Here is a 72,089-nt window from a genome sequence, read left to right as displayed (position 1 = left end):
CTGCAAATAACAATATGGAGGCTAAATCCTAAGCTTTCTGCATCCCAATAATATTGCTAGAAGATAGGGTGCATTCAGGCTCTAGGGGCCAACAGCAAGAGAGTCTTTGCAAGCTTTAAGCTTAGGAAGATATATACCACAATTTCTCCCACTTCCATCAGGAGTTGTGGCATAACCCTAACCCTAACCCTAATCATCAGCCCCATTGCCAAAACTTTCTTACCTCTGGAGAAGAGGTGTCCTGCCTAGGAGAGAGCTCCTCCTTCACTGGTTTGTCCTGTGGCTCCTGGAATCAAAATACCAAGATTTTGTCTGTTAGCATATTAACAAATAGTTAGTTAGTTAGTTAGTTAGTTAGTTAGTTAGTTAGTTTATTAGACTTGTATGCTGCCCTATTTCCAGGGGGACTCAGGGCGGCTAACAAACTAAAGGGGATGGGGGTAATACAAAAAAGACAAACAAGACAAAAAGCAAAATACAAGAACAGATTAAAACACCACAACAGCCACAACAATTTGAGTGGGGTTGGGAACTCATCAGCCCCAGGCCTGCCGGAACAGCCAGGTCTTGACGGCTTTGCGGAAAGCCTGAAGGGTGGTAAGGGTCCGAATCTCCATGGGGAGATTGTTCCAAAGGGCTGGAGCAGCCTCAGAGAAGGCCCTCCCCCGGGTAGTCAACAGTCGACACTGGCTAGCTGATGGAACCCGGAGGAGGCCTAATCTGTGGGATCTAACTGGTCGCAGGGAAGTAATTGGCAGGAGGCGGTCTCTCAAATACTCAGGTCCGATACCATGCAGGGCTTTAAAAGTAACGACTAGCACCTTGAAGCGCATCTGGAGTCCAATAGGCAACCAGTGCAGCTCGCGGAGGATAGGTGTAACGTGGGTATACTGGGGTGCATCCACAATCACTTGTGCGGCTGCATTCTGGATAAGCTGAAGTCTCCGAATGCTCTTCAAGGGCTGCCCCATGTAGACCGTGTTACAGTAGTCCAGTCTTGAGGTCACAAGGGCATGAGTGACTGTTCTGAGGGCCTCCCGGTTCAGATAGGGACGCAATTGGTGCACCAGGCGGACCTGGGCAAATGTCCCTCTGGTCACAGCTGACAGATGGTGTTCTAAAGTCAGCTGTGGGTCCAGGAGGACTCCCAAATTGCGAACCCTGTCTGATGGGCGTATAATTACACCCCACAGCCTGAGAGATTGAATACAGGGCCAATTTTTGGGAGGAAACACACAAGCCACTCGGTCTTGTCGGGATTGAGTGCAAGCTTGTTAACACCCATCCAGACCCTAACAGCTTCCAGGCACTGACATATCACGTCAACCGCTTCACTGAGTTGGCACGGGGCAGACAGATACAACTGTGTATCGTCCGCATATTGGTGATATTTTATCCCGTGCCGCCAAATGATCTCACCCAGTGGCTTCATGTAGATGTTAAACAGGAGGGGGGACAGGACCGAACCCTGTGGCACCCCATACTTGAGGGGCCTAGGGGTCAACCTCTGCCCTCCAACCAACACCGACTGCGACCTGTCCGAGAGGTAGAAGGAGAACCACCGAAGAACAGTGCCTCCCACTCCCACCTCTCACAACTGTTGCAGAAGGATACCATGGTTGATGGTATCGAAGGCCGCTGAGAGATCAAGGAGCACTAGGACGGAGGCACGCCCCCGTCCCTGGCTCGCAGAGATCATCGATCCGTGCGACCAAAGCAGTTTCCGTGCTGTAGCCAGGCCTGAATCCCGACTGAAAGGAGTCTAGATAATTGGTTTCATCCAAGGATCGCCGGAGCTGAGAGGCCACCACTTTCTCAACAACCTTCCCAATGAAGGGGAGGTTGGAGACTGGACGGTAGTTACTTAGAATGGCTGGATCCAAAGACGACTTCTTCAGGAGGGGTCTCACCACTGCCGCCTTTAGAAGGGGCAGGAAGGACCCCTCCTGAAGAGAGGCAACAACTATCGCCTGGATCCAGCCCCGTGTCACCTCCCTGCTGTTCGCGACCAGCCAGGAGGGGCATGGGTCCAGCACACAAGTGGAGGTACTCACTGCTCCCATGGCCTTGTCCACTTCCTCAGGTGTGACAAGTTGAAAATCAATCCATAAATTCCGCTCAAGACCCTCCACTGGTACCTCGGCTGTCTCTTCTCAGACATACCCAACCATACAATCAAACAATCCCCACAAACAATTTAAAACAAATAACAACAATATAATAAATAAAAGTGGGTACATTCACTCAACCAAAATCATACCAAAACACTCCCCATACAGATTAAAAAGTTTAAAAACTGCGCAGCAGTGCCGAATATAGTTTGCTCAGAATTGTCCTGGAATGGGGGAGGGAGTTAATGTCATAGTCCTCTTCCCCGAGGGGCACAGGGTCCAAAAGGATGAGAAAAACAGAATATTAACAGCAACTGGAGGGGGAAGTCCACAGAGACAGGGCTTCTTCTTTTCACATGGGGAGGAATTGTCCAGTCCTTACCAACTCAGTGAAGGTCTTCAAAACGGTGGACAGCCACAGCCTTCAGTGCTCCTGCCTTTCCTCTCTGGGGAGAGAAAACAAAAGGGCCAAAGATCAAAAGAAGCCCCGGGCCCTTTTGTAAGAGTGAATAGAATAGAATAGAATAGAATAGAATTTTATTATTTGTATGCCGCCCTTCTCCGGGAGGACTCAGGGCGGCGAACAATTCAAGGGGGAAAAGGGGAACATAAAAAAAAAATACAAATAATAAAAGTAAACAACAGTCGCACAACCATACATGTCGAGAGGGGAGGGAACTCATCACCCCCAGGCCTGCCGGCAAAGCCAGGTTTTGACGGCTTTTCGGAAGGCCTGGAGAGAGGTGAGGGTCCGAATCCCTGCGGGGAGTTCATTCCTCCTCGGTAAACCAAGGAGCCCTCCTGGATCCACTGCTGCGGATCGGCCGTAAAGGCGCAATTCAGTGGAGAGCCTCAGATGCTACGGAGTTCCAAGTAGTGACTAAGGTCTCCACCAAGCTGCGGGCGAGAGTATCAGGCATAACGCCATGCGCCGTCTGGAAACCCTGGGGATCCATAAGACACCTGGGGTTGAACCACCTAATCAGTTCCTCCTCCCTACAGCGGGGAATTGGTCTCCGAAAGTCAAGCCTCAATAGGAAGTGGTCCGACCATGACAGGGGCAAGATCTCACTACCCCTCAGACCAAGATCACAACTCCACTGCTCCGAGAGAAATACGAGGTCGAGTGTGTGGCCCGCTGAGTGAGTCGGACCCTGGATTACTTGGGTCAAGCCCATGGCTGTCATTGAAGCCATGAACTCCTGTGCTCCATCAGAGCGTTCGCCGAGCAAAGGCAAATTGAAGTCCCCCAGTACCATAAGTCTGGGGAACTCAACCGCCAGCTCGGCTATTGACTCGAGGAGCAAGGGGAGGGCTGTTGCCACACTATTGGGAGGCAGGTACATTAACAACAAGCCCACTTGACTCACAAGGTCCATCTTCACCAGCAAGGACTCACACCCGACAAGCTCCAGAGCAGGGATCCTACGAGGAGCTAAGGACTGTCGGATAACAATGGCCACTCTACTGCTCCTTCTCTGGGGTCGCGGTTGATGAAGCACCTGAAAACCCTCTGGGCACATTTCTGTGAGGGGGACGCCTCCCTCCGGGCCCAGCCAGGTTTCAGTAATACATGCCAGGTCTGCCCCCTTGTCTGTAATTAGGTCCTGGACGAGGGGAGCCTTGTGAACCACAGACCTGGCATTTAGCATCAGCAACCTGAGACCATGGTCCTGACTACTCATGCCATCTGGCCTTGGAGTGGAACTCACAGGGCTGGAAGGAGGGATACCTCTGATATAGGGAACCCTCCTTCCCCGGTAATGGCTAGCCCTGAAGTTCCCGCCATATCTGCCCCTCCCCATTATGACTCCAATGTTCCGGCCCACTCCCGCATCTGTGGTCCCTCCACCCTCTCCCCAAGCTGCCGAATTCATCGGCAGGCCCTTCGACACACACATCCAAGGGCTGGGACCGAGCCCGGGTCCCCCTAGCACTTCTGCCAAAGCACTCAGTGCAGGAGGATCCAGCTAAACTCCCAGCCCACCTAACATACCCATGCATACAACCAATCAATTCCCACAATACAAGTTAAAATAGAACAACAATATTACAATAAAAGTGGGAACATTCAATCAATCCCAGTCACACCATACTCTCCCCACACGTTTAAATATACAATTTTAGTATATAAAAATTATTAATAAAAATTACAGGTGTATAAAAAATTATGGGTCTGCGCAGTCCGAGCAATTACATAATCCAGGAGGCCGGAGAAATAATGTCCAAGCCTCCCAAAACTGAATGTCCGAAGTCCAGAATGATAGCAAGGACATAAAAGCAATAAGCCAACAATAGTCCAGAGTAAGGCTGGGAAAGTCTGAGAGACAGCAGGCTGCAACCATGAAAGCTGCAGGGCCAACCGCAGGAGATGGCGTCCAGCAACACCCCCTCCCATCGGGGACAAAGAAACATCCGGGAGCCAGGGATAGCCCCATGGCAAAAAGGGGGGGAACAACCCCACTCCCGGCTGTACTTAACACTAACCCCACCCTAAATTCTAACTAACCCTACCCTGTCCCTAGCCTGACCCCACAACAGCACAGCAGCAGAGGAGGCGTCAGACAACCTAGGGGGGTCGGGTCCCCCCAAATAGGCGCCGATAGCCACTTCCACGGCAGCCAGACGGTCTCAGCCTGATCTTCCAGGCTCCAAACAGGTGTCTTCGGCCCCGGTGGTTGGGAGGTCACCGCCCGCCTCCCTCCGCAGGCGGCCCGACAGGTTCGCGAGATGGTAGTGGCCCACAAGTTCTCAACAACTCACTCGGTTAGGCTACAGCATTCCCGGGCGGCCACAGCATTCCCAGGTGGCCTCGATGGTTGCAAATGATGTAAATGATGGTTACAAATAATCAAAGACTCCCTCCCGGCAGCCGGGCTATAATATTTTTTTTTTAAATAAATGTTTTTTAATTTTAGTTTAAAGCAGATACACATCTTTCTTTACATCTGTAAAAAATATATCAATCAATTACAGATAAGTTTTGGTACATCTCCTCCACAGTCAACCAACATAACTCATATTAACTAAGACATTATTATATATCCATTTTCATTTAACTGTAATTATTATTTAGAAATATTGATGAAAGTAATAATCTTGAACAATCCCTGCCCACACCGGTGGGAGAGGAAAAAATCAAAAAAAAAAAAAGAAAAGAAAGGACAGATAAAAAATAAAAATAAAAATAAAAAATAAAAACAATACAAAAAAGACAAAAATGACAAGAGACAAGGCAGGAAAACGAAACAAAACACAGGTGTCTATCATGAGAAAAAAAAGAAGTATATCAACTGGTTACAACATGCTTTGGTGCTTCTCTTCCATTAACTCATATTAATTCAAATATCTTAACTCGAATATTTACCATATCAACATCATTATACCTCTAGTTTTAATTACCTATGGTTATTTAAACATCCTTCATCCTTAGCTATGCATTACATAATTAATCCATAACACATGCTAACAATTCATTTACTTATTTATAAAATCCTCTATTATCATCAAATCCTCATATCCTATTTTAGCTGGACATCCATAATATTTAATTATATCACATATCATAACATTTTCCCAGTATTGATTAACATTTGATTGTATGTATTTTATTTAGTTTTTAATAGTGATAGTTATTGTAGTTAATACTCTTTATGTATAATCTTCCAATTGTTAGTTATCATATCAACTCCACATTATATACATTACTATCAATATCAATTATTATTCAACTATATCTGTTACAGATATACTAGAAAAAGCAATTAGGTTTAACTAGTTTTCAATTGTGTTCAATTGTGTATCAGCCAGTTCCAAATTGTATATATTACTATCCATTCCATCTATCAGCCAGTGTCTCTCCAATAGCAGGATCCTCTCCAGCCAATTGCCACGCGTTGGATAAATTTACCAAATGTTTCCATAATCAAATCCAGACAAAGATATTTTGGCACCTTTGGACTCTGAATGTCTGTGACGAAATAATAATAATGTTGTCCTGGGCTTGTAAAATTTTCCAAATTAACTTTAATTCTCAAGGGTGGATTTCCCATTCCTCCTGCACTCTGTCTTTTTAAATGAGTCTTCTTTATAGCTTCCCCCCTCCTTTCTTCCTCTGAGATAGACCAGACACCATTTCTCACATTTTCCGTTTGTATTTCAGGAGCATTTAAACATTCAACAATCTCAGTTTTTGCTTCATATTTTAAAATCAGATGATCCAATTTTCTTTCCAGTCTTTGATAAGAATCAAAGAGTCCTCTACATGCAGAAAAAAGTCTCTGAAATGAAATCTTAGAGGTATTTTGGGACGCCATGATGTGTGTCGCAGTTGAAAATTGCAAACTCTTTTTTTTTTCCCCCACAGACTTCTTAGCCTCTCACAGGCTGTGATTGTAAACAAAGCCGAGTAGTAAAGTAATAAAAGTGTCGAATCGTGATGGGCTAATTAGTAGAAAATAAATTTTACGATCCACTTAAGGAGATTCAGAGGGGGGAGGGTGTCAAGGAGTTTCTTGAAGCATTTAAGAAGTAAAGTAACCACCAGCCATAAATCCATTAGAAAAAGCCAATTCGCCGCTAAATTTCCCTGTTCTTTGGTTTCAGTTATCTTAAGTTTTTAACGCGAACAGTCTCTCTTGGATAATAAAATCAGCTTACCAGATGACATCACTTCTAGCATTCTTAGGGGCAACCTGCAGTTTCAGTTAGCACGCAGCTAATCCAGAAAGGAATTGGCACGAGGAGTTAATACCCCCCCCCAGAGATTTGCGGGTATCTCTGAGGTCCTGGGTCTCTCCTCACCTTCACTGTCTTCTCCGGGACAGCTAGAGTTCAAAGAACTCGTCCAAAAATCCTTCGGTATAGAGGAATTTCAGGAGTAGCCTGAAACTCCATCTTCTCACTGCTAAGCCCCGCCTTCTTCCCTCCGGGCTATAATATTTGTTCAGGCACCATTCACAGTCCTGCGGGATACCCAGCTGGTCTCAGAGTCATAAGCAAATAGCAACTTCAGTGAGGTCTCCTGGTCAGCTGAGCCGCACTAACCACCACAGTGCTGGCCTTGGTGTCTTCAGCGTCCCTGAGCACGGCAGCTCCACGAGCAACGCCACCCCAAGCACGCCCCAGACACCCCTTAGTTCTTCCTGAGATGGGGGGGAGCACTTCCCCCAACTCAGCACTGCCTACCCCTTAGATGGTGTTTAATAAGTCAACTCTCGGGGCTCCTAGTGTCTTCCGTGTCCTCAGAGCTCAATTGTTTTCAGCATAACTCAAACAGCCCTAACATACAACAGCGCGGTATCCAGCAACAGCAACAGCGGGGGGGGGGCGTTAGCCACGATCTCAGCAGCTCAGATGTCAGCTTCAGCGTTTCCAGGTGAGTGAACAGACCGCCCAGCTCTTAATCTCTGGCATACACACACACAGCTCCACAGCTCCACGTAGCCCTAGCTACCTAGTTCCCAACGTCTGGCTCCGAACGGCAACAGGAACGGGCTTCTCCGTCAGCAGCTTCAATAAATCAAGGCTTCCCCGTCAGCAGCAGCATCAGCGTCGGCGTTTTTTCTGTGCCTAGCAGCTCCTAGCAGCTCTGGGGAGACGAGTCTCCCCCCTGCGCTGCTGGCACGGATGTTCTGGGGGGTTTGTTTGTGGTCATGTGGAAGCTCTAGGAACCCTTCCGGTTGGCCTGCCAAGGGACTTGGCCTTCCAGTGGGATTCCCCTGAGATGCCTCCCCTCTGCAAGTGTTTCACCCTCCAAAGTGATACCTACCCTGAAGGGCAGTCACTGCTTCCCTCCTGCACATCCCCTGGGCTCAGAGCAATCCCCATAGGACGGAATTCTTCCGATGGATTCTGCAATAAGAATGCAAATATTCCATCTCTTGGCATTTTAACCAATGCACAGTCAGGGCTTCTACCACTATCATGGGGAGGAGCTGGTCTGGCCTTACCGATTCTGTGCAGGTCTTCCAAATTGTAGGTAGCTGCGGCGTCCACTTCAAACAGCTCTCATCTCTGGGGAGAGACCAAAGTCATTCTTCTATTAGCAGAGGTAGAGATAGAGGGTAGAGATGCCTGCCCTCTGCCAACCTTTCTTCTAACCCTTCTCTTTGTGGCTTCAGAATTCCTCAGCTGAGAACACTAACTTCAATGAAATGAGAGCTGGCCTGACATCTTCCTTCCTGGGACTCTGGGTGGTGGCAGGACCACCCATCACAACCTACAAGAAACAATTGTTTATTGTAAATTAAAAGTCTTCTGCATGTTTATCTTCCCCGGGAAGAAGGGCTGCATTATAGAGGGCAAAGAGACAGCAGATCATGGGAAATGTGGCTGATAAGAAGAGATTCAAAATGGCTCCTCTTCAGTATTTCCCAGGATCTTCCCTTCTGAGTCATCAAGATCATCCCATGAATCCAAGGACCCCTTCTTCAGATTTCTGGGCTGGCCAGGTTCCCCCCAAGTGGGAATCCCTCCTTTCCCCCACCCGGTTTTGAAGCATGAACTGGCGTTCTTGCAGAAGTGCCTTTACCCCAGGAGAGAAAGAAGTGACGCCATCAGACATATGATGTGTCTCCCATTCTCCCCGCTGGTCTTTCAGTTCCTGTGCCGTCCTGACCAAAAGAAGAAGGTAACATGTCAAAAAACATCCATCTAACATCTCTTTTCTCAGCCCAACCAATCATCCTGCCTATCGTTTTGCCCTGAAGCCCCTTCTGGACAGAAAGCCATTTGGGGAGAGGCTCTTACAGACTCTGCAGTCCATCAATGGTGCCCCACCATGCCAAGGATTTAAGGAAAAGGGGGTGGTACCTGTCAGGAGGCACAGGAAGTTCTTCAACGTTGCTCTTCAGACAACAGAAAAGGTGTGAACACCTTTTCCGGATGTTCTGTGAAAAGAAGAGAAATAGCTGTGAAACAGTTAGAAGAGTTGAGAAGCATGACTTTCTCCCCTGCTGCCAGTTTTTTGACAGCGGAAATGGCCACACTTACTCTGAAGAGCCTTCTGAGAGCCATGACCAACTAGTTGCACGTCCTTTCACTGCACGAAGGGAGAATGGGCAGTTGGGCACTGGCTAGTGGCTTTTCAGGGAAACTGACAATCTGGTTCCCTCGGCAACCAAGTAACCAATGGCCATATTCTATACCCACCCAAGGAGGGCAGCTCACCTGGGTCTAGAGTTGCCAGTGGCTGATTCCCTTTGTGGCCTTTTAGCCTGTGTGTTTCAGGTGGGAAGTTGTTGGTTCATGAACAACAGAGAAGCACCATCATTGTGGCACAAAGTACGGAGGGAATCATGGCATCCTAGGGCAGAAGCAACTTTTAGACTGACTCCCTGCCCAAGGAAGGGCTCCTCCTACCATCTCAGACAAATGATTGCCCAATCTTTTCCTGAAAATTTCAAGAATGGAGCACAAACAAGTCTTGGAAACAAACTGTTCCACTGCTTAACGGTTCTCACTGTGAGGAAATTCTTCCTTATTTCCAGGGTTGGATCTCTCTCTGATGCGCTACACACAGATCACCACCATCCATCCATCCATCCATCCATCCATCCATCCATCCATCCATCCATCCATCGACATATGTATAATGTTGAAAGTCAGCTCCATTTTCAAGTCATTAAATGAAGATTCCGTCCCCATCTGGTTACATATTACTCATTTTTATCAAATTTTTAATTAATTTTAATATTGAATCTTTTGATGTTTTCCCTCTTCCTACAGTTTTATATTGCATTTTTATGAATTCATTATTTTTTATCTATTGCTACATTGGAAATAAAAGGAAACTCCCATCTACATTCTATCAAAGCCCCCCCCCCCAATTAAAAAACCTCTTCCTGGCTACCTTCAATTTCTTCATTTCAGCAGTGTCACTACTAGATGGGAGAGGAGTGTCTTTGGTGCAAAGCAGGAATGGGAAATTTGTGCTAGACGTGAAAACTCAACCTGAGGCTATGCTCCTCTGGAAAGTCCCCATACTGACAAAGGCCAGGAGAATCCCAAGGAGTTGGAGGAGCCTTTGGGCTTCAGCAAAATAATTGGTCAAGTAAACTCTTGAATCTATCAGGGCAAAAGAGATTCAGAATTCCTAAAAGAGGGCCTATAGATTGGGGATGCTGGACCACAACAATCTGTCTGTTTCTGGATACATCTATGGCAGTGACATGCGGTGAGGTTTATGGCTGGTGAGGCAAGCGGGCAAAAGCCGCCCTATGTTGGACACAGAGGCAGGGCTTTCGGACGCCCCAGCATTGTGTCCGCCGTAGAGATGGGATGCCTCTATGTCGGACACAGCGGTGGGCCATTCAGGACGCCCACCTCTATGGCAGACACAGTGCTGGGGCATCCGAAAGCCCTGCTGCTGTGTCCGACAAAGGGCGGCTTTTGCCCTCTTGCCTCACCAGCCATAAACCTCACTGCACATCACTGCTCCAGAGGTTCCTTTGTTTTAAAACCATTCAGTCTGTTTGCAGGAGTAACTTTGCTCTTCTCCTGATTGCAAACATTGCAGTTTAAATATTTACTGCATGGTTTTAGTTTTACTCCTTCTGACAACTTAACAGTTTGTTGCAGCATCTTGAAATTAATGTCCCCATGTGTCTATGTAGTAAATGTATACATTCGCCATGTGGTTTCACATTATCATAAACTGAGTTAGCTATCTGGGCATCAGACATAACGTATAAACCATTTTTTTAATTGGGCCATAACCCTATTACCTTTTTCAATTATACCGTTATCTCCCCTAAAAGTTACTACATAGTCAATATTAACTAGAGCCCTTACTGATATTAAATTAAATTTCAGTTTAGGTACATATAACATTGGTAATTTCTCCTTTAGGAATGAATGTGCATTACCTTCACCAGCTGCCTTCACCTTCCATCCATTTGCCAAACATACATGTTCCTTGCTCCTGGTCATTTTTACAAACCTTTTTCTATCTCTAGCAATGCACTGTGATGCTCCATTATCAATAATCCACGAATCATGGTCTATTGGTGCATTGCTAGACATAGCCAAAGTAGACATAGCTAAGTTGACATTAGCGTTTTTCTTAGCCTTTCTAGCATTCTGTTGTTTTGCTTTTTTACAGAACCTATCTATATGTCCCTTAGTTCCACAAGAAAAATATTTTCGAACAGTATAGGCAGTAGAATGTGACTCCTCATGTTGTGGTGGTTTCTCTCTCAGTTGTTCCCTCTCTATCCTTCTTCTTGACTCTTCCAACAATTGGGCAGTTATGTCAGTCACTGTTAGTTCATTTCGGGTTAGGACTTCAAGAGGAGATACAAAAAAATCATAACTCTCACCCAGTGAGGAGAGTATGATATAAACTTGATGTAGCTCAGAGAAAATTAGTTCTTTTTCATGAAGCTCCTGAAAAACCCCTTTCATAAAGATTAAATGAGCTAACATATCTCCCACCTTTCAGAAGATGTGCCCTAAACAGTTTGCGTGTAAGATGTATGTGTACCTACAGTGTCACACACATAAATCTTCTTCAAATTCTCCCAACATCTTGCAGTAGAATTTTCTCCACAAATGTATACTAATTGTTAGACCAATTATACGCAATACACATTGTTCCATCGCTGAAAATCTGCTATTTTCTTGGCATCATCATTATCTAGATTCCAAGCAGTTACATCTGGTGGATTCTGTATAGCATCCCATAAACCTTCCCTATGCAGGAGTAGACTGCATTTCATAGACCAGGAAACATAATTCGTTCCATCCTACCGGGTTATCATAGATAGGCTTGTTGATGCCATCTTTTCCAGGATAGTGCAATCACTAAATAAACAACTGTCTGTATGTGGTATTGCATATCAATACCAACTCTTCTTTAGCTATGTCTGATATACTCTGGGCCCATAACCAGTGTTAGGTAAGCTCCCCATTGGGAGAGCGAGTACGTTCAGCAAAGCGTTGTGAGAGTTGTGTTGAAGAATACACAAACCAGCATACAGAGACACTGCAGTTTAAATAGGCTTTTACTTTCGTGGAAATAGAGGTATCAGAGTCCATCAAACAGTCATACACAGATAAGACAGTTAGTCATCAATGTCTTTCAGTTAAATAATAACTATGACTATGTTAAATAACATAGTCCAGTATCATATAATCAGTCCAGTACACAAAGTTTGCCAACAGTTGCAAAACTTACAATAGCTCACAGCACTTCCAGATCAGCCCAGCATCTAATGAACAGAGAGAGAACTAACAGTCGTTCTGGCTTCCTCTTATGGTCCATTGAGGAAAATAGCAACCAATCACATTTTACAGTATGCTTTAAAGCAACAGGTACAACATTGTTACATGATTTATATATTGCCAACCCAACCATTAGAAATATTCCCAACAATAATAATATATACATATGTATTGTTATGATAAGGAATAATTGGATATGAATATTTGAATGGCACCCTGAAAGGAAGATTAGAAATCTTTTTGGTCATATATAAAGGCTAATAAAAAAGAAGTAAGTTAAGTTTAGTTAAGTTTTGATTATTAGGGGGGGAAATGTTACGATACAGGATACCAGGGACGTGCAGTCACTAGAGGCAGGGGAGGCGGGGCCTCACCAGTCTCCTGAGGGAAAGGAAGAATTTTAAATAATTTTTTAAAAATAATTAAAGCCAGGGTAGTTGCTACCAGATTCAAAGTCACAGTGGCTTGGTGTCTGCTCTCAGTGTTAACTATGGGAGGAGGCCAGAGAACTCGGGGCCTCTTTTGCCTAAGGAATTGTTCGCCTTTTAAAAGTTAAGGAGGAGTTAACAAGCGAAAACTTTCATATGCAAAAGAGGCACTGATTCTCCCGCCTCCTGATTGGGGAGCAGCAAATCATGCCTTATGAGCTTACGTTGAGCACGCTTACATTGGGCGGACAAGAGGAGAGTTGAGAGAGTTTCCACAGCTGGAAAAGGTGGATCAGACGGAGGGAGGGGGGGTTCAAATTTATTGTAATTTAATTTGTAATTTGTAATTTAATAAAAAAATTAATTTTTTATTGTGAGGTTTGTCTGTGTGTTTTTTTTCTTTCTTCACAGCAGTGGGGTCGGAGGAGGCAGGGGGGCGAGGCGGCGGAGCACGGAAGCAGCAGGGACATTCTTGCCGCTGTGTTTCAACAGGCCAGGCATCTCACATTTATGTCCGCCATAAATGCGAGACACCTGGCCTGTTGGACACAGTGGTGGTGGGGGGAGGAATTGGCTGGGTGGGCTGGCTGGCTGGGGAGGGGAGACCCCTTTAAAGCCCAGCACGAGCGGGGAGGAGGAGGTGGAGGAGGAGGAGGAGGAGGAGAAGAGCGGTGAGTCCAGGCTCGGTGCTGGGCTGGCTACAGGCCGGGGCATCAGGATTGTTTGTTGGAGGAGGCAGGGGGGCAAGGCGGTGGAGCGCGACGGTGGCAAGAAGCATCTCAGATGGAGCCGGGACACCCAGGGAGCAGGTCGGGCGAGGGGTGAGTGGGCTGGCTGCAGGCTGGGGCAGCAGGATTGTTCATCAGAGGAGGAGGGGCGCAAGGCGGTGGAGCGCGATGGCGGCGAGAAGCAACACCCCGCCACTGTGTCCGACAGGTGTCTCGCATTTATGTCCGCCATAAATGCAAGACACCTGTCGGACACAGTGCTGGGGATGTTGCTTCTCGCCGCTGCTGCGGTCTTGCCTCACCAACGGTAACCGTCACCGCACGTCACTGCAGGATACAGTCAAATAAAGAAGAGATAATGATAACAACATGTATGTATGTATGTATGTATGTATGTATGTATGTGTGTGTACAATGTAAGGAAACTGAATGTAAATTGTAAACAATGTTTTGGAAAGGAGGATTAGAAATTTTAGTTACTAAATATTATGGATGTTTAGCTAGAATAGGCCATAAGGATTCAGTGTTATTGGTGGATCTTAGAAGTAGCAAATGAAATGCCAGTATGTGGTTATGTTTTAAATCTTGATATATTTTATGATGAAGGACATTTAAACAATTGCAGTCAAATGAAAATGGAGGTGTGATGATGGTAATATGTATAAATATCTGAGTTAAATACTTGAGTTAATATAAATTATGGTTGATGACTGTGGAAGAGATGCACGAATGGTTTTTGTAACCAACTGATACACTTTCTACAGTATGTAAAGAAGGAGGATACTTTGTGTTATGTTTGTTTTGAAAATAAAAAATAAAAAAACATTTTAAAAAATATTAAATTAAGTGCAGAGATTCTACTTTCCCTTTAGCTTTATATTTCAATTTGGAAAGGCTTTTAGCTCACAGCTTCATTATTTGTGCCTTTTGCATGCATTTTTCTAAGTGCTTTTTAATTGAATTGCAGGCCAAATGCTCTTCAGTTTAGCCTCAGGAATTCCATTGCAGGCTTCAGAGCACTTTAAAGAGGCGATCGGGCAGTAGCTGATTAATTTTATCTAAAAGTTACTCTTATTATAAAGGTGCAGAGATAATTGTTATTTCTTTCCTGTTTCTAACAGGAAAGAGAAATACTGTATATATGCAAGAGTTCTAATTTAATTATCATTTATTCTACACAATTTTTAGATCATTTACTAAAATGACTCAGAATAAATATATGCTAAAGCATGATAAATAAAAGCATATTTGAATAAACAACTCGTAGCCCTTTAAAAATCAAATTAATAGGCTAATCAAACGGTTCTCCCAGTACCATCAATTTGAGCCTTGAAAGTTAACAAATTCTTCAAAACCTTCTGGAATAATAGGATCAAAGAAGTCAAACACACTCTGGAGGTCATCTGTTCCATACTGATGTGGCCCCTTCAGAGAAGATTTGCTTAATCATCCAAGATTTCACAGGATGAACAGGATCATTTTGTACAATATGGTTCCTAGTATAATCGTATGCCCTGTTATGTAGACCTTTAATATAAATAAGACAGAACATCAATCCACATAAGGCAGAATATTATATCTATAGCTTCCAAAAGCTTTGTTCTCTGAGCTGAAATACATCTTCCAGTTTCCCAAACTTATTATTATGTAAAAGTTCTGTTGCTCTCCTATCTTATTTTCAGAACCTTTTATGATGGTGTATTGGTTGCAATTGGTATTATTTCTTTCTGTTTGACATATTTCCATCAGTTTGCAATTTTTTCTGTGTCCTGTATTTCCTCAATAGAAAATAGCCATATCCATTTCCAATTTTCCTTGTAAATTAATTGAATCATGGGAAGGTAAATGGGGTGTCCACTGCTGGTCAAATAACCGTATAATAAAACTATACATTTAGACATTCCTTTATTGTGAGTAGCCATACAAATTTTACTTCAACTTTCTTCTCCCATGGAAAAACTTTGAAAACATTTTTTCACCATCAAATTCAGAAAATAGTTATAAAATTCAGGTTTTGTGGTTGTTGTTGTTTTCTAGCACAACCCAATAAATGTTGTCCAAAGTGTCTTGTTTTGAGTGTCTATTTGTTAAAATAGATAAGTTGGGGAGAACAATTTATAAATGATTAAATAGAATTCAAAGCTGTGAATTAAATAATTATCTGCCCGTTCAACACTGTATTACAATGAAGTAACCAAAATGATTTTGCAGAAAAAAAAATGATAAGCCTAAGAATGAACCCTATTTATTATGTTAAGTCTTTCTATACTTTGGGAGGTACTACAACTTGAGTTATATATAGGCATGAGGGATAATATGATAGGGTATAAGTCCTTGCCAGCATCTCAGGTCTTCTACACTCCTAAAAAGTCCTAGTGGACTGGTTTATATATAGTTCATCTATACTTATTATAGATATATTATAGTTAGTTTATGGCTGGTTCTTTCAGTTCTTGGCCTAGAAAACTCAACAGTTACAAGTGTGTTGACAGAAAGTATAGTGTCAAGACTGCAATCTTTGGGTCACTTTATAAAACTTTTTTTTGTTGGTTACAAAATTTCTGTATTGTATATTTCACTATGTTATCTTGAATTGCAAAGATCCTAAAATGTCACACTTATCGGCTACATTACTGTAGTTGTAAAAGTATTAGATTAGGACTGGAGAACAGTTTTGGGTAGTTACCATCTATCATCCTAGTATATTGTAAAGAATGGAAAAATTGAGAGTCAAGAAAAAAACAGGGCATACTAAGTTTTGCTCCTGGAGTAGTGGGGATTATAAATATATATACAAATAATAAATACATGTTTCAGGAAATAGGCCAAATCTGAGCAAGAACATGTATTACTAAAATGTTGATGTGCTCTCCAATTCTGAGAGAACGTTATAATAACATAACCTGATTTTGTATATTTACAATATACAGTACGAGACCACATAAGCTATAGAAAGTTTGTTCCATCCATAATTATCAGAAATCTTTTTGAAATACACCAGAATTTAAGGAACCAGATAGCTCTAAAACATATGAAGAATGGTTGCAGGAATTGGGTATGTCTACTTTAATGAAAAGAAGGACTAGGAGATATGATAGCAGTGTTCCAATATCTCAGGGGCTGCCACAAAGAAGAGGTAGTCAACTTATTCTTCAAAGCACCTGAGAAAAAGAAGCAATGGGTGGAAACTAATAAAGGAGAGGTAACTTTAAGGAGAAATTTCCTGACAGTTAGAACAATTAATCACTGGAATAACTTGTCTCCAGAAGTTGTGAATGCTCCAGCATGGAAGTTTTTAAGAAGATGTTGGATAACCATTTATCAAGTGATATAAGGTTTCCTGCTTAAACAGGAGGTTGGATTAGAAGACCTCCAAGGTCCCTTCCAACTCTTTTATTCTAGTCTAAAAAATATGAGCAAGCAGTGGTCAGCAGCAGCCAAAAAAGCCAATGCAATCTTAGGTTACATTAACAGAGGAATATAATTAAGATCACATGTAATATTACTACTGCTTTCTAAACACATGAAGTATTACTTACTGCTTAGAATACTTAGAATACTGCATCCAGTTACTGTAACACGCTCTACATGGGGCTGCCCTTAAAGAGTGTTCGAAGACTTCAGTTAGTCCAGAATGCAGCCGCGCGAGCGATTGTGGGTGCACCTAGGTACACACACATCACACCTATCCTCCGCGAGCTGCACTAGCTACCCATTAGCCTCCAAACCCGCTTCAAGGTGCTGGTCGTAACCTATAAAGCCCTACATGGCATCGGACCTGGGTACCTGAGAGACCGTCTCCTGCCGATTACCTCCCTCAGACCGATAAGATCTCACAGGTTAGGTCTCCTCCGGATTCCATCTGCCAGCCAATGTCGGCTGGTGTCTCCCTGGGGGAGAGCCTTCTCTGTTGCAGCTCCAGCCCTCTGGAATGACCTCCCGGTGGAGATCCGGACCCTCACTACCCTCCCGGCCTTCCACAAAGCCACCAAGTCCTGGCTGCTCCAGCAGGCTGGGGGGCTTCTGAAACATCCAGCCCCACGGAAATTGTGAACGTTGTGTTTTTAAAGTGTTGTCTTTGTCTATTTATCCCCCTTCCCTTGTCTTTTGTGAGCCACCCGGAGTCCTTCGGGAGTGGGCAGCATACAAGACAAATAAATACAATACAATACAATACAGTTTTGGTCACTATATTATAAAAAGATATTCAGACTCTGGAAGAAATGCAGAGAAGAGCAACAAAGGTGATTAGAGGGCTTGGAGCTAGCACATAAGAAGAACTGTTGCAGAAATTATGTCTAATCTAATGGAAGGAAGGACTAGGGGTGACATGATAACAATATTCTAATACTTGAGGACTACCACAAAGAAGAGAGGGTCAACCTATTTTCCAAAGCATCAGAAGCAAGACAAGAAATAATTAATGGAAACTAAGCAAGAAGAGAAGCAACCTAGAAATATGGAGAAATTAACCATTGGAACTGCCTGCGTCCAAAAGTTGTGGGTGCTCAAAGCAGGAACAAGGGTTGAATTAGAAGACCTCCAAAGTCCCTTTCAACTCTGTTATTCTATTCATTTATTTAATATAAAGAATACTGGACAGTCTTTACCAAACTTAGTGAATATACGATATTTTGAATTTCCCTAAGAGAGAGACTAATGCTGGGACTGGAGAAGGAAAGAAAAGAAAAGGATAGCAAGATGGTAGTTACAGTAGAGATGAATGCATCATTGGGAGACTTCAAAGGACAGATTTGGGACACAAAAGGCCATGGTGAATACCTGTGTGGTCACAAAAAGTCAAAAATGACTTGATGGCAGATAATCAATAGTGCTGTTGACATTAGTCAGGAAATGTAGTGTTATGCAGTTAGCTAACAGAAATTAAGTGATAGATTCAAATTTCTTTCAGATCAATGTTTAGTTTTTCTGCTGATTTCAAAGGAATTGGAGGAGCTTTAAGAGTCGGTCAATTAAAATCAGATGGAAGAAAACAATTTGTATTCCAAACTAACTCACATGTCATTTAGAGGAGATCAACTCTACTCTCCTGGAAATAGATAGAAATAAAGTATTTCTACCCAAAACTTCAAGAGGTGAATGAAGTCTTAGGGAGATCCTTGGTAGGAAAAGACTAATACAAAACTGCTAAGCATTTTTCAGGATCAAAGAAAAACTATTTCATATCAAAGCATAGGATAATTCCTGTTCTGCTTATTAATAAGTACACTTCCTGGAAAACAGAATAAAATGCCCAATCTTTTTCTGGCTTCCCTTTACTCCAGAGACCAAACAGACATTGCCTTTGTTATTGAGAAAACGTAACAGTCGCAACAGTTTTCATTATTTAAAGAAATACAAAAAGAAAAAAATAAATTCAGATTTCAACAAAGATTATTAATGCAAGTGACATTTCTTTGGACTATTAAATTTGGAGGTATACATCCCCCCAAAGTTTTCCAAATTACTGATATTTAGAATATTTTCCTCCCAGTTCCATCCATTTCTTTGCGCTGACCTAATGTATTTTTTGAAGTAAGCACTTCAAAATGACCTTCAAGATCTTGGTTCTGGTCCCAAATTCATGGGAAACCTTTGTTTTAAAGATATTGTGATGACTCAGGGCATGCCACAGAGGCAACACAGCCAGCTGGCAGTTCATTGCTTCAAATTTACCCAAAACACTCCCACATTCCTGGCAAGTCCCAGAACAAAGTAATCTTACACACACACACACACACACACACACACACACACACAGAGGCATCAGAGGTGGTATTCAGCAGGTTCTGATCAATTCTGGAGAACCAATTGAGTAGATAGAGAACCGGTAAATACCACCTCTTGACCTCATCTATTCTCTGCCTCTTGAGTCCCAGCTGATTGGGAGGAAATGGGGATTTTGCAGTAATCTCCTGGAGTGGGAAGGGGATAGAGATTTTACAGTATCCTTCTCCTGCTACACCCACCAAGACATGCCAACACCCACAGAACCTGTAATAAAAAAAAATTGAATCCCACCACTGACACACATATCTCCAGCAGCCTCTGGCTGCAAGTAGTTCAGCCCACTGTTGTGAGCACAATGGCTGCAAAGCAAGAAATCCTGCAGGACAAGTCAATGAGTCTAGGAAGCAAGAGTGTCAGAGTATGTTCATAGACTGGAATAGGCAACAAGGTCAGCCAATGAATAGAAATGGCAACTGGGTCAGCTAATGGAGACTGTTTGGAAACTGTAACAGTATTTGCTGTATGAACAACAAGGAGACAGCATGGAGCCTGGACGTGGCTTAGTATTTAAGCTGAAAACTAGTCTGCTGTCTGAAGGGGAGCGCCCCAATGTGCAAAGAACTCAGCCATGTGAAGGAAGGAGGCGCCAATAAAGCAGCCCCTGCTGTCAAGTGCAAAGATGAGCACCCCAACAAGCAATGAATGCCAGCCACCAACCACCCATCCACATTCAAACCAGCCTGCCTCCTCTCTCCCCGCAAGGGCTCTCTGGAGGGGGAGGGAAGGTCTCTCCCAAGACCGGCTTCTTTCTTTCCCTCCTGCAGCATCAGTCCTTAGTGGGAGGGCATGGACCATTTCGCAGTGGTGGGGAAAGTGAAGCTTCTTTATCAGCCTCCAAGCTAGCAAAACAAATTTTCACCGGTTTGGTGGGCATGACTAAGGGGGGGGGGGTATGTGACTAAGTGTACATGTGCGTGAGTGATGTCAGGTTGGCCACACCCTCTCAGTCACATGCCCTCCCACCTACCACACCCACTGAACCAGTAGTAAAAAAAATTGAAACCCACCCGTGGTAGGGAACTAGAATTAGAATTTTCTAATGGATTTCAATTCTCAGAATTCCTGAGCCAGCCATTGAAGGGACATAGTCCCCACCCCTGTTCTAATGTAACAGCAGCTCACTCAGTGTTGTCATTGCAATTTGAGCACAGAGAACCTTGATCACAATATAGTGACTAAGAATGCTGCAATGGCACAACTTCACAGGTTGTCATCAGTTCTCACATGCCCCTCATAAGTGACATTATAGCTTTGAGCAATCACTTACTGAATAGAACTATCTGTATTTTTGTACACACATTCTTATTTACAATATAATAATTATAATATAATATTATTAATAACAAATATATTTATAATATTTATAACCTCTTCTTTTAAAGTAAATTAATCAAAATGCTGATAGCAGTTTAATTATATAATTACATTTTATATTTTATTATGTATGTACATGTGTTTTGTTTTTTAATTTAACATTAACTAATAGCATGGGTGCATACATATGAAATAAATTATTCTATACTAGCCAGAATGCCATTGATTCTAAATGTTAAAAAGCAATAGTAATAACATTTAGACAAATATTTTTGGAAATGTTTTCATTCCTTGTATTTCAGCTCCTGTACAGTTTGAGCTATACCTGTGGGCAGCAAGAAGCCTAAAGGTTCTGGCTTTACAATGCTCAGGCCCTTAGCCATTGACCATTCACATCGTCCTAAAGATAGTGATGGGGAATGGAGTGTTTTGGGTAAGTTTTTTTCTTTCTTCCTTCCAGTCAGCTGTTGCTTTTGAATGGGAACAGATATACTTGGTAATTTTTTCTTTATATTTGCTGCTGTTTTCCTTCTGATTTCTTTCTGATTTTTAATTGCCTGGAATGAAAAAAATTGAACAAACACTCACCATGATTCCTAGAAAATGTATCCAAGGATTTGCCATAATCCATTTGCACATTATCCTAGAACATGCATCCTAATCTTGCTATTTCAGACTTCTTTTCTTTCACTCTCCTCTCCACCAATTTATATTCTGCCCTTTGTAACCCACAGAAACTTCATTTGTTTCTCCTAGAATGCACCTATTTAATACATTCCTCCTCACCACTTGTCTAACTAATCATCATTTTATATGCTTTTTCTTTTTGGTTGTTGTCTATCATTTGTCTATCATAACAGCATTCTGTGTGCCTTTGGCATTTAGTCATGCCTGCCCCATGACCCCGGAGACATCTTCCGACAGTGCTGGTTCTTCAGCTTTGAAACAGAGCTGAGCACTGCCCCCTAGAGTCAGGAATGACTAGCATATATGTGTGAGGGGAACCTCTACCTTTTCCTTTTATCATTTAAAAAGAAATCTAACTCTCCAATGACAGCAACACAGATTGCCTGATTGTGCAACTTTTTACCTCATAATAACAGTTAGCATCTTTAAAAAATTCAACAGCTACACAACAAGGCTCAATATTGTTTGATACTTTTCAGGAGTTCAAATAAAAAGCTACTTTTTAAACAAAATATGTATAACACAGCGGTTTTAATGAACCGCTGTGTTAGTTCCAGACCAAAACAAATTCCAGCTATGTCCTGAAGAAATACGCTCAGAATATATCGTACAACATATCATGAAATATAAAAGTAATTGTTTCAAGGAAAAAATATTGTAGTCTATGAAATTCTCAATCACCCAGATCATGGTTGTCCCAAAGGTGTTTTTTCAGAAGAAGATTCTTGGATAAGAAGTGAAAGGTTTCAAGGGAACTCCCCCCGAGAAAGTCCCATTGCCTTTTGGAAAAAACAGTTTTGGTACATAAGATTGAAGATATCTCTAAGTTCAAAATCATATTTTACATGTTTATCAACCAAGTGACAGCAAAAGAAAAAGTTAGCTAAGCATTTTTTATATTTATTTAATCTATTCAGAAAGCAAAACTAAAATATTTTGGTAGGCTACTAAAAATTATTAGTGAAAAATCACTTGCCTCTTTCAGCAACAGTTTGCTTAATGTTTCTTCTACACGATCTATAATTGCACAAGGTGCACCCCTATTGTTTCTATGCCTCTGAAAATAAAATAATTAAAACATTTTGGAAGAACAATTAAATATTTCTGCAGTCAAAAAAGTATTTTTTAACTAAATAGGAAGTCACAGCAAAATAATAATGTCAATAATAAAGATTTGAAACATAAATAAAAAAATCCAAATCCAATCCAAACATATGGCTGACTATGCAATGAATCATAACAATAAGGAGACTTCTTATAGAAATAGTTTAAAAGACAAGAGAAAATAAACCTTATGCATTTAGAGTGAATGAGTGTGTGTGAGTGATTACATTAGATTAGAACTGTAGGGTAAAATATTTCCAGAGGTGGTTTCCTACCGGTTCAGACCGGTTTGGCTGAGTAGGTAGTAATTCGGCTGGCCATGCCCCCGAACCAATTATATCGGTGGTGCCATCTTGTTTTTTGTTTCTGTATATGCGCAGAAGCAATTTTTTTTACTACTGTGCATGAACACATAATGTGCATCAAGCACACGAAAAACACATCCCTGAGTGAATTGGCAGTAACAGAAGCTGGAACTTACCCCTGCATACTTTCTATGATGCAATTTACGCAAAGCAAAAAAGGTAACATTTTCAAAATCAGTTCATTAGCAATAACTACTTTTGAAATTTAGGAAACTCTAGAACTAGATTTTTAATACGTCTTTAGATATTTGCTTTCTTGATTGTTTCCATGGAGGTTAAACTCCAGCAAATAACAATCTTTGCCGAGGCTTTTAAAATTCCAACAACTAATATTTTCTTTTAAAAATGCTCAAAAACTATGGACAAATGCAGAAGTATCCCACTGATTTATACTAACCGTAAAGGAACAAGCCTTCGTAGGCCAAGGCTCCTTGGGTAGAAATAGCTTTGAATCCCACTTCAGTTCTTTAGGCTTGTGGGTGATGAATTTTTCTTTTGAGCTGGACTTTTTTTTTTCATCTTTCAGAGCAGGCAGTCCATAAACTGAAGCAAATTCACAAATAAACAATAGTTTGTGCTTAATAACCATACCACACTATTATTAACAATAGAAGGACTTAATCCTGCAATCCAAAGCAGACTTGAAAATACAATGCAAATTGTCTGCACTTATTTTAATAATAAGCAGAGTGTGTGTTATTCTTATTACTTTAGAAAAAGGCAGGAACGTTTTTAAAATACAATGTGAAGTATTCAGTCAAGTAAGGTATCCATGGACCCCAGTAATTTTCTGGTAATCAGGTGGTAGTGGATTTTCCTTTTTTGATTTCTTTTTTAAACTACTCAATCTACTCTATCCATAACCCATTAAGAAATAACTATTTTAAAGCATGTCTAGACTATTTACAAAAAAGAGCTTTGGAAGTTGTTTTAACATCAAATTTTAAAATGAAAATAGTGTAATAAAAACTATGTGGATGCAAATTTTACCTGCAAACTTTCACTGAAGTATCCCGAAAATGGCCCCGGGAAAAAAAAACTTGTTCAGCAATAGGATTACCTCCCACTCTCCCAAAAAACTCTCATCTAGCTTCTCCCTCAGGTATCATTGGGCACTTTGCAAAGTATGCAGATAGTAGATTAAATCTTATAATTACAGTAACTGCCTATTAAAAACATTAAGTACAGTATTCCTAATAAATACTGAATAATGAATACTCTCCCAACTCAATAACTATTTGATTTTGGTCAGCAACACACATTATTAAAAAGAGAAACAGACAGAATTAGAGACATGCAAGGGACTAATTTTGCAAGTTCAGTAGAACTGAGGAAAGTAAAAGGAATTCTATAGGTGAGATTAAAGACCTACTCAGTCCAAGATCCTATTTTCCACAATAAATGGCTTCTTCCTTATACAGGTAGTTACAAAAGTTGATTTACTGACCATTCAAAGTTACAACAGCACTGAAAAAGTTACTCATGACAATTTTTCACAATTATGTCCTTTGAAGTTTCCCCGTGATCATGTGATCAAAACTCATATGTTTGGCACCTTTCATATTTATGACTGTTGCTATGTCCCAAGATCATGTGATCACCTTTTGCAGCCTTCTGACAAGTAGGGAAGTCAGATCCACTTAACAGTCAGATCCACGTAACTTAGCAACTACAGTGATTCACTTAACAACTGTGACAAGAAAGGCAAGAAAGGACCCAACTGTGGGTCAAACCTCACTTAACAAATGTACTTCACATTAAACAATTTTGGGCTAAATTTTGATTGTCAGTCAAGGACTACTGATATTATTTATTAATAATTGACATTACCTAGAGCAAAATATACTTGATGGAAATCAACCTCAAACAGGCAAATAGGCAAACAGATATGGACATCATACAAAAAGTTATATATGTGCTATATATATATCCTTATGGGAATATTTCTATTTGAGTACAAATTATAAATTTAGATTTAGACACACACACCCCTGCACCACTGTGATATGATTCTGGCATTGTGCGGGGGGGGGGGGACACTAAATGAAGCGTCTGAATTGTTTCTGGGTAGAAAATTAGGCCAATGCTTGCCCTGCCTGTGGCTTTGCTCTCCCTCAACTCAAGAACCAATTATAAAAAACCTCAGGTTCTGCAATCTATTAACAAGGAGCAACTGTCCAGAATCCAATTGGGTGACCATACAATCTCTCCTTTATCTGGGAAGATTGCAGTAGTCAGAATTTACTGTTTGGATTCAGGTCTCCACTGCAGTGCTACCCTGGTCCTTCAGGGATGCCTAATTCAACATGGATCCTCACTGGAAACCATGATTTAAATTCAAATCAGGGGCATGGTCAGGAAATGCCTACCTATTTCAATGCCTTGTATCTTCAAACTGACAAGAAATAATTGATGGAAACTAAACAAGGAGATAAGCAACCTAGAACTAAGGAGAAAATTCCTAATGGTGAGAGCAATCAACAATAGAACAGCTTGCCTTCAGAAGTTATGGGTGCTCCATCACTGCAGGATTTTAAAGAAGAGATTGAACAGTCTCTTGTCTGAAATGGTATAGGATCTGCTGTTTGAGCATGGAGTTGGAGTAAAAGACATCCAAGATCCCTTCCAACTCCTATTACTCTGTATTTTATATTTTTCATAGCTTCTTAGTGGAGCACATACACTTTTGTAAAATAAAACGTACCCAAAATTGCAGATGAATTTGTTATCTGTTAGCATTTTACCTTCTTTACTGAGTACTTAATACAATGATTCATTATTTTCCCAATTATTTTCAGTTATCTGAAGATGTTTGGTGTTTTTTTTTTAATATGGGCTACCATTAGACTATATTTTCCATCTTCGATAGAAAGAAGAGCTGTGGGCTTAAATTTATCTTACATTATAAGAATGAAAGCAGGAAAATTAATTCCTTCATTTCTAACCTATTGACCAACACAATTGTTCCACATTACTGTAGCACTGCCCAAACTGTGTAGTGGTGTTACTATTAACTGTGAGAATCTATGTTCAATCTTGTGTGAAATTATGGAAGAACTGCAGCAGATATTCCACTTTCCACCAAAGGTAATTTCATGGATCACACTCTATCATTTAACATTGCTATTTTTGTATCTGTGAAGTATGGAGAACACAATATATAGCTTAGACTATTTGTCATGTCCTAAACATTAAAAATGGGGCTACTTATTGAATTTTATACTTATTAATATATAAAGATTAGTTGAACTTTAAACATCTCCAAGAATTAATGTTGGCACAAGAATCCTATACATAGAGTGCCAAATGGGACTCAAAACAAATATTTTATTAACAATCACTAACAGCTAATCTTTCTTGTACTTGTTCTAAAAAGTAAACAAATAGCTACATGGGCTCAACCCATGTATACACTGTATGTTTTCACTCCAGAAAATTAATGGTCATAGATCAAATTTCAAGCACCTCTTTGACTTCTTGAAGTATCTTCATCTCAATATCTATTAATATGCAAAGATTATGCCTAAACTATAATGTTTATATGATCCATTCAAAGTTTCATACTTACCTTAACACATCAGCAAAGACTTACTTTTGCTTAAGCATTGTGATTTGAACTTTAGATTTAAAGGATCCCTGGCATAACTTGTCACAAAATCTGGTATTCTTTGTTCATACTGCAAAGGGAGGGGGGAAACAAAGGAGAAATATATGGTTTTGATGGCAAGCAACTCTAAAGACATGTTTCATGAATTGTCTCCAATTAGGCATTCATAATGGATCTTTTGAATAATTACTCTAAAATAAGCAAATTAATATTAAACAATTCAGAAACAAAACTCAATCTTACTTTGGATACATTATGTGCAGATCTAACTCTCCGGAGAAGCTTCTAATGCTAGGAAAGGTGGAAGGGTAAGGGAAGAAGAAGATTGTCTGCAGAGATTCCCAGTCAACCAGGTCATAGTGGTCTCAAAGATGCTCTTTCAAAAGGCAACTGGATGGTTTTTCTTCAGGAAGAAGAAAAAGAAAATTCTCTTCTCATCCAAGAAACTTCATCAGTTATGATGGTGGTGGTGGGGGAATAGACTGACAGTTGAGACTGTGGTGTGGGATGGAAGGATAATTTCTGACCTATTCTTTTGAAAATAGAAATGCCCTTTACAACAGAGAAGTTGGGGGGGGGGGCATAAATGCAACCTATCTCCAGTAGACAATATTACCCTTTTATATTTTGGTTTGTCAAGCATGTATGATAAAACAAGTATAAGTATGAATATAACATATGAACATATAAGTATAAGCAGGTAAAAGTATATGCATAAGAAATTAACAGTAGGACATGGATGGAATGACCTCTTAGGAATGGGGTGCGGTCCACAGTAGACAGTTTAAGGTTAAAGTTATGGGAGTTTGAGGATGTAACAACAGAGTTGGGTAATGCTTTCCAGGCATTGACCACTCTGTTGCTGAAGTCATATTTTCTGCAATTAAGTTTGGAGCTTGCAGCAGTTCCAAGAAAATTCCACCAATTGCACTCTGATTCATGTGACCCTTAGGGCAAAGATAAAGTTCCCAAGTGGCCTTGAGAGCTCTAAGGAAGAATGCTAACAACCAGATCACTGTAAAGAAATACAATCCTTTCATTCCCCTCCCATATTATCTGGTTAGAATGTATCTTTCCAACTTCCACCATTCAATCCTAACTGTCAATATCTATTCTTCCATTCCCACTCCCCCAATTGCCATCACAATTGATGGAGCGTCTTGGATGAGAAGCAAAATGTTTTGTTGTTCTTCCTTAAGGAAAAAAAATGTCCAGTTTTTGAAAAAGCACCTTTGAAGAAGAGGACTACTAGCAGCAAGGTGAATAAACTCAATTACAGTGGCAATAGATGTACTGTGGGAGATCTGAAATATGAGGTTGGGGACACAGTTATCATGGGCAAAATTTATTTACATGGTGACTAAGAGTTGGCAATGACTTGATGGCATGTAATTAATCAATCTATCCAGGAATTGAAATGAATTTCTTTTGGGCTACTAGAAAACATTGTATTGTTTTTTCTCTTAAGGTAAAGGGATCTGCTATCACTCTTTCAAAAACTAAGAGAGATCAGAATGAAGCTATCTTTCAGTTTTCATATTTTGCAGTTCAGGAAATGTGGTAATAATAAAATGCATATTTGGGGTTAGAATGCAAAAGAAACTGAACATTTAATGAGGTATAATGTACTATAAATATGTGTATTAGGCTTTTCTTAACCATCAATTGACTGATGGTTAAGAAAAGCCCAATACACATGCTTAACTGATCAATGAACATATGCAAAAAAAAAAGAACAGAAAAAGACTAACATTTTTTGCTATCAATTATTGCTACATTTTCAGTGATAAACCATATGTTCATTTCTTTAGAGGCTCTAAAGATCATAAAGCAGTCTGTTAATAATATACGGTCCTTTTAAGTCAGAAATAAGTTTCCCAATTAGTCTGGTATTTTGATAATTGGCCACACATAAATGCCTGCAGTAGGTTTCATACCACCTCCTTCCCTATATTCTGTATTCTATTTCAAAGTAGAAGTTTAATTCAAAAACACACTGCTGGAAGACTTGTGGTGCCATAATATTGATCTTGTAATGCTCTAAAATCGTCTTAGAGCATATCTTACCTTTTAAAGATCTCAATTACACAAATCAGTTATTTGAAGATGTTTGAGCAAGTTTTATATATAAGGTCTCATAAACACATTAATGGTAGTAAAACTATTTCTCCTTTTCACTCAAATCTGGACAACAGATCAATGATTTGACCATTAATGAACTGGATTGGAGATGAGCTGTTAAAACAGTTCTCAGTCCCAGTAAGATGGATATACAGTATAAACTCTAGTAGGGTTTTTCAAGGTGATGTTATACAACTTATTCTTGATATAACTATTTTGTCCCTTAAAATTAAGTTCACAATACGCGAGGGAATAGTTGGATGACCTGAGGGGATAAGGAGAAGAGATGCTACATAGGAAACAGTCAGATGTTGGAAGAGTCCCCTTCCAATGGCTTATAGATCAAAGAAAGAAACTTAGGAAAGACCCACCCTAAATAGCCAAGCAGTTAGAAGTGGTGGCAGGAAGTTTATACCTTGAAACTTGCAAGATTCTGTTAATGTAGCCTTACAATAAAGTAGAATTAGTGCATCTGGTCATGTTTCCTATCTGATTATGAGAGCTGACGTCAATCTTGTAAGTCTAGAAGCCAATAAGGAAACCGACAAAACATCCTTAATCACAATTATAAGTTTCTATTTGGTGCATTCCAGGGAGGTACCATGTTTTCTCAAAATTCTATCTTTTGTAACAATCGTGCAGGCAATACAAATGAACTACAAAGAGACCTCCCTGTGAAAAATATTATGGAATAAAAAAAATGAAATAATTTCCATATGTGAATCATTTCCAAAACAGCTCTTGCATGAAAACATTACATTAGAAAAGGTTATTGTCTCAGCTGTGTTCTCAAAGTTTCACAGCAATGAAAGTAATATTGCTAATTTAACAATATTACAGAGGGGCTAATTTACAAGTAATTCATGCTGTGAATGGGTGGAGAAAACCAATGGAACATAAGTGGAAGAAATAAGTTTTAAGTTGAACTAGTCTAAAAGTACTTGAGTCTAATAAGAAAACTCAAAAATTCTCCAGTCACTAACTGAAGATAAATATTCCAATAGTTCAATAATTTTCTGAGAATCCCCGTCGCTTCAAAGAAATTTTTCAAAGGCTATTATTAGCCACATAAACTAACCCTCCCAAAGGGCAGTTAAATATGATCCATACCACAATCTTCATATAGCCAAGGCTTTTGCTGCAAGTGTACTACTGTGCAGAAAATGCACTTTTTTATTTGTTGGAGAACACTTACAGAGTGTTCAAAATAGCAGTTCAGACAAAGTCCTGTCCCCTTTTTATGTGTGTTGTGTCTGCCACTCATGTTCAAAAGTGAGTAAGGCTTTGATTGAGTGGTCATAGTTCCTGTCTTGTTGTTTTTGAGCCTCTCAAAGGATACCCGATCATTGTTACTGTTTAGTAGCTCATACAAATTAGGATTGATATTACCTGTATAAAGTAGCATAAGTCCCATATAGGACAATTATACAGATTATTGTTTCAGCCTCAGATGAACTTTTACCTGTCTGAAGTCATATGGTTTGGGATCTTGGTATATGTTGCTAGTACATTTTCCCATCTTCACAAACATTAACTTGGATTCATAGGAGCCTGTATAAGGAAACCTGGTAACAATCTTTGTTTGCTTGTCCTCTTCTTTTGTTTTTCCCAGATTGTCCTCTGGGACAATCAATCCTGATCTTATTCTATGTAAATCTTCAAAAAATGTCTTCTTTTTTTCCTTTATTTTCAGCTCTTGGAACTTTCCAACTGGCTTACGTGAAGATAAATATACTTTATAGCTAAAATCTGGTGGCTGGCACATCCACCCTTGTCTTTCTGGAGGGGCTTTGCACTGCGATATACGGATTTGATTTCGTTCTAATGCTAACTTGAGGTTTGTAGAAAATTTTTCTTTTGAGTCAAAAGAACATAATGATGACTTCTTGATAAGGACACTGGGAAACATAGTGTACTTCTCCCTTAAGTCTGAAAAAAGTTTTTTAAAATAAAATTTATTATTATTGGTTATTAATTTGGTATTCCACAGCAGTGAATAAATATATTATTCTAATACCAACATCTAAAATTACAACAATTCCCTTTCATGTACACTCATAACATTTTCACCAGTGCATATTATTACATTTACATAAGAATGTCCTTCAATAAAACTCTCTCAGAACTAATAATTAGAAGGCATAGAAAACACTCGAGTTGCTGCACATCTCAAGCTTAAACAACATGGCACTAGCTGTGAGAATTAGAGAAACAAAAAAATTACAAGCAAAATAGCAGGAACCTCTTTTAACAAAGTTGTGAAAACTTATAAAAGAACATAATGAACAGAAACATTGTACTTCAACACGGGGTGTTGGTTTTTTGTACAGCAACTCAAAGAAATCAAGCAAACTCAGTGCTATGAAAATAGCTTTTGGGGGGAAGAATGGCAGAGAATCACCGGTAACAGATAAATATATGAAATCACCAGTTAGCTTGCAAGTTAGACAGCCTGCGTTCCAACAAAACTATAGAGTATAGACCGTAATGACAAATCACATGATTTCCACTGAAACAAGCAAATGCATACATTAAAAAGTAACCAGAGTAAAATGTAGAATGAATTAAACATGTTAAATAGTTTTACTCACCTTCACTTTTCTCAAAACGCTCATGCTGTATTAGACTTTGCTTCAAAATGTTAGAGCAAACCAAGCAAAGAGAAAAACTCCCAATCGTGTTTGTTCTGGAAGATGTTTATGCCTGTTTGTGGCAAAAAGAAGCCTGAGTGCATAATTGTATTCAAGTCATCTGGGTTGCTAAGAAACAACAATTTTGCCTTAGGACTCCATTTACAATTTACATTTAAACACCCCTGGAAATAGTGTCTCTGTCGGTGGAATAAGGTTGACGTGAAACCTGGCAACAAGGGAGACCAATTCAAGGACTTTATTTGAACTACTAGGAATCAAAAAGGAGAAACAAAAAAACTATTGAAGAATTTTTTTTTGCAGGAATCCTTTATTATTTTCAAAATGAGATTCCAAATAAATATTGTATTTACTAATATATCACTCCCATCAGCGCCACTACACTGTAGTATAAATTCAGACACATTGTTATGTGTTATATCAGTCTTGCATACTAATGTAGTACACCACACTACTAGAATCTATGGATTAATAACTAATCCATTTTTATAATATGGAGATAAATACAACTCCAAATACAACATATGAAACAATCAATATATGTTATCACATAACTATGACAGCTACTTGAGACTAGTTTATTAGGACTTGTGTGTTATTCAAAGCAGCAAAATTATGTTTATGTTCTTTTGCTAGATAATTTGGAATTGTTAAATAATCAAAAAAAAGTTACAAGGCAAATTTGATTATACATTTCCCTCAAATTATAAATGGGGAAAAAATTATATATTTTAAAACTTCAATTACTGAATGAATGTCAGTGAAATATAATAGAATTTTTCTCCTATTTCATCTTTGAACTTCTGTTGGACCTTCTTTTCCTCATGTTTGGGGTCATTATTTACAGTTGTACAAAGTGACTAACATAATATCTGAAGAATGCTTCCATGTGAATCTATTTAGAATTGTCAAGATTCTTTTATAGAATTTTATAGGACATACTTGATTTCTAATCTGCCCAATGTTTTCATACTGTTGCTTTTGTCTTTTTTTTCAGCTAGGAAAAAGAAGAAAAATTGTGAGAGAAGCTATGCAATGCTTTTTCATTAGCAGAAATTTTCAGGAACATCAAAATAAATCCCAATTTACATGGAGCCAAGTGTGCATTCATGTGCCCAGACCTGGATAGAGTTAGATTAGGATTTGTTAATCTGATGTCAGGCACATTAAGCAAAGAAAAAAGTATGAGATATGGCAAGAAAGAAAAGAGTCTCAAATTCTCTCCTTTCTACATTTTTATAGGAGGCAGACTGTTAAAGAGCTCTGGAAATTATAAAAGCTTGGTCCCTTGGAGAATGGGAAGATTTTGTTTAATCATAATAAAACTATTTCCAAATTCCACCTCCCATGGACCAACAAAGTTATTGTTTCTTTACCCACAATATGGGTTTAGTAAAAGTGCAAGTCTTATTTAGGAATGTTATTTCATATACTATTTATTTATTTATTTTATATACTAAAGTACCATATTTTTGGGATTATAAGACCTGAGTATAATACTCATCAAGATTTTGAAAAGGTAATTTTTTAAAAAGGTTTTTGCCCTCTCTAGCTTCTCGGAGCACTCTGCAGGGCTCCCAAACCCTCTGAAAACTGAGGCATGCAGAGAGTTTGGGAGGCCTGCAAAGTGTTTCTGGGGATCGGAGAGAGCAAAAACGCAATGTGGGGGGGCTCGATCATCCTAAAGGGTAAGGCTTTTATCGATCTCAAATCCGTTTTGCTCTACCCCTTCCCACGGCAGGGCAGGACTAAACATATCTCTCTGAGCTTTATTTTTTTCCCTCTGATGGGCGACCACACAGAGCTGCTTGGCCCAAGGAGCGGCAGTCCGCTCGCTTCTTCTCTTCAGTGAGGAGAGAAAGGCACGTGGGGGCTGCTGAATGGCCACTGCTGCGCTCAACTAGGAACAGCCCATTGGGCTAGGAAGGGTAGGGATCCCTTCCATTTGGATTAGGAGTTCATGCTGCCTGAGCAGCAAAAGGGAAGCCCAAAAAATATGACCTGGCAAGGCTGCCTCCTTGAAAAACCAGGCTTCTTCACAGCCCTCTTTGCAACCCCGCTTCCTTAGTCTCGGTGCAAAAGCAAGTACCAGGCTCCCAGCTACCATATCTCTTTGGTGCATGACAGTTACAGGCATACTGGAGGTAGGGGTAGAGGAAGAGAAGAGGAACAGTCTCCTCTCCACCAAGGCTTTTCTAAGGGCACTAGATTGGGAAGTTAAAAACCCAGAATGGGATACAATCAAGTTCCTTAGATCGCTTCGCTGCCACCCCAAAAGGCTGTTACTACAATCTCTGACACCTGGAACTGCCCGTGAAGGGGCAAGTTAAGTAGGCTCTGCAGAGATCACTGTAACAGCATTTTTGGGTGGCAGTGCAGCAAGCCAAAGCCAAAGCTTTTGAATCAAGTTTGATTGTACCCCATTCCAGGTATTTAACATCCCAATCTAGCGTCCAGAGAAATCTAGCATCTCTGAGGCACCTCTCATTTGCAGGAGGAGGAGGAGGGCAACATATACAAAAGCCTCTGAGTAATTGGGAAAGAAAGCCGTGTTTTTCATGTGGTGGTTTTCAGATTCCAAGCACGGCTTTCTTTCCCAGTTGCTCAGAGGCTTTTGTATATGCCGCCCTCCTCCTCCTCCTGCAAATGAGAGGTGCCTCAGAGACGCTAGTGGAAAAAAGAGCAGCTCCATTCTCATGCTCTTCCCGCTGATGCTGCTTGGCCTAAAACATGAGGATGGTGAAGGAAAGTGTTTTCAGGCCGAGCAGCAGCAGCGGGGAGAGCGCACACCTCCTGACTTTCAGGAAGCAGCTGCCAACGATGCCCTCAGGGTAATGACGTTGCGAGCGGAGAAGGTTCAACCACCTCAGGAGGTGCCAAGCTCTTGCCGCCCTTTTGACACCCATGAGGATCGCGGAGGAAAGCATTTTCAGGTGGCAGATCCCCTCCCCAATTCCAAAAATGGTGTGTGAGGAAGGATTGCCACCTGAAAGCTCTTTCCTCCATGATCCTCACATTTCAGGTGGCAGATCTGGTCAGGGGAAAACAGAAGACACATCTGCAGTGGGAGGAGGCTCAGTGGGCAGAAGGGCAGCAAGGGCTTGGCACCTCCTGAAGGGGCCTTCAAAAGGCTTTCAGTGCAATTCCCTGGACCATTTCGGGAATCATACTCCATGTGGAAGTGAGGATTCTCGCTGCCTGGAACTACCCGAAAGTCCAATGCATGGACCAGGTGGGGCTACATTTGGAGTGTAAATGTAGCCCCACCCAGATTTTCATCCTCTTTTGGGGGGTAAAAAGGTGTGTCTTATACTCCGAAAAATACAGTAATAGTAAACAATAAAGGTTCCCCTGGCACATATGTGCTAGTCATTCCTGACTCTAGGGGGCAATGTTCATCTCCATTTCAAAGCCGAAGAGCCAGCACTGTCCGAAGACATCTCCGTGGTCATGTGGCTGGCATGACTAAATGCCAAAGATGCACAGAATGCTGTTACCTTCCCACCAAGGTAGTCCCTATTTACCCATTTGCATTTTTACATACTTTCGAACTGCTAGGTTGGCAGAAGCTGGGACAAGTAACAGGAGCTCACTCCATTATGTGGCACTAGGGATTCAAACCACCAAACTGCCAACCTTTCTGATCAGCAAGCTTAGCGTCTTAGCCACTGAGCCACTGCGTCCCTAGTATGCAAAGTAATAGTCAGCATAGTCAAAAGAACAGATAATTCACAATTCACATTCATACCCTGATATACAATCATCCCATTTCTTTTAGGAATCAATGTTTTATTTGTTTACATAACATTGATGTTTGAGGGGAAACTTAGTTGTCCCACTATAATGTACAAATCCTACAAACATTCTATTCAATGCTGAATTAAATATTTAAAGCTTTGACCACAATAGTCAGAAATATTTCAGATTTGGCCTATGATGTTTTGTCTCCTGTTCGTGCACTGCAAACAATGCCTGGAAATTGTGGGTTTTTTTGCCAAGAAAATATATAACAACAGCTAAGAGAAAGCACAAAAGGTTAACACTAAAGCAACAATAAAAAGGATACATATAATAGGTGATGCATTTGCCTTTGATGAGGTTATATAAGACCCTGTAAAGCAAAAAGATATATACTGTATATATATATATATACATATATATATATATATACATGTATATATATAATGATTGACACAACCAAATTATTTTTAAGACTCATTTTTCATTAGTGTATTTTTATATTTAATTCAATATATAGATTATTAAATGGTGTCTACTATTGACATTTTATCAATTGTTGTTATACTATTCACTAGCATTAACTAATTACTATTATAAACACTATAATTATACTAATGTTATATTGTTATGGATTATTAAATGATTCTGGTATTATTTAAATTGTCTACTATATCAATGTAGTCAATGAAAAAGCTACATCAAAATTATTGTTTTGTGTGTTCATAATATTAACTGTGAATTAATTTCTTACAGTAAAATGAATGTTTATGACTCAGGGATAAACATTGGGATAAATTGCCACTAGATGGCAATATATTACTTACTATGGCAAATTTTTAGAAAAAGTTTATAGCTTAATTTTTTAATCTATATGTACATAGATATTTTTTTAAAAAAATCAAAAGACATAAGGTGTCATCTTCAATATATTAGCAAGAAAAAGGAAAGAACTCAGAAAGCACTACTAAGATTTTTTTAACGTGTACACCTGATTAATTTTTTTTAATCCACTACAAAAATGCAATACTTTTGTGAAATGGAGGGTTATATATATATTTGAAAAATAAATAAATGATAAAAAGAACATTAATAAAAAAAGTGGAATGGCGTTCCTAAATACATCTATGTACTGTATTAAAAGAACAAAGAAAAAAATCCCAATTCACTAGAAATTAAGCAAATAGTAAATGATTTGTGTACAGCAGATAAAGATAAAAATAGCTCTTTTTAGAGTTTAATTCTTGGTAACTTTCAGCATACAACCATGCAATTTGCTTGGCTACTTAAGTGACTTAGGCCTCCTTTCAAGAGTTTTTTTTTTTTCAATTTGCAATGCGAGCTAGAAAATTCCCACATCCTAGCATTTCTGAGATTCTGGGAGATATTATTTTTTATCACAATGAGACATATCTATATCAAGTAAATGGTGGCCACACAAACAAAACTCCCACAAATAATTGGTAGAATGTTATAGAACATTGGATTGTGCTTTGAGGAGGGGGATGGAAAAGATTGCCATAAAATACAGTTTGTAAAGCCCTACTCAACGAATGCCACAGCATGACTGGAGCAACTTCAAACTGTTGTTAATATTGTATAAAATTCTAGGCTAATTGCTATTAAATCAATTATCTTCTCTTTCCAAAGCTTTGAGTTTAATAACTTTGAACATTCATATGCTGTAGATTAATGGAAACCTGAATATAAAAAGGACAGGCTCCTGTTTTCAGGTATATTTATAACTTTATCATTTGCTGAGTATAAAACATAAAGCTTATTTCCTCAAGATCAGATTATTTATTTTTCTGATTTTTTTCCCTCTTCTTATTTTTATAATTGTGTCTCTTTTATTTTTGACTCTACAATTTTCCTCCAATTTCAGCAGCTGTATATACAAATTTTACTTAATAAAGGCTCTTCTGCTGGATCAACAGGAAGAGGAAACTTTATTCCAATTACAGGTAGTCTTTGGCTTAGGACCACAATTGAGCCCACAAATAAGTGAGATTTGCTATATTTTACAACTTTTCTTGCCACAATCGTTAACATTGCAGTTGTTAAATTAGTAACATGGTTGTAAAGTGGAACTAACTTCTCCAGTGACTTTGCTTGTAATAAGGTCGCAAAGGGCTACCACAGGACCCCAGGGCACTGCAATCATCAAAATTTGAGTCATTTGCCAAGCATCTGAATTTTGATCACATACCATGGGGATGCTGCAAACAACAATCATGTGAAAGATGGTCATAAGTGATTTTTTAAAGTGTAAGATCTTTTTTAAAGGCCTACCTATAAAAGGATATTTGTGTCATTTGCAGATAAAACTATACCATATACTCCTTGATACATTCCTTGTACAAATTTGGATGTGTATCAATAACAATCATAGATTTTTCTTGGTATGTTGCATGTTCACCATAAGAATTACATTCAAATAACCCAAAAATATCCCACTGGGCTTTAAGCAGCATCACACAAACAGAATGACTACTGTTTTTAACAACCTATTGTATTTGCCTACCTGTTAAAGGCGACTAACATCACCTATGCTGTTTAACTTTTCATAATATTGTTTCAGAATGATACTCTGCTAATAGGAAATAACTTCTTCCCAAGTCTGAAATTTGGAATTACACTATAACTTCATTAGAAGTGGATCGGTAGTAAAATGGGACTTCCTGCCAACCCTATGTGTATCTTTGAATATTATAAAATGAAGACCTTATTTTTACTCAAATGTATTTGATAATAGCAAAAATCAGGAGGCCTCTCTATAAATCATTAATTCTTCTCTTATGCTTAGCATATTGAAACTGCAATATATCCGACAGTCTTCTGGGAAATATAGTTTTCCAGCCTGGCAGACTAACTCAGTAGGAAACATCAGGCAGACTCATGAAGATGCTTCATGTGCCAAAAGGCATAGAATGAATAATTTCTAGCACATCCAATGTTGTCAATGCTTGCTGGAATTTCATGCTCTCAAGATCAGTTTATATTTTGACTATTTGTCAGGGGAAATTACTCTCGATTGTTAAGGCAGCTAAGGACTGTGAGCTGGAGACATTTGTATTCCAAATGATATGAATATGGTATTCCTCCCCCCTCCCATCAATCACACTCAGTGCTTGAGCTATCTGACATTTAGATCCAGCGTTAAGAAGCATACTGGCAGCTCAGAAAAATGCAACTAATTTAATCTATGTATCCAATTAAAGCAATGGACCTCAGGAAGAGGCAGTGAAATAGGCTTAGCTAATTTCAAAATTCACATCATAATAAGACTGGGCTTGCACGTTTGCTATGATCTCATTGTTAGAGATCCAGGACCGACACAAAGATTTCTCCGCTAGTTCTCTAAAGGGAAATAACATCAGTTCTATACCTGTAATTCTTTCATATAAAAGTCTTCTCTTCAAAATGTTATCTTTCCAGGTAGAGCATTTTCATTCACTTAAATGAAATTTAAAACAGTTTTTTAAAAAAGTAAATCTTAATAATGAAATAATGACCACAGCTAAAACCAGATAGCAAGAGGTGTAAAGTCTACTCAAAAGCTAAGAGGACAGGTTCTAATTGTTTGCCTGGGGGAAGCAAAATAATAACCCCACTTCATTTCATTCACTTATATCCAATGGAACAGAGACTGTCTGGACAAGTCCCTGCAATTTTCTTAGAAAGGCTTTTCAGAAATAGTTTGCCATTGCTTCCTATCTAAGGCTGAGAGAAAGTGACTAGCCCAAGATCATCCATCTGGCTATGGGCCTAAGAAGGGACTAGAACTCACAGTACCCCAGTTTCTAACTTGATGTCTTAGTTACTACACCAATCTGGGTCTAGGATACTATTTAAAAGGGTACATTTACCTCATATCTAATACCACATTTTGCTACAGAATTATATTTCTTCCCAACTGTGGAATTCTCTGCAATGGCACACCACTGACTAAATTGCTATTCCAGGAGATGCCAGAGTCGAAGAAAAAGAACTAGAAAAAATAACGAAATATCACAACCTGACCATCGAAACTACATTGCTATAGATGAAGCATGTAACAGTGATACCCATTGTCATTGGGGCACTTGGTACCATGTCCAAGAATTTTATAAGATACCATATATCAAAAAATAGCAGCTTCCTACAATAACAACAGCAGAACTGAAAACAAACTGTGCTACTCGGAACATCTTATATTTTAAGAAGGTACTTGGTTGATACCTAGGACACTGGCAGCAACCCGTATCAACCATTAGCACCAGTCAATGATATTTGTAATGCATTTTTGAATGTTCAGTTGGCTGAGTTTCATGTTTTTTTGAATAAAGCATATAGTAGTAGTAGTAGTAGTAGTAGTAGTAGTAGTAGTAGTAGTAGTAGTAAAAAAACATATGTCTACATCTCTAGATAATTTCAGCCATGGGTCAAGGCAACCTTGCACACTTTTAGAGAGATGATAGTTTTGCAGATCTCACCGATGTACAGTTTAAAATGAAATTTTAATGTCAACATGGTTGTGATCTATCCTTGTGTGTGAGAGAATTGCCTTCTTGTAAGATTTGCAGAAACTGCCTGGATAATTAACTACCTGCAGTTTTCTTGGCAAGATTTCAGAAGTGCCATTGCCTCCTGCCTAGGGCTGAGAAAGAGTGACTGGCTAAGGTTACTTTATGCCTAAAGCAGGACTAAAATTTGCTGTTTATGACCTGCTGCCTTAATCACTACACTTAGCAACCCATTTTATTTCAGGCCATGAAAGAAACACTGTAAAAACACTGTATTTGATTAATGGACCAGCATGTGGGAAACCTGATTTCATTGCTTTTAGTTGATATCTTTGGTTCAGTCACTCTCTATGTCAGTGTGTTCTAGCTCATTTCATTATTGTTGTGGGGAAAAATGGGACGAGATAATTTTGCTGCCTTGCAAAGTCTGGATCAAATATAACAAAGAACAACCATTAATGCAATAAAGTCTATATGTATTCTTTTAAAAATATATGAAAGCAGTGTATATGTAATCAATATATTCAAAATATACAAGTGTCTTCAAAATATATAATTATAGAAATAAATACATGGAATATTTTTGATCTGTTTATTTGTTATAATCTCCCAGTGCATGGAATAATATACTGGTCAATTTGTTGGGACAGAAATTAAATTATGTATACCAATTTCAAGGTTGCTAAATGTATCAGACTGTATCATGGATTTAAACAGACAAGTTATCAGTATTAATCACTACCTCATTTGAAGTTTTGGACCATACATTATTATAATTATTAAACTTCTTAATAGAAAAGGCACTTTTCTGTAATGTCTAAATTTATCTAGGAAATGAGTATTCCATGCTATATTTTAAAGAATACAAGTAAAAACATTAATTCCCCATGTCTGGGAGACTTAGACACAAACATTAGTTATCTTAATATTACCTCATACAGCAATGAAAGAGGCAGAAACAGTGCACAATCAATGAAAAGAGAGAGACATCTGAATGCAGTATTCAGATCATGATGATTCTCAAGTGACAGAGAATTCTTCTACTAGGAAGTGAGCCCATGACAACTAATTCTAAAGAATATCTAGATGGAGTATCTATGACCTCACAAAGATCAGTTATAAGAAAGCCAGATGAAGCAATGGAACTATTCAAGGGGCTATTACTGCCATATCTATGATAGATGAAAATTAGAGGGGGTAGATAGAATTAGTTTGCTGCATTAATATTACACTAAAATTTCATGTCGTCCTGCAAGTAGCGTCATGTCCATCTCCAGACATGACTGGAGATTAAACCCAATTTGAGTCCAACATGATAATCATTTATTTGACATAAAAACACTATAGATTACAACATACTGTAATTCAAGTCTCTTAAGCACTTATGCAATATCTCTTGGACTGTTAGGCTTGAATGTTTGCTTCACTCATTCTGATCTGTGGGGAATGTCTCTGCTTGGCTAGGGCAAAGCTGTAAAATAAGATAAGACAAAGAGAAAGCAAAGCTTCTGGACCTTTTTGGTAAATAAAAATGTTGTCACAGAAAAAAAGCACAGCAGAATGCCACATTTCTACATGAACATCCGGTTCTAAATGGAAGGCTGATTTACTTCCTGGTTTAGTCAGGACTGGATTCAAGATTAAAATGAGTGGTGGTCTTAATGTTTAGAACTAAATAAGTCAAAGGAGTCTTGGAAGAGCAGATGGTTAGAGATGCCATTTTATTTATTTATTAGATCCCCCCCCCCCCCGCTTTTTTACTCTGTATAAGTAACTCAAGGCAGCAAACATGACTGATACTTCCTCCTCCTCCTCCTATTTTCCCACAACCACGATCTGTGAGGTGGCTCTGGCTGAGAGAGAGAAGGAGGCTCAAAGTCACCCTGCTGGCTAATACCAAACTCCAACTTACACTAGTCTCTACACACACCCCTCCCCCTCTCTCCTCTCCATCTCCCCCTCCTTCCCTTCCTCTTTCTTTCTCCTGCTCCTCCTTCCTCATCATCTGGGCCCACATTTTGAGTGGACAAGTCTACAGAGAAGTGATGATATTAAACCATGGTGTGTATTTTAATAGGGTTTTATGGGTTCCCTCATAAAAATGCTACTTATTTTCTCAAATTATAATAAATTGGCAACTTAGTGGCCTGGAGATGCTTACCTGGAATTGATTGGACTGCTAAATAAGGAGGGAAAAAAACAAAGGCATCAGATCACGTATCAGTGGGGCAGAGCTGACTTTACATTAGGCAGATTGAAGCAGCTGCTTAAGGTGTCACAGATAGATAAAAAAATTAATTACTTAATTTATCATTGTATACTGTAAATTAAAGGTTACTTCATGCACAGTAATCAAATGTGCTCTTCTATTTTTTTCATCATCCCCAATTCACCCAGCAAGCTGAGTAGCTTTCAAATGCTCATATTTATTGCGTGTGGAGCTATGTTACTGGTATATTTGCTAGCATTAAACACATTCAATTAATGTAAGTTAAAAAGGGATAATGTACCCAAAATCATAATCTATGACTTTGAGTAATGTAAAAGTTAAAAAAAAGACTCCAAAACTTTAAAACCCAATTAACAAATCACATATAAGAAGACATTTAACCACCGTCTCAACCAGTGGTGGGTTTAAAAAATTTTTGGAACCTACTCTGTGGGTGTGGCCTCCTTTGTGGGAGTGGTTGCCAGCCATGTGTTTTCTTTCTTTCTCTCTCTCTCTTTCGTTCCTTTTGTCTCTCTGTTCCTTTTTTCTTTTTTTTCATCTCTCTCTCACTCTTTTTCTTATTTATTTATTTATTTATTTCTTCCTTCCTTCCTTCCTTTCTTTCTCTTTCTCTCTCTCTCTGTGTCAGTCTGTCTGTCTGTCTGTCTGTCTGTGGGGGAGGGCAGTGGTGGGTTTCCAAAAATTTTGGAACCTCTTCTGTAGGTGTGGCCTGCTCTCCGGGTCCGCCGGTGGAACCTCTTCTAACCGGTTCGGTAGATTTGACGAACTGGTTCTACCGAATAGGTGCAAACTGGTAGGAACCCACCTCTGGTCTCAACCTAATAAGAAGATAATAGATTTTTTTAAAAAAGGCTTTGATAGTAATTATTTGTCTGGCTGGTTTAAGCTATTCAAATTCTGCTGATTACTTTGTACTCTTCTGTAATTCTGAAAGGCACATCCATTACAAGGGTGGTGGTGGTGTTTTTCTTTATTTTTTAGACAGTTGATTTAGAACAATTTTGTTTCACCATATTTTAGAAGGAGGAGTATTCAGATTTGTAGTAGCTTGTTGCTATTTGAACAGAATACATATAAGATTTCAAAACATCCTCATGAGGAGGGATTTCCTTTCCTGGTATTATTTGGCTTGATACTGACGTTGTATCATAAATAGAGATTGGATTCACAGAATGGTGGCCAGTCAATGTTATTGGTTTTCAAACACTTGCTTAGAATATGAATCAGAGTCTTAGCAATATAATGTAGAATCATTCAGAGCTATTTTTATGGTTCTACTTGTGTAGCATGTACACAAGCTTTTCTGCTAGATAAGCAGATAGAGGCCATAGCTGGAAGTCTTTGTGCAGTTACAACTGGTATACTAGTTACAGCACTACTTGCAGCCCTAGCCACTTATTGATGTGCTTGGGTTACCACTCAACATCACAGTCAGAAACCATTAGTGGCTAAAATATTAGCAAGTCAAAGTTGCTAGACCCATATAATACCTATTTGATAGTTGCTAGACTAGCCACAGTAAGTTTCTGGGTATAATTCAAAGTACTGGTTCTTATAAAACAATAGAGATGTTAGCACCAATGTACTTTTCATCTACCAAACCCATGCCACAAACATATTTAAATGTTTTTTTTTCGGTTTGTGAGGTGAAGAAGTCAAGAGGTCATAACCAGTGCACCTCCACGTTACTCCTTCTAGAAATTGAATCAGCACAATCATTTTGCCCTCTGGAACTATGAAAGACTGAGCTGTCCTGGAGAGCATTTGCAAAACAAATGGTCATTATTGTTCCTACTATTTTTAGTAGTAGTAGTAGTAGTAGTGTTTTATTGTCACTTATAGGCTGCCCTTTTCCCTGAGGGGACTCAGGGCGGCTTACAACTCATGGGAAGGGGGTGCAAGACAGAACGTAAAATAATATGTGAGTACAAATAAAAATAGCAATAAAACACAACATTCATTCAACATTCGGGTGGGGTGTATGAAGATCTTATCCCCAGGCCTGACGGGATAGCCAGATCTTAAGGGCTGTGCGGAAGCTCTGGACTGTGGTGAGGGTGCGAATCTCTACGGGGAGATCGTTCCAAAGGGTCGGAGCTGCTACTGAGAAGGCTCTCCTCCGCGTAGTCGCCAGTCGGCACTGACTGGCGGATGGAACTCGGAGGAGGCCCACTCTGTACAATCTGATGGGACGAAGGGAGGTAATCGGCAGAAGACGGTCTCTCAAGTACTCAGATCCACTACCATGAAGGGCTTTATGGGTGGTAAGTAGCACCTTGAAGCGCACCCGGAGATCAACAGGTAGCCAGCGCAGCTCGCGGAGGATGGGTGTTATGTGGGCGTACCGAGGTGCGCCCACTATCACTCGCGCGGCCGCATTCTGGACTAGCTGAAGTCGCCGGATGCTCTTCAAGGGCAGCCCCATGTAGAGCACATTGCAGTATTCCAGCCTAGAGATCACAAGGGCTCGAGTGACTGTTGTGAGAGCCTCCTGGTTCAGGTAGGGTCGCAACTGGCGTACCAGGCAAACCTGGGCAAATGCCCCCCTGGTCACAGCCGACAGATGGTGGTCAAAAGTCAGCTGTGGGTCCAGGAGGACTCCCAAGTTGCGAACCCTATCTGAGGGGTGTAGAATTTGACCCCCCAGCCTGAGCAATGGAACACTGGCCAAATTATTGGGAGGGAAACACAACAGCCATTCGGTCTTGTCCGGGTTGAGTACCAGTTTGTTAGCTCTCATCCAGTTCTTAACGGCCTCAAGACCCTGGTTCATCACGTCCACCGCTTCATTGAGTTGGCACGGGGCGGACAGATACAACTGCGTATCGTCCGCGTATTGATGGTGTTTTATCCCGTGCCTCCGAATGATCTCGCCCAGCGGTTTCATGTATATGTTAAATAGTAGGGGGGATAGGAACGAACCCTGCGGCACCCCACAAGTTAGGGGCCTCAGGGACGATCTCTGCCCCCCAACCAACACTGCCTGCGACCTGTCCGAGAGGTAGGAGGAGAACCACCGCAGAACAGTGCCTCCCACTCCCACCTCCCGCAGTCGTCGCAGAAGGATACCATGGTCGATGGTATCGAAAGCCACCGAGAGGTCAAGGAGAACCAGGATGGACGCATGGCCTCCATCCCTGGCTCTCCAGAGATCATCGGTCAATGCGACCAAAGCGGTTTCTGTGCTGTAACCAGGTCTGAAGCCGGACTGGAAGGGGTCAAGATAACTTGCTTCCTCCAAGGTCCGTTGGAGCTGGAAGGCCACCACCTTCTCAACAACCTTCCCAAGAAAGGGGAGGTTGGAGACTGGACGGTAGTTGTTAAGAACGGCTGGATCCAAAGATGGTTTCTTCAGGAGGGGTCTCACCACCGCCGCTTTAAGTGCGGCGGGGAAGTGCCCCTCCCAAAGGGAGGCGGTTACAGCCACCTGGATCCAGCCTCGTGTCACCTCACTGCTGTTGGCAACCAGCCAGGAGGGTCACGGGTCCAGTATACAGGTGGAGGCACTCACAGCTCGTATGGCCTTGTCCACATCCCCAGAGGCAACATCCTGAAACTCAACCCAGAGATGGTCTGCCAAGCTCTCCCCCTGTGTCTTGGCTGGATCTGCAGAGATGGAGTCCAAGTCCGACCGAAACCGAGCAATTTTGTCCGCCAAGAATTGGACATATTCCTCAGCCTTACCCTGTAGGGGTTCGCCCACGTCCCTCCTATTTAGGAGGGAGCGGGTTATCCTAAACAGGGCGGCTGGGCGTGACTCGGCGGACGCAACCAAGGTGGCAATATGTGATCTTTTAGCTGTCCTTAATGCCCTGATATATTCCTTGGTGCATGTTGTCAGGAGTGCTCGGTTCGATTTGGACTTATCGGACCTCCATAGGTGCTCTAGGCGTCTCCTCCGGCATTTTATTGGAAATGTCCATTTCATTTTGTCTCTACTTTTACGTTTTCATCATATCTTATGTTTTTATGAAGTTAATGACAGCAGTAACTTTGGAGATCATTGGTATAAAAATACAACTAAATGCAGGTTGTTTTTAATAATAATAATAATAATAATAATAATAATAATAATCAAGATCTTGTGGGATTTTCGCATACAAACAGACAAAATACTGGCGCATAATACACCAGACATCACATTGGTTGAGAAAAATAAGGTCACAATCATAGACATCGCAATACCAGGTGATAGCAGGGTCGCCGAGAAGGAACATGAAAAAATAGCAAAATACCAGGACTTAAAAAAGGAAATTCAACGACTATGGCACAAACCAGCAGTGGTAATTCCAGTGATAATTGGCACACTGGGTGCTATTCCAAAAGCACTGGAATTACATTTAAAACAGTTAAAAATTGACAACATCACCATCAGTCAAATGCAAAAAGCCGCACTGCTTGGAACTGCACACATATTACTAAAATACGTTACAACGTCCTAGGCCCCTGAGTGGGGCCCGACTAGTAACCAATACCAAATCCGGCGAAACAACTGGCCGCTGTGATACAATTGTATAATAATAATAATAATAATAATAATAATAATAATAATAATAATAATAATAATAATAAATTGTAAACTTTTGTCGGTTTGTATACGGAAATCCCACAAGATCTTGACCATCTGATTTTCTGTGACTTTTTCAGGCTGATGTTCCCACCAGTTTGTTGCTGTTTTAATATTATAATTTTTGCACAAATTCCAATGGATCATTTGTGCTACTGAATTGTGCCGCAATTTATAATCAGTCTGCGCGATTTTTTTACAGCAGCTGAGAATGTGATCAACAGTTTTGTCAGCTTCTTTGCAAAGTCTGCATTTGGCATCATCAGAGGATTTTTCGATTTTGGCCTTAATGGCATTTGTGCGGATAGCTTGTTCTTGCGCAGCCAGGATTAGTGACTCTGTTTCTTTCTTTAATGTACCTGTTTTTAACCATAACCAAGTTTGTTCCCTGTCCACTTTATCTTTTATTTTTTCCAGAAATTGACCATGCAGTGCTTTGTTCTGCCAACTCTCCATTCTTGATTTTATCACATCTTTTCTGTATTCTTGTTTTGTCTGTTGGGCCTTCAGTAGATTTTTGTTCTTTACTTCGATTAATAGATGTTCTTGACTTTCTTTTAAATAATCAGCCAGTGCATGTTTTTCTTCTTCAACTGTTTGCTTCACTTGTAATAATCCTCTGCCACCTGATTTTCGGGGCAGATATAGTCTATCAGTATCACCACGTGGATGTAAACTGTAGTGCATTGTCATTAGTTTCCTGGTTTTTCGGTCCAAAAGGTCCAAATCAGTTTGTGTCCAGTTAACTATGCCAGCTGTGTATCTTATAACTGGTATTGCCCAGGTATTTATGGCCTTGATTGTATTTCCACCATTCAATTTAGATTTCAAAATTTTCCTAACTCTGTTGGTGTACTCTCGCCTGACAATAGTTTTTACTTCTCCATGCTTGATGTTATCCAACTGCAGAATGCCTAAGTATTTGTAGGCTTCATTTTCTTTGCATTTAATTAATTGGCCATTGGGCATTTCAATTCCCTCACATGCAGTGATTTTGCCTCTTTTTATGGATACAGTGGCGCATTTTTCCATGCCAAACTGCATTGAAATATCGGTGCTGAATACTCTGTGTTTGTCAATGATTGGATTTCTATTTCTGACTTTCCATAGAGTTTCAAATCATCCATATATAGTAAATGCGAAATTTTTTCAGCTTCTTTGGCTGTTTGGTAGCCTAATTTCATTTTTCTAAAGATTACTGATAGTGGGATCATTGCGATGATGAAGAGAAGAGGTGAAAGTGAATCACCCTGGAAAATTCCTCGCTTGATATTAACCATTCCGTATCTCTCATTCCCTACTGCCAACTCAGTTCTCCATTGTTTCACTGCCTTTTCAGTAAAGGATGTAATATTTTTGCTAATGCCAGTTGTTTCTAAGCATTTTATGATCCAACTATGTGGCAGTGAGTCAAATGCCTTTTTGTAATCAATCCAGACCATATTCAAGTTCGTTTTTCTGTTCTTACAATTTTCTAATATCATTTTATCAATTAGAAGCTGATCTTTTGTGCCCCTGCTCCTTCTTTTGTTGCCTTTTTGCTCTACTGGCAAGATGTTGTTTGTTTCCAAATAATCCATCATGTTATCTGCAATAATGCCTGTGAGTAATTTGAAGGTTGTTGGCAAGCATGTTATTGGTCTATAGTTTTCTGGTGTTGTTCCTTTAGTTGGATCTTTCTGAATCAAGTATGTTTTTCCAGTTGTCAACCATTCATCAATTTGGCCCTTTTGTAAAATTTCATTCAGTTGCCTGGCCAATATTGCATGTAAACTGGTCAGATATTTGAGCCAGAAACCATGTAATTGGTCACTTCCAGGTGATGTCCAATTCTTTACCTTTTTAACTCGATTTTTGACCATCTCAGTTGTTATTTCTAATACTTGCATTTGTTTGTTGCCAATGCTTTTCTCAAAGTCATGTATCCACTTTGCTTCCTTGTTGTAGTCCTTTGCATTTTCCCACAATTCTTTCCAGAATTCAACTGTGGCCTGTTTTTCTGGTTTTTCACTTTTGGTGTCACCATTTACATTAAGACTTTGATAAAAACGCCGTTGATCTGATCGAAATTGCTGATTTTGTTTATATTGGATGATTCGTGCCTCATATCTTTCAATTTTTCTAGCTGTTGCTGTTATCTGCTGTTTTACAATCTCTACAGCTTCATTGATGTTTCTTGTATCCAATCTATATCTCCTGATTAGCCGATCTATGATTTTGTTGTTTTTAAGCCGTTGCTCATGCATGTTCTTTAAGTTACTAGCATCTGCCCTTAATTTTTTGATTTTTTGTTCTAAACGGATTTTCCACTTTGGCTTTGATGCTTTTTCTGTTGTATGACTAGGTACTTTAATTTTAATGCCTAGTTCATTAGTGACTATTACAGCTGCGCTGTACATTAACTGGTTTGTTTCCAAGATGGATCCCGGTTCAATTGTTGAAAACACTGCATTAACCATTTTCATGATAGGGGCCAAAATTTTCTTCGGCACAGTTTTTAGTGATGGTAAACGTTGCCTTTCCTCATTAAGCAGAAAATGTTCCATGATCTTATCCTTCAATTCTTTTTGTTTTTGAGTTAGTTCATCAGTTGGTTCAGTGATAACTGGTTCTAGTGGTGGTGGTGTTATTTCCTCCCCAAGAGCTTCTTCTGGGAGTTCTACTATAATGTCTTTAGTTGTGTCTTGAATATCAGTTATTTCCGCTTGTGATATTGTTTTTTGGGTTTTGCAATTTGCCTGAATTTCCTCATGTTCAACTTCACTAAACACTTTATTCCGTATAATAAATCGCCTTTGATCTGCTAGTCGTTGTTCACTAACATTTGAATCTGGATATTGTTGTTTCCATAATTCATACATTCGCTTTAAATAGCCTCTTTTTTCTGGCTCTGAGTTGTAGTAACAGGCCATTATGGCACGGTTTTCATCTGCAATGGCGGAGTTGTTGTTGTTGTTGTTGTTGTTGTTGTTGTTGTTATTATTATTATTATTATTATTATTATTATTATTATTATTATTATTATTACATGGTTTCTGGCTCAAATATCTGACCAGTTTACATGCAATATTGGCCAGGCAACTGAATGAAATTTTACAAAACGGCCAAATTGATGAATGGTTGACAACTGGAAAAACATACTTGATTCAGAAAGATGCAACTAAAGGAACAACACCTGAAAACTACAGACCAATAACATGCTTGCCAACAACCTTCAAATTACTCACAGGCATTATTGCAGATAACATGATGGATTATTTGGAAACAAACAACATCTTGCCAGTAGAGCAAAAAGGCAACAAAAGAAGGGGCAGGGGCACAAAAGATCAGCTTCTAATTGATAAAATGATATTAGAAAATTGTAAGAACAGAAAAACGAACTTGAATATGGTCTGGATTGATTACAAAAAGGCATTTGACTCACTGCCACATAGTTGGATCATAAAATGCTTAGAAACAACTGGAATTAGCAAAAATATTACATCCTTTACTGAAAAGGCAATGAAACAATGGAGAACTGAGTTGGCAGTAGGGAATGAGATCTACCGAATGGTTAATATCAAGCGAGGAATTTTCCAGGGTGATTCACTTTCATCTCTTCTCTTCATCATCGCAATGATCCCACTATCAGTAATCTTTAGAAAAATGAAATTAGGCTACCAAACAGCCAAAGAAGCTGAAAAAATTTCGCATTTACTATATATGGATGATTTGAAACTCTATGGAAAGTCAGAAATAGAAATCCAATCATTGACAAACACAGAGTATATCTGCCCTGAAAATCAGGTGGCAGAGAATTATTACAAGTGAAGCAAACAGTTGAAGAAGAAAAACATGCACTGGCTGATTATTTAAAAGAAAGTCAAGAACATCTATTAATCGAAGTAAAGAACAAAAATCTACTGAAGGCCCAACAGACAAAACAAGAATACAGAAAAGATGTGATAAAATCAAGAATGGAGAGTTGGCAGAACAAAGCACTGCATGGCCAATTTCTGGAAAAAATAAAAGATAAAGTGGACAGTGAACAAGCTTTGTTATGGTTAACAACAGGTACATTAAAGAAAGAAACAGAGTCACTAATCCTGGCTGCGCAAGAACAAGCTATCCGCACAAATGCCATTAAGGCCAAAATCGAAAAATCCTCTGATGATGCCAAATGCAGACTTTGCAAAGAAGCTGATGAAACTGTTGATCACATACTCAGCTGCTGTAAAAAAATCGCGCAGATTGATTATAAATTGCGGCACAATTCAGTAGCACAAATGATCCATTGAAATTTGTGCAAAAATTATAATATTAAAACAGCAACAAACTGGTGGGAACATCAGCCTGAAAAAGTCACCGAAAATCAGATGGTCAAGATCTTGTGGGATTTCTGTATACAAACATACAAAATACTGGCACATAATATACCAGACATCACACTGGTTGAGAAAAATAAGGTCACAATCAGAGACATCGCAATACCAGGTGATAGCAGGGTCGCCGAGAAGGAACATGAACAAATCGCAAAATACCAGGACTTAAAAATTGAAATTCAACGACTATGGCACAAGCCAGCAGTGGTAATTGGCAACTGGGTGCTATTCCAAAAGCACTGGAATTACATTTAAAACAGTTAAAAATTGACAAAATCACCATCAGTCAAATGCAAAAAGCCGCACTGCTTGGATCTGCACGCATAGTACGAAAATACGTTACGACGTCCTAGGCCCCTGGGTGGGGCCCGACTAGTAACCAATGCCAAATCCGGCGAAACAACTGGCCACTGTGATAAAATTGTATAATAATAATAATATCATAGACATCGCAATACCAGGTGATAGCAGGGTCGCTGAGAAGGAACATGAAAAAATCGCAAAATACCAGGACTTAAAAATTGAAATTCAACGACTATGGCACAAATCAGCAGTGGTAATTCCAGTGGTAATTGGCACACTGGGTGCTATTCCAAAAGCTGGAATTACATTTAAAACAGTTAAAAATTGACAAAATCACCATCAGTCAAATGCAAAAAGCCGCACTGCTTGGATCTGCATGCATATTACGAAAATACGTTACAACATCCTAGGCCCCTGGGTGGGGCCCGACTAGTAACCAATGCCAAATCCGGCGAAACAACTGGCCGCTGTGATACAACTGTATAATAATAATAATAATTAGGCTGATTATTTAAAAGACAGTCAGGAACATCTATTAATCGAAGTAAAGAACAAAAATCTACTGAAGGCCCAACAGACGAAACAAGAATACAGAAAAGATGTTATAAAATCAAGAATAGAGAGTTGGCAGAACAAAGCACTGCATGGCCAATTTCTGGAAAAAATAAAAGATAAAGTGGACAGTGAACAAACTTGGTTATGGTTAACAACAGGTACATTAAAGAAAGAAACAGAGTCACTAATCCTGGCTGCGCAAGAACAAGCTATCCGCACAAATGCCATTAAGGCCTATATCGAAAAATCCTCTGATGAAGATTTGTGCAAAAATTATAATATTAAAACAGCAACAAACTGGTGGGAACATCAGCCTGAAAAAGTCACCGAAAATCAGATGGTCAAGATCTTGTGGGATTTCTGTATACAAACATACAAAATACTGGCACATAATATACCAGACATCACACTGGTTGAGAAAAATAAGGTCACAATCAGAGACATCGCAATACCAGGTGATAGCAGGGTCGCCGAGAAGGAACATGAACAAATCGCAAAATACCAGGACTTAAAAATCGAAATTCAACGACTATGGCACAAGCCAGCAGTGGTAATTCCAGTGGTAATTGGCAACTGGGTGCTATTCCAAAAGCACTGGAATTACATTTAAAACAGTTAAAAATTGACAAAATCACCATCAGTCAAATGCAAAAAGCCACACTGCTTGGAACTGCACAGATATTACGAAAATACATTATGACGTCCTAGACCCCTGGGTGGGGCCCGACTAGTAACCAATGCCAAATCCGGCAAAACAACTGGCCACTGTGATACAATTGTGTAATAATAATTTAAAAAATAATCCTTATGTGAACCAAACTTTTTGCAAATAAGACATACTAGGATTACATCAAATAATATTACATCAAAATTCACAATCTCTAGAGAATATTCTTGAGTTCCTAATAGAATTCCTGAACCATTCATCTTTTATCTATAGATTTTTTTAAAAACCCATTAATTTTTTACATTTCTAGATTTTTGAGTAGTTTTCTCTCTTTGGGGATTATTTTTTCATCTAACAATGCATCAAAATAAGAAGCAACTCAGTTGTCTCAAAAATGTTCATCCTCTTCTCTATAAAGGCTATAAGTAGCCTACCAGATTGCAAAGAAACACGGACTACTATTTTGAGATTTTAACAGTTAACCTCATAAAAACATAAAAGCAGACAAAAAAAAAAGTATATTCTATAGTTCTCTTATAATATATATGTCCATTAGGGGAGATACCAAATTGTTCCCTTGTGCAAAAACTACACAGCTGTAGGTCCTCTGACAAGACTATTTAGCAATAAATAATTATGCCTGATAGTATAGCACTGATGTATATTACATTGTATGACTACTTTGCTGTAAGTAAAAAATTAAATATTCAGATTCCAACACTTAATTGCAACAATGAAAAGGAGTGGGGGTTCATAATTACCCAGGGGACTTCTTTAAACTATCATAAGTCATAAACTAACAGCATTTAATGTAAATATAAAAATGATAAAAAGCTCAGCTTTCATTGAGTAAGAAATACAGTCATAATTCATGGCATTGGATTAGTTTATCTAATAGTTTCCAATGGGGACTTTCAATTACATTGTAAAACTTCTAGGAATAAAATTTTAATCTATTAAAGTTTTAATTAGGAAGTTTTCAAATTTTCTCAGATTTTTACATCTCTCTCTATATACTGGTGTTGTTGTATTCAGGTTTTTTCCCGTGTAAGATTGAGATTGTCTTGGCAACGTTTCGGCAAGGTCTCACTTGCCATCTTCAGGCTGGTGTTTTCAGCTTAAAGCGTGGTTGGAGCTGCCGTCTTTCTACAAATCTTGGGGAGCAGTTGGAATGCTGGCTTTGTTTCAGTAAGTTGATTGATTGGCTGTGTGATTGTATCATGATTGGTAGATTGGTGCTGGCTGTGTGTCTGTTGTTGTGTCGTGTTGTAACGGCCTGGGTGGTGGGTGGGGCTCGTTTGTTGACTAGGGCTGGTTTCCAAATGTCTGGTAGATGGAAGGTATCATAATGTTTATTCATGTTGTGGGGGTGTTTCTCTATCCCAATAGCTTCCATAATTGTTCTCTTGTTGAAATGTTCAGTTTTGGAGATTAATTTGGTTCCTTCAAAATTAATTTCATGTCCTGTAGCTTTAAGGTGCTGGAAAAGGAGGAAATTTTTTTTTCTTACTGCGTTCTTGTGTTCTGTGGTCAGCTAGGCATTTGGTTCTGGAGATGATGTAGGTCTTGGCTACAGAGTTGATCTGTGCAGGGTGGTGATGGGATTGTGCATTTAAGTAGTGGTTGGTGTCTGTTTTTTTCTAGTAGATTGTGTGTCCTAGGGAGCCATTGGGTTTTTTGTAGATTAGGACGTCCAGAAAGGGAAGTTGGTTGTTTGCTTCTATGTCCATAGTGAATTGTATAGAAGCAAACCACCAACTTACCTTTATGGACGTCCTAATCTACAACAAAACCTAATGGCTCCCTAGGACACACCATCTACCGGAAAAAAACACACACCAACCACTACTTAAATGCACAATCCCATCACTACTCTGCACAGATCAACTCTGAGGCCAAGACCCACATCTCCAGAACCAAATGCCTAGCTGACAAAGACCACCTGAAAACTGAATTACACACTCTCACAAACATATTAATCTCCAACGGATTCCAAAGAAAAACAATTACCAACCTAATCCAAAGGGAGACTCCCCCCAAGAATCAAGACACAGAACAGGACAACAGCATCGCCCTCCTCCCTTACATCAAAGGCACCACAGATAAAATCAGCAAAATTCTCCACAAACACAATATCAAGACAGGCTTCAACACTGACCAAAAAATAGCCAACATCTTAAGAAACCCCAAAGACAAAATCCAGCTAGAAAACCAAGGGGCCTATGAAATACCATGCAAAATCTGCCCTGCAACATACATAGGACAAACAAACAGGAGAATAAATGCACGCATCACAGAACACAAGAATGCAGTAAGAAAAAAAGGAAAAAAACTTCTTCCCTTTTCCAGCACCTTAAAGCTACAGGACATGAAATTAATTTTGAAGGAACCAAATTAATCTCCAAAACTGAACACCTCAACAAGAGAATAATCATGGAAGCTATTGAAAGAAACACCCCCACAATATGAATAAACGTGACTATACCTCCCACCTACCAGACATCTGGAAACCAGCCCTAGTCAACAAACAAGCCCCACCCACCACTCAGGCCATTACAACACAAAACAACGGACACACAGCCAGCACCAATCAGCACCAATCTACCAATCATGATACAACCACACAGCCAATCAATCCACTTACTGAAACAAAGCCAGCACTCCACACACCCCCACCAAGATTTATAGAAAGACGGCAGCTCTGAGCACACTTTAAGACAAAAACACCAGCCTGAAGATGGCGAGTGAGACTTCGCCGAAACATTGCCAAGACAATCTCAATCTTACATGGAAAAAGACCTGAATACAACAACACCAGCATATATACATACACACACACACACACACACACACACACACATACACATACACATACACAGTATATGAATCAAGACAAAACATTGTTGTTCTTGTCTCTGAATAAACATGCATACAATAGCTCACATGTTTATAGTTATAGTTTCTCACAGAATGTTTCACAGCTGGTGAAATGAAGCTCAGCATAAAATAATAAAAATATGCTAAATGTTACCTTTGTATGCAAACAAAACTTCATTGTTCCTATCCATCCAATCTGTCTTCCTTCTGAAAAAAGGAAGGAGAGGAATACTTAAGTATTAGGAATGAATTAGTCTATATATGATATATAGACTGATGCCAAAGTTATTTGGAAGAAAACTATATCTCAGGGCTTGCTGGCAAGTTATTCTGAAACAGCAAGCAGTATTTTACTTAGCCAAGAGGAATGATTTTGTTACTGTTAGTTCATTAGTTCAAATAATTATTGCAATAAGACACCCATGGAACACAATCATCCCATTAGGTTTGCCCAATAGTTGATCACAACATTTAGGGCTATTTAAATGGGGTTAAAGGCTGCATGACTTTCTGAAGGTGAGGTTGATGCAGGGCAGATACTGGGGGACAGAGAAATTGGTTGGATCTAGAGGATGGTTGGGGAAAACAATTCATCCTGGGAGAAATTTTATTTTGTATATCTGATGTTTATTTGGTTATCTCCTTCCCTTTCTTTCTAGGGATTTCAGGCACCCTAGGACTTTCTCTAATGTTATGTCCACAACAATAATCTTGGCATGTTTGGCATAGAAGCACACCAGGATCCTAATCCACACATCTCATAGCTTTCTTAGCAGAAAGGGAAATGAATCAGTCAGACTCAATGAGTCTTAATCGAACATCCAACTCACTTCTAATATTGTAGTTTACCATGCTTGTCTAAAGAAATTTCCTTCTAGTGGGTCTGGGAAACACTTCATTTTCTACTCATTTTTCATGGATGCTCGCTTCGAACACCCCTGCGATAGAAATGAAGGCATCCTGGAGGAGACTTGGCAAATCTATGCCGTGGAATCAAGCAGCAGCACTTCGAGTTAACCCGAAGGGCTCTGCGCTTCCAGAAGTTGCTGACTCCGCCTGCTAGAGATTTTTCCTTCCAAATTGGACGGATGGAGTTAGGGAGCCCGTAAAAAGGCTCCGTTGCATTAACCTGCTACTCCCTCCTAATTCTGCTGTTGCTCTTTCTTTTTCTGCTCTGACGCCGTCTTCCCTTTCTCTCCAGGGTAACTGGCCTGCAGGGACGCGGCGCACCAGAAGACTTTTTAGCCAAGCTTCTTTCTGTCCGAGAGGAAACAGCACGAGATAAGTTCAAATGGGACGGATCGAAAGCCAATCTCCTTTCCCATCCCGCCGCGGGTGGGGTTGCCTGCTCCAGCTCGTCTTACAGCTCTCTGAATGCCCATTGCTTCCTCACGTCTCTCTTTGGGTGGCAGTGGTGGGCGTTGAGGCCACGAATCGCCAGCGAGGTAAGAGGAAGGAAGACATCTAGGGAAGGGAAGGGACCGGAATATTTTTGATTTGGGATATTACAAAATTGCGCGACCGAGATGAAAAATGCAATACGTTTTATCGTGCCACTGAGGCTGGGTGTTTATTTTGTCTAATTGGTTTCTAAGAAAAATATTTTTCGTGAAGAAGTCTGAGGCCAATTGTGAATCACTTTGAGGCTGGGAAGAGAAATGAGACTGACAGAGTTCAATAATAAAAGTAGTATTTCAATCACCAATATTGCTAAATAGTTAATCAAGCGTAAGAATGACTACGTCTGAAAAATGGTTACATTTGAAATACAATCCCCTCTTTCATGGTGGAGATCTTAGTAATTAATAGAGAACATAAGAATATGATCCAAGGTATTAAAAATATGTTCTGAAAAGATTGGGGGAGAAAATGCTCTTCGACGACCAAGAAAATAAAACCATTCACTGAAATTTAGTTTAATCTAATTTTAGATTGATTGACAATAATTGAGGACCATGATCTGTGGAATATTAAAATTAACAACAAAAACGATAATAATTACAACAAATGCCATTTCTCTCTTTCATTAATCAAATGAAAGGGCAAAGCAACAAAGTTACTTCATTTAGATTGCTTTTTTTTTTGCTTAAAACAAAATAAAAGTTACCAAATCTTCCCTTCCTGACAGAAAAATATAGTATTACAAATATATATGTTGCTCTTTCATCATCCCCCAAATTGCCCAGTTGTTCCAACACAGTTGAGATGAGTACCCTTCAGGTTACTCAGAGCTTCATGACAGACTGAGATCTTAAAGGTAAATGGTTTTGATCCAGTGGTCTAACTATTTAATCAGTGCTTTTTGAGTTATTTTGCTTGAATTCTCTTGTGTTAAGGCTATGCAACAGGTTGTCCTCGGCTCACAATCAGTTGCTTAGAGACTATTTGAAGTTACAACAGAGCTCCCTGGGGATACTTAGGGCCCAGTTCCTAAGTCCCCATTGCTGCCCTATCACATGACTGCATGTTATGTGCCCAGCAACCACCCTGCAGTTACAGCCATTTACAATTTCCAGCGATCACATAACTACAATTTAAAATGTTTTGTTTAAAATCAGCATTTTTCACAAAATCAGCTCAGAATGAACATCGGTTCACTTAACAACTATGGTATTTGCTTAATAAGAAGAACATTTGCTTAATAACTGTAGCACACTTAACTATGATATCAAAAAGATTATAAAAACAGGTCAGTCATATGGGTGACCTATTTTACAACTCATAGCTGTGATGGACAGGCTTCATTATAATAATATATCAACATCTATAAATATAATATTATATAATATAGTATAGTAATGTAATGTAATATATAATATAATTGTATGTATGTATGTACGCATGCATGCATGCATGCATGTCTTGGCATATTAGGGTCTTTTCCCATGTAAGATTGAGAGTATCTTGGCGACGTTCCGATGAGGTCCCACTCATCGAAACGTCGCCAAGATACTCTCAATCTTACACGGGAAAAAACCCAAATATGCCAAGACCTACATACCTGTACCCATGAAAATCTATGTATGTATGTATGTACGTATGTACGTATGTACGTATGTACATATGTACATATGTACATATGTACATATGTATGTACGTATATGTATATGTGTATATGTATATATGTGTACATGTGTATATATGTATATATGTATATATGTATATATACAGTATATTTATTTATTAAATGTTATGTCAAAGTACCCGGTGTGCCCAAATATGGAAGGGGGTATACTGCTTCCTTTTTGCCTTTCAGCTCCACCCTAGGAGCCTTCCAGGCAGAAAACCATTTTTGTATTGCATTTGTGTTGATAAATAAATAAAGGGAGACTAGTATAGATCTATTTCAAGCTATACCCTAGTAAGGATATGGATAGCTGATAAGAGCTAAATATCTTGAAATAGATATATACTAGTCTCCCTTTATCATCATCATCATCTTACTTTGTTCTCAGCATGTTTGCTGTTTTACATTTCTAGCATTGAGCATAGCTTTGTTTATTAGCCAATAGGAGTAAGTCTATGGTTCAGGTCTCTTAATGGCTACATTTTCTCCAGAATAATCTTTGAGGAGTTTCATTTTAGAAGAAGCTTTTCTGTTCCTCTCTGTCACCTATTTTCTTTTCTCTTCTTCTTCCGTTTATCTTGCCAGGTATCTAACCTGATTACTCACCATGAATTTATGAAGTGAGGTGGAGACAGCCTTAAGATCCACAAATTGATCATCAATCTCCTTGGTTAAATGCTGAGTGTTTAATCCTAGTTCTAATTAAAACCAGAACCAACTTTTTAGAATTCACTTATAAAATAATTTCTGGCACTGAAAATCAGGCCAAGCATTGATATATAAAAGAAACACATTTATTTTTGCTGAAAATGATGCATTCTCATTTCAGGAAAGTCAGTTTGTTTTTTGAGGAATAATAAGTCATAGAAGTTCTATAGAGAAGGCTCGCTGATAGGAAACATACTTTTCCTATAGGTTCAATTGGCAATTCAATATTGGATTGGAAAATAATTTTCTACAAAATTATGAAGACCAGCTGGTGATTTGTGCAGATATTACTGAACTAGAGGGATAAATAATTTGATATTGTGTAAGGCAAATTCATGCACATTTTTTTACTAATTCCTAATTGTGGGATGCATATTGTATTTATAAATGGAACTTGTTCATCTATATTTTTTTTAAAAATCCATGTTCATTAAGATACATTCAATGGAAAACTAAAGAAAAATGGGGTTAATTTCATAAGAAAATGAGATGCACAAAGGAAATTAAGTAACTACAAAGGAAATGATGTTAATTCTATACACTCTGGAAGTAACACTCTGTTATTTTACCTGTCACCTAATTTTTATATATACTATAAAACAGTTCTCTCAAACATGTTTAATGAATGAACTAGATGGATTCCAATATTGTAATTATAGAAACACAGATGTCTTTTAAGATCCATTTGTTTTTCCTTTCTCCCTGTTTTCAGTTTTCCTGTACCAGGTGGTATTTATTAGCTTCAACAAATGTAGTTCTTCTCAAGCATTCATTTTGTAATTTTTGCAAATACATTGTTCAGTTTCTTTCTCAAGCTGTTATGTGATGATATGAATTCATGGTAGGGATAAATGATGAAGTGCTGTTTATTGTTAGGTGCCAGGCCTGCAGTTATATTCCTTTCAGGATCTTTGGCATTCCACACTTTCTCTCTCTTTCTTTACTATGCTATTTCATTAGTGGTCAATTGGGAGGGAGGAATAGTACGGAGTAGAATGTATTTGTTTTCAAAATAAAAAAATCCTTTCTAGAAGCCCAAGGTCATCTTTTGTCTCTGCACCTCTTCACCTGACCGGAACTAGATGGGTGGAAATGCCAGCGTGGCAGAGGAAGATTGGACCATGTGATGTACCTGTGGGTGTGGGGGCAAGATATTGAACTTTCAACTGGGTGGGAACCCAGGAAGTTTTCAGCTTCGGGATTGCTACAGATGTGCCAACGTGTCTCTCTTATTAAGTTGGAACTTTGAGGAAAACTCTGCCTTGGACTCTGATTTATTTCTGGATGATATTTGGAATGCTGACATTATCTCGAATCTCCCTAAAAACCCCAGCACGGGGCTGGTGAGGGGTGCTGATTCCCAACGCTGACTGGATCAGTATAAAATATCAGCGGACAATTAAGAGAAAGCTTTTTGAAATAAAAAGCTGAGATGAGATGCTTCTCTACATATCTCTCAAGCCGCAAAGGAATTTATGGGAGAGGAAACTTTCAGATAAATAGCGTCTGGAAAGATGCAGCCAGAGGGGACTGGGAAAACTAATTCACTGCACAGCTGGAGAATGAAAGTCCCAGATCAACTTGAGCAGCTAAATATAAGTAATGCTTCCCCTCCTTCTCCAGCCAAGGCTTGGGGAAAAAAACCTGGAGTGGTGATTTTGACTCCTCCCAAACAGCAATAAATGAAATGACCCATTACCCTGCAACTGAGTTGAAGACAGATTCCCAGTTAAAATGGGGAATTCAAACCAGCCAGCAGGAAGGATTTTGGCCAACATCTCCCCCTAGCCAGCAACGATGTTTGGGCTGCAGCCTGTGAATCAAGCACCACCAGGTTGGGCTTTCTTCCCAGGTCATGGATGGGACATATGCCAGTGGACACTAGCTTGGCCATCATCAGGGGCCATTTCTTTCCCTAACCATCAACTGATGGTCGGCCTGCAACCTGTCAATCAAGCAAACCCAGAATGGGTTTCCTTCCCAGGTCATGGATGGGAGCGATGCCAGTGGGCACCTGCTCTCACTCAGCAGATGGCACCATGACAGATAACTGGGCAGTGGCTAACCCAGGGATTGACCCCTCCACCGAGTCCAGTCCCACCTGCAATTCCCCAACAGGTTCTTACCTCACCTTTCTACAGAGAAGAGTTCTCGACAATGGAAAAATGGATGAATGAGGGGGAAGCTACAGGATGGATAGTGGAACAATGTGATGATGTGGTTCCTAAGTTTAGAGATGTAACTAGGTTCCATCCCTCATGAGGGCCAATAAAATGCCACCATTGCTGTCAACTTGGCCACAGATCATCAGAATGCTTGGCTCCAGCCCCAATGTCACAAAAGTGCACACTCACTGCCATGGCAGTAAAGAGAAGGCCCCAGATACCACCAGAAAAGAGTCATTTGGGCCAACAATCTCTGGAAGAGGATCCCCAACCTAAGATGATGAAGAGTCCTACCAATGGGAGGCCTTGGTGGAGAGAAATGCCGAAGATGACCCAATGTTAGTGCACCAATCCAGCCCTTTGCCTTCCAAGTCAACCTCCCAGTATCCAAAATGGGGGTGGAAGGGGAAGTTGAAGCAGTTGTGGACACCGGTTGCACTTGATGCTTAATCAGCATGTCGATTGTAAAACATCTGGGCATATGGACAAAACCTCTAGCCTGTCCCATTCGGTTGAGCAGGTAGATGGAATGTTAATTGGAGGGGCCCCAGCCATTCTAATAATTGAACTGGTGAAGTTTCAAGTGGTCCGCCACTATGAGCATCTCAGATTCATTGTGGCTCCAGAGATGCTGGAATATATTCCAGCTGCATGGCTTGACAAGTGGAAGCCTACGATAAAGTGGGAAGACAGGGGTAGGAAACTGATGATTGAATTTGGGCCGCTACCACCAGTGAAGGAAAAGGGCCACCCAGGGACGATTGAAAGCAAGAGCCCGGAACCTGCAGCACTTGCAGCAGAGGCAAAAACCCCAGGGATCCAACAAGTACCAAAAACCTTGTTGGGGGATGTTTTGTCAAGAAAATCGCAGTACAACAGTAAGAAGGGAGAAGTTGTTCACCCCATCATTTCTTCCACCCACCAAAAGACAACCCAAGTCATTAACTGAAGCCAGGATAAGCTGATGACAGCTATTAAATTGGTGCTCCCAACAGACCAGTGGCTCAACAATAACCAGGATATCCAACGAGGAAAAATGGATTAGTCTGGAAGGGATCAAAATTGTATGTCCCCGCAGGATTGAGGCTGGAAGTTCTACAGCAAAGCCATGAAGTGAGGCTAGGAGGCCACTTAGAAATGCTCCACCTCTCCAGGCATCAATTTTGGTAGCCAAAGATGAAATCGGAGGTGGAAAATTATGTAAAAAGCTGTGCTACTTGCGCAACGATGAAACCACCAATGGAGAAATCCCCTGGACCACTACAACGAGTTGCCAGTCCTAACCAACCATGGGAAGAGGTTGCAATGGACTTCATCATCAAACGCCCAGATAGCAGTAGGAACAGAGTAATCTGGACAGTTACTCATTTGGTTTCCAAGCAGGTCCACTTGCTCAGGGTTGCCATCCACAAAGAAATTAGCGAAAATGTTTGTGAAACACATTTATCGCCTACATGGAGTGCCCAAGAGGATCATTTCAGACAACAGAGTCCAGTTCACAGCCATGTTCTGGAGAGAGGTCCTGAGATCCATTAGGTCCACACAAGAACTGAGCTCAGAGGTTCATCCCAGCATGAACTGTGCACCAGAGAGGGCCAATGTGGTAGTGGAATAATACATCTGGTGTTATGTGGACTATCAGCAAGACAACTGGTCGGACTTGCTACCCTTCGCTGAAGTGGTGTACAATGACGCAATCCACAGCAGCACTGAATTAATGCCTTTCCAGATTACCAGTGGCATGGAATTTGTTGCCATGCCTAAGTTGCCTAGAGGACCTTCCGCCTCCATGTTTCTGAATGAATGGATGGACCCTAAAGAAAGGATGGGAAAATATGAAGAAAGCTATAATAGATGCAGCAGAAGCCTACAAGAAGCTGATAAACATTGCTTGCTCCAATCCCGCTTCCATGTGGGGGACAAAGTTTTTGTGTCTACCAAATACATAAGATTAAGAATTCCTAGCCAGAAAAGTGGCCCAAAATTTCTAGGTCCATTCCCAATAGTGAAGATAATGACCCAGTTACGATTCATCTCAGTCTACCCAGAAGTCTGTGGGAAATTGATCCAGAATTTCATTGTAGCTTGTTGAAGCCAGTAATTGGGTCCAGCATAAGACCATCCACCCAAGCTTTCCCTCCTCCAGTAGTGATAGAAGGGGAAACACAATCTGAGGTGGAAAAAATTGTAGACTCCAGGCTGTATAGGGGTCGCTTACAGTATTTAGTGCATTGGAAGAGTTATCCTTTGTCCGAAGCTACTTGGGTGAAAAGCTGAAACCTAAAAATGGAGAAGTTAGTAAAACAATTCCATGAGAAGCTTCCCGATAAGCCAAAGGGTCCCCCTCGGGTGGGGAGAAGAGGTGGTTAATTTTGTTATGTTAACTTTTATGTTATTCTCTTTTCAGGAAACATTTTTCTTCTGAGGAGAGGCTGCCTGTCAGGCCTGCAGTTATATTCCTTTTAGGATCTTTGGCCTTCCACACTTTCTCTCTCTTTCTTTACTATGCTGTTTCATTAGTGGGCAATTGGGAGTGGGGAACAGTACGGAGTAGAATGTGTTTGTTTTCAAAATAAAAAATTCCTTTCTAGAAGATCAAGGTCATCTTTTGTCTCTGCACCTCTGCACCTGACTGGAACTAGATGGGTGGAAATGCCAGTGTGGCAGAGGAAGATTGGACCATGTGATGAACATGTGGATGTGGGGGCAAGATATTGAACTTTCAACTGGGTGGGAACCCAGGAAGCTTTCAGCTTTGGGATTGCTACAGATGTGCCAACATGTCTTTCTTATTAAATTGGAAGTTTAAGTATAGTTCTGCCTTGGACTCTGATATATTTCTGGATGATATTTGCAGTGCTCACATTAGGTATCCCTTATTAATTTTGCAATATAATGTGAACTCTTTTTATGATTCCTTTCTATTTTCTTCATTTGAAGAACATATTGCTTTGTATGTTCTAATATATATACATACATACACACACACACACACACATATATATATACACACACACACACATACATACATACATACATACATACATACATATATGAACCAAAATGCGTTGCAATAAGAATATGTATGTATGTATGTATGTATGTATGTTTTTTGGACAATTGCAGTGTTGTGTGTCTTGACTGTTTTCTTTGGATTTATTTTTGATGCTAAAAGATGAATTGTTGTGGAACACAGACTCCTGTTTGGTTATCTCTAAGGGAATTTAAATCAATGCGTCAACCCTGTGAGATCAAACACTTAACACTATGTGCCACTTGGCAATTCTTCAACACTACAAAGGGTCACTGTCTTTTTCCTAATCCCTGTTAAAGTAAAAAAACAACAACCCTGTGATGATTTATTTGTGCATCTCCTTCAGTCTCCCCTTGGGTGCACAAGATGTTGTAAGTAAGTGTTGCAAGTGTTGCCCATGAGTAATTTTGAACCCTGAAACAATAGTATTACATGCCACCTCCTTTCTGAGGTAATCTGTATTATAAATTCCTCAACCTGAGAGAAAAAAAACTTTTTGAAGCTTGTGGAAGAATGGTGGAATAGATGTATTAAAAGATGAATGAGTAATTGAATAAATAAATAAAATCTTAGGTTTGGCCTACATATGCAGTAAACCAAGAATGGGCAATGTTTTTGTCCAGAAATTGTCTGCAAGAAAGAATAGTCTTTGACTATACATGCTCGTCATTGCCCTCTCCCTGGCTCATTTCAGAAAATACAAAAATATTTCCTTTTACTCAATTGCATATACAAATACACCTTTTTCTTTCCAAATTTTTCTAACCCAGCAGCAAGAAATTGCACTTCACCTAGTATATGAAATAATTATGTACCAACAAATAACTATTTGTCAATCGATATTTGGGTAGGGGGTATTATCTAAAGTACCAAGGCAAGAAAAGAAGCAATAGATAGAAACAGATTATAGAGAGAAACAACCTAGAACCACTAAGGAGTAATTTCCTGATAGTAAGAATAATCAACCAGTGCATTGGACTAAATGACCTCCAAAGTCCCTTCCAACTCTGTTATTCTGTTATATTTGGTTAACTTGAAGGAATATAGCTTTCAAAGGAGCAACCAGTGTGGTCTAGCAGAAGACAAATGTCAATTCCCTTTCAGTATCTTACTCTTCAAATTCACCAAACAGATTTTTTACAGGCTTGAAGGTATATACCAAGACATAATATATATTAGGGGTGTCAAACTTGTGTCATCATGGTGGTGTCACATGACGTATTGGTACTGTCAGGTTTCCGAAAGATGCCATAATTCCTGAGTTTCGAGCCAAGTTTCAAAAGAAATCCAGTCATTTATTAGGAACACCATTTCAGCAATACCCCATTGCAGTCAGATATGACCTTATTTAAATTATGGCTGAACTTTGCCCCTGTTTCTTCCCGCCCCTTAGTCTGTGTCATAAATCACATTCTCCAATGAGGTGCATGCTTCACAAGCCTTCTGCAGTAATCTGAGATACGACTCTAGTCGAAAGTATGTGTGGAATGTGCTCCCCCCCATTTCCTCACCAAGGCAACTTGATAACAGACATACAAATCCTCTTTGAGTTGATAGGTACTTTTTTCTCCTTCGCTAAACCGGATGTGGGCATGGCCAGTGCATGACACATCTGGCCCATGGGCCGGGAGTTTAACAGCCCTGACTTAGATGACTCTCCAAACCTTCTCCTTCTATTTCACAATTGTGTTCTGCTAGTCTGCCAAAAAAAATGATGTGACAAGTTAAAATGGAGCATAAAATCTATGTGGGGATTTTTTCTTCCTACCAGTGACGACAATGAATGCCTTGATTGCTTGTTCAGATACCATGAGATGATATGACTATTGAACCATAACATACCAGAGCATAGATGGAACATATTATTTTCTTTCTTTTTTGTTTTAAACTGGCTGTTGCACTCTTCAGATCATAATCCAACAGTGTGACAGTGACTTTCAAAATTCATTTAAATAGAAAACAAAAAACCCCAATGTTACTAACAAAATAACTAAAACAAAATGACTGTCCTGTTTAAGAAGGTAAGAATTTAACAGCGAAATGAGCCAGTGATATGCTAAGTTGCATTGTTTTTTGAAAATGTAATAATAAGCAGGAATCCATTTCTCTCTAAAATTGGACTCTGAAGAAAGGATATCACAATAAAATTGCTTTATTTTCAAGAGAACAATTTAAATTAGGGCTGTCTAGTTTCTTAAAATAAAAACTTGAACTAAATTTCTTATCAAGAAGAGAAATATCCTGCTCACTATAAGCAGTGAACAAAAACAATGTGCTTTGTAGTGTTGAGAGAAATTATTGTTTTATATTATACCAGAGAAAACCAAACTGTAAAAACATAAATATTCTCTATCAGTCTTTAAAACTTATTTGAAATGCTAAACAGTACAATAGAATATGTCATTTACTTTTATGAAAAATAGAAGTTTAAATATGGAAAACATTCACATAGTTATAGTAAACTGAGAGCCAGCTTGCATTCTAAAACTGCAAATAATTACCAGTCTTTTAAAAAAACACCCCCTGCCCCAAATATAATGATTTAAGTGAAATTGAAGCTTTTAAAGAGGTTTAGCAGTTCACACAATTTGAAATAAATGTTAGAGGTTAAGATTAGATTTTCAAAAAGGGTGATATTAGATATGCCAAAGAACAATATTATGACTATTAGAAGGATGTAGTAAATATTAATTAATTGAAAAATGAAGGAATACATGCCAATGTCAAAACATATAATAACACTAGACTATATGAAGGATGTAGAAATTAAAGCTTCTAAGAGGTTTAGTAGTTCACCCAGTTTGAAGTAAATAAAAAATGAAAACTTAATTCTAAGCTTTTTCAGATATCCCGATACTCAGTATGAATTCAGATTTTTTAAGTATAGCAAAACTAAACACAAGCATTCTTTTCACTAGCATTAGATATAATTTAGGACAGTGATGACTAACCTTTTTGTTGTTGGGTGCCAAAAATGCGAGGCCATGCACACAGTAGCGAGCATGTGTGCCAGCATGCATAATTAAGGTGACCAGACGTCCCGATTTCAGCGGGATAATCACGCTTTATAACAATTTGTCCCGTGTCCTGGCCCGTTTTTTAAAAGTCCTGATTTTCTGCCTTCATGTTGAAAGCCCAGTGGATTTGCTTAAGAAATCCTAACCGGGGCAAGATAAAAGACACCCTGTCTAACCTCTCTCTCTGTCTCAGTACTTTCATGGAAGATATTAAAATGTTAAAGCAACAAAACGGACCCCCCCCTGCGCCCCTTTTACTCAATTTTATAAGAAAAAAGGACCAAGTACCATAGAGCTCCAGGAAACACGTGGCTAGAGGGGTCGCGAGTGTTACTTCCTGGATTTTCCAGAGGGGAGGGGCATGGAGGTTGGAGGTCTGTTCCAAAATGGTGGCAAAGTTTCTTTGAAAAATATTTCCCTGACTAATTTCACCATCTCAATTTGCTCAGTTCTTTGTATTAACATCTACATCATTCTGGGTTGACTTGTAGTGCAAGCCTGCTGGTAAGTGAGCTGGGGTTTTTTCTTTTATTTTTTTTAATGTATTTTAAAATAATATTTTATTTATTGTGCATAGGATTTTTTAAAATTCTGTGTGGATTCTTTTTTTAAATTGTCGTAGACTATTTAAAAAAAGATTCTATCCAAAATAAATTGAAGTGAAACCATGTTTAAAAATTCTATGCACAATACTTTGAAATAAATTGTGCATAGAAAGAATAGTTTGAAATGTTTTACTTCAATTTATTCCATGTGGATTCTTTTTTTAAATTGTCTTAGGCTATTTAAAAAGAGATTCTATCCAAAATACAAAATACCAGGTGCAGTTATTCACTTAAGAACTGTGTCAAGAAAGGTGGTATAATGGGCTTAGTGACCAAAGTTACAGTGGCATTGAAAAAAGTGACTGATGACCATTTTCACACTTAGCGACCATTTTCACAATTAGCGACCGTTGCAGCATCCTCATGGTCACGCGATCAAAAGTTTGATGTTTGGCAACAGATTCATATTTATGATGGTTTCAGTGTCCTGGGGTCATGTAATCACCTTTTGACAAAGTCAAATGGGGAAACCAGATTCACTTATGTTACTAACTTATCAGCTGCAGTTATTCACTTAAGAACTGTGTCCAGAAAGGTGGTATAGTGACCAAAGTTACAATGGCATTGAAAAAAGTGACTGATGACCATTTTCACACTTAGCAACCATTTTCACACTTAGCAACCATTGCAGCATCCTCATGGTCACACGATCAAAATTTTGATGTTTGGCAACAGATTCGTATTTATGATGGTTTCAGTGTCCTGGGGTCATATAATCACCTTTTGACAAAGTCAAATGGGGAAACCAGATTCACTTATGTTACTAACTTATCAGCTGCAGTTATTCACTTAAGAACTGTGGCCAGAAAGGTGATATAGTGACCAAAGTTACAATGGAATTGAAAAAAGTGACTGATGACCATTTTTCACACTTAGCGACCATTGCAGCATTTTCATGGTCACGTGATCAAAATTTTGATGTTTGGCAACAGTTACAATTTATATTTGTAAATTGTAGTTATGTTGAAATTTTAAAAAAATTACAATACTATTTTTGCGTTGTATGAAAAATTTTGTTGCTCCGTATAAAATTTTTAATCAACCCCCCCCCCCCGGGTCAAAGGTGTCCCTCTTTACCAATCTGAAAATCTGGTCACCTTATTCATAATGCAAAGCACACTCCCACATGTGCGTGCATGGACAACACCTCCCCTGCTCCTCCCTTGTGTGCTGCACTACTCGCCTCCAAGTTGAGCTTGGTATTTCCTCCGGGGAGGGTGGAGAGGCCGTTTTTGCTCTCCCCAAGCTTCATGAAAGCCTCAGGAGCCTGGGTAGGATGAAAAATAGGTCCAATGCCCCCCCCCCCAGTTCTGGAGGCTTTCCTGAAACCTGGAGAGGGCAATAACGCCCTCCCGTGGCCTCTCGGAGACCCTCTGGAAGCCAGAAATAAATCATTTCTGAATTTCCAGTAGGCCCGTTGGGCCCATTTTTTGCCCTTCCCAGGCTCCAGAAGGCCAAAAATCAACTGGCCAGCATGCGCATGCATGCTGGAGCAGACAGCTCACGTGCCAGTAGATATGGCTCTACATGCCACCTGTGGCATGCATGCTATAGGATCGCCATCACATATTTAGGTTTTGAAGAAGGAATAACCAATCAAAACATACATAAACATACCTCCAAAAGAAGTGTGAGCAGATTTTTCAATGATGGACCAAGCCTTGTTCCATTCCCTTTTCTCTTCTAATGATACTTACTTTCCCTCCTGATTCTTTTCAATTGGATCTAATTCCTGGAGACAACCTGGACAAATCCCCAGAGTTGCCCAGGTTGGCAAAGTTTTTCATAAATACTATTGCCTCCTTCCTAGGGCTGAGATAAAGTGACTAGCCCAAGAAGCTGGCTTTGTCTCCAAGGCAGGAATAGAATTTACTGCCCTCCCAGTTTCTAGCCTGTTTCTTTAACCATTACATCAAAGTGGCTCTCAATACACCACCACAATCCCTTTCAATTCAGCTGTGAAATACTGGAATTAGAGAATTGCTAACTTCTAACTTCTAGGAATAACATTTTTGATTGTTTTGATTTTGATGGTTCATAAAATGCTAACTGATACAAGTAAACAAGCCCCAAAACTTTTTTTATCTTGATATGCTAGTTTTTCATTTGCAGAAAGAATACTTTTTTTCGTAGGGAATACTTTTCAGGTACGAACACCCAGACCAGTGGTGGGATTCAATTTTTTTTTACTACCGGTTCTGTGGGCATGGCAAGGGAAGGATACTGCAAAATCCTCATTCCGTCCCCACCCCACTAACCTGCTTTTCATCCCTGTTCAGGGTAACAAAAGCAGATCAGCTGGGAGGCAGCCGTGCATGGCCAGCATATTTGCCGGTTCTCTGAACTACTCAAATTTCAGCTATCAGTTCTCCAGAAATCTGTCAGAACTGGCTGAATACCACCTCTGAGCCAGACCCTCATATGCAGAGTTCAAACTAATTACTTTATTAGAAGACAGGCATCTCTCCAATCTGTCAACCTAATCATGGGAACAATTAGCTAAGGCTCCAGGGAATTCAGAGCGGGTCAGTTATGATCCTTTTATGGTTGCACAGTGACTCTAGACTTCCCCTTCTTTCCTCCTCTGTCCCAGGCTAGATACTTGATCAGCAATATTACCTGATCTAGGCTAAAACAGAATAACAGAGTTGGAAGGGACATTGGAGGTCTTCTAGTCCAACCTGCCTTCCCCCACTCAAGCAGGAAACAGTATGCCATTTCAGACAAATAGTTTTCCAATCTCTTCTTAAAAACCTCCACTATTGGGGCACCCACCACTTCTGGAAGAAAGTTTGTTCCAGTGACTAATTGTTCTAAATATCAGGACATTTTATCTTAGTTCAGATTAGCGCTCTCGTTGATTAGTTTCTATCCATTGCTTCTTGTCCTGCCTTCAGATGTTTTGGAGAATAGGTTCTCCTCCTTCTTTTGGCAGTCCCTCAGATAGCAATAGCAATAGCAGTAGACTTATATACCGCTTCATAGGCCTTTCAGGCCTCTCTAAGCGGTTTACAGAGAGTCAGCATATTGCCCCCAACAATCTGGGTCCTCATTTTACCCACCTCGGAAGGATGGAAGGCTGAGTCAACCCTGAGCCGGTGAGATTTGAACCGCTGACCTGCTGATCTAGCAGTAGCCTGCAGTGCTGCATTTAACCACTGCGCCACCTTGGCTCTTGTATTGAACACAACTACCAGTTGGATGGTGGTTTGAATGTTTGGATGGACAAGAGTGACTTTATGTCTTTGCTCCATCTCATTTTTGCAATCTGGGTCTGGTAGACCTACTTGGTGCTTTTATTTCAGACTATTATCGGAAGATGACTAATGTTTTCTCAATCTGCTATAAGGTATTGTGAGATGAATTTATTAGAAAGAGCTGGGGAAGTCTCAGCTTGAATTGTTATGTTTAATATTCTTCAATAATTCAGACATGTGACCATGTTGTTTTTACTTTTTGCTTGATTTACTTAACCGGCATTGTGTTTTAGAGATACATGTGGTCAGCTAGTTGTTGTATAATTGTATCTTTTTCTTGCTCTTGCTTATATGTGTATCCAGAAGAAATAACAACAGCCTCAAATATACAGATGATACCACTCTAATGCAGAAAGTGAAGAGGAACTAAAGAGCCTCTTGATGCAGGTGAAGAAGGAGAGTGCAAATGTTGGCTTGAAACTCAACATTAAGAAAACTAAGATCATGGCACTCAGCCCTCTCAATTCCTGGCAAATGGATGAGGAAGAAATGGAGGTAGTGACAGGTTTTATTTTCCTGGGCTCCGAGATCACTGCAGATGGGGACTCCAGCCAAGAAATTAAAAGATGTATGCTCCTGGGGAGGAAAACTATGGCAAAACTACACAGCACACTAAAAATCAGAGATAATACCTTGCCAAGAAATGTGCATATAGTCAAGGCTATGGTTTTCCCAGTTGCAATTTATGGCTGTAAAGGTTGGATCGTAAGAAAGGCTGAGCGCCAAAGAATTGAGGCCTTTGAACTATGGTGCTGGAGAAGACTCCTGCAAGTTCCTTGAAGAGCCGAGGTGGCACAGTGGTTAAATGCAGCACTGCAGGCTACTGCTAGATCAGCAGTTCAGCGGTTCAAATCTCACCGGCTCAGGGTTGACTCAGCCTTCCATCCTTCCGAGGTGGGTAAAATGAGGACCCGGATTGTTGGGGGCAATATGCTGACTCTCTGTAAACCGCTTAGAGAGGGCTGAAAGCCCTATGAAGCGGTATATAAGTCTACTGCTATTGAACTGCAACGTGATCAAACCAGTCAGACCTAGAGGAGATCAACTCTGACTGCTCTTTAGAAGACCAGATCCTGAAGATGAAACTTAAATACTTTAGCCACCTAATGAGAAGGAAGGATTAATGCTGAGAAAGATTGAGGGCCAAAGAAGAATGGGATGACAGATAATGATGTGGCTGGATAGAGTCACAAAAGCAGTAGGTAAGAGCTTAAATAAACTCCAGAGGATGGAATAGGAAGGCCTGGAGCAGAGGTTCTCAACCTGTGGGTTGCGACCCCTTTGTGGGGGTCAAATGACCCTT

This window comes from Thamnophis elegans, chromosome Z, assembly GCF_009769535.1.
Source record: "Thamnophis elegans isolate rThaEle1 chromosome Z, rThaEle1.pri, whole genome shotgun sequence".
Classification (NCBI taxonomy): Eukaryota; Metazoa; Chordata; class Lepidosauria; order Squamata; family Colubridae; genus Thamnophis; species Thamnophis elegans.
This window is presented reverse-complemented; position numbering follows the sequence as displayed.